This window comes from Arachis stenosperma, chromosome 6 (genome assembly GCF_014773155.1).
Source record: "Arachis stenosperma cultivar V10309 chromosome 6, arast.V10309.gnm1.PFL2, whole genome shotgun sequence".
NCBI lineage: Eukaryota > Viridiplantae > Streptophyta > Magnoliopsida > Fabales > Fabaceae > Arachis > Arachis stenosperma.
Genome location: NC_080382.1, coordinates 141,662,740 through 141,734,828, shown reverse-complemented (window position 1 = coordinate 141,734,828; position 72,089 = coordinate 141,662,740). Strand labels below are relative to the sequence as shown.

General features: G+C 29.6%; 7 protein-coding genes across 9 annotated transcripts in view; 6 read left to right on the top strand and 1 right to left on the bottom strand.

The window, feature by feature from the left end:
• The first annotated feature begins 2,932 nt into the window (after positions 1-2,932).
• LOC130934866 (U-box domain-containing protein 35-like) lies at positions 2,933-8,753 on the top strand. The gene is made up of 8 exons (XM_057864391.1): positions 2,933-3,047; positions 3,536-3,618; positions 4,470-4,639; positions 4,863-5,045; positions 5,823-6,120; positions 6,955-7,083; positions 7,201-7,629; positions 7,968-8,753. Exons 1-8 carry the CDS (start codon positions 2,933-2,935, stop codon positions 8,751-8,753), a joined length of 2,193 nt encoding a protein of 730 aa, XP_057720374.1.
• A 1,871-nt stretch (positions 8,754-10,624) lies between these two features.
• On the top strand, positions 10,625-11,323 carry LOC130934865 (leucine-rich repeat extensin-like protein 3). Its single transcript, XM_057864390.1, has one exon. The coding sequence runs from the start codon at positions 10,625-10,627 to the stop codon at positions 11,321-11,323; it is 699 nt and encodes a 232-aa protein (XP_057720373.1).
• A 22,926-nt stretch (positions 11,324-34,249) lies between these two features.
• Positions 34,250-36,234, top strand: LOC130935122 (serine/threonine-protein kinase RIPK-like). The gene is made up of 5 exons (XM_057864697.1): positions 34,250-34,789; positions 34,971-35,106; positions 35,352-35,488; positions 35,564-35,687; positions 35,861-36,234. Exons 1-5 carry the CDS (start codon positions 34,373-34,375, stop codon positions 36,232-36,234), a joined length of 1,188 nt encoding a protein of 395 aa, XP_057720680.1. The 5' UTR covers positions 34,250-34,372.
• Positions 36,235-39,227: 2,993 nt separating this feature from the next.
• On the bottom strand, positions 39,228-39,920 carry LOC130934864 (secreted RxLR effector protein 161-like). The gene has a single exon (XM_057864389.1). It carries the CDS (start codon positions 39,918-39,920, stop codon positions 39,228-39,230), a length of 693 nt encoding a protein of 230 aa, XP_057720372.1.
• Positions 39,921-47,343: 7,423 nt separating this feature from the next.
• LOC130935467 (60S acidic ribosomal protein P0) lies at positions 47,344-49,478 on the top strand. The gene is made up of 5 exons (XM_057865223.1): positions 47,344-47,785; positions 47,927-47,995; positions 48,504-48,602; positions 48,678-49,070; positions 49,158-49,478. Exons 1-5 carry the CDS (start codon positions 47,528-47,530, stop codon positions 49,302-49,304), a joined length of 966 nt encoding a protein of 321 aa, XP_057721206.1. The 5' UTR covers positions 47,344-47,527; the 3' UTR covers positions 49,305-49,478.
• A 1,289-nt stretch (positions 49,479-50,767) lies between these two features.
• LOC130934221 (G-protein coupled receptor 1-like) lies at positions 50,768-56,776 on the top strand. The gene is made up of 9 exons (XM_057863811.1): positions 50,768-51,050; positions 51,924-51,955; positions 52,047-52,216; positions 52,475-52,569; positions 52,827-52,928; positions 53,026-53,082; positions 53,729-53,872; positions 54,735-54,805; positions 55,864-56,776. The coding sequence occupies exons 1-9, from the start codon at positions 50,865-50,867 to the stop codon at positions 55,967-55,969; spliced, it is 963 nt and encodes a 320-aa protein (XP_057719794.1). The 5' UTR covers positions 50,768-50,864; the 3' UTR covers positions 55,970-56,776.
• A 14,433-nt stretch (positions 56,777-71,209) lies between these two features.
• The window catches only part of LOC130934220 (tyrosine--tRNA ligase, chloroplastic/mitochondrial-like), a 3,718-nt gene continuing 2,838 nt past the window's right edge, over positions 71,210-72,089 (top strand). For all 3 annotated transcript variants that reach the window (XM_057863808.1, XM_057863809.1, XM_057863810.1), the window contains exon 1: positions 71,210-72,089. This exon is cut by the window's right edge and continues 678 nt beyond it. In XM_057863808.1, coding sequence (XP_057719791.1) covers positions 71,213-72,089 — 877 coding nt within the window. In that variant the 5' untranslated portion in view covers positions 71,210-71,212.

The window sequence follows — 72,089 nt, the reverse complement described above, 5'->3', positions numbered from 1 at the left end:
TTCTTTTGCAACCATTGCTTCAAACCATGTGGGCAAAGCTTCATATGAAGATTCCCACCCACCAAATATTTTTTTCACTGCCTTTTTCTTGGCCAACCATGCTTTGCGATAACTTATCGTGTAGTTGAACTTCGATTATACTTCAGCAATGACAGATTTTACCTTTATGGACGGGTCAGTCTCAACTAATGGCTTTATTGCTTCTGCAATTATTTCAGAGTCCAGTTTAGCATGATCCTGAGATATGATACTTCTGGTGCACGTGTGACTACCATTGTACCTCCTTATCACCCAACAATACTGTCTTTTCATAAGACTAACTCTGATAAGCCAATCACAACTTGTTCCATACTGTACACATTTAGCATAGAATGTTGTTGGTTCTGATTCATATACCCTATAATCAACTCCTCTTCGAATGGTATACTCTTTAACTGATGTAGTAACAGCCTCTCTAGAGTTAAATTCCATTCCAACAGCAAATTCACCGGTAGCTACAACAGCTGGGGCTGCACCAATAATAAAACAAAATTAAATCTAAATAATATTCTATTATTATTAATAATAATAAGAACAATAAATAATAACAATCTAAAATTTAAAATAATACTAACATAAAGCATGCATAAAAGATGGCTCTCCATATGGATGTGTCCGGTTTAGTGCATTTGCAACATCAGCCACATCTCTTCAACCATTATCTCATCTTCCTCTACATCTTCAGTTGGACCAACAACTTCATAATTACCTTCAAACTCTTCACGCTTTCAGTATTATAACCCACCCAGTCTGTTGGGTTCTGGAAAGTCAACATCATCGATTCTTCGAACTCAACATACAACTCGATAAGTGAGGTATGTGCTCTAGTTTGATGATAGGTAAAAAACATTCTTTGCATACTATCTTCATCAGTCACATTATTTGAAATTGGCCAAACCCAAATACTAGCACAGGCTGCCTATACAGAATATTTATGACTCTTTTTTGCACTTGATGATCTACATTTGAGAAAGTATACTCTTAAGTCCTTCATATGTTATTGACAGAGGAACAATAACACATGGATTCTCACATAAAAAACTCACACCTTCATGTGTATGAAATAAAATCTGACCATTATAATATATTTTTAAACTAATATAACCCTCCATTTCATACACTCATCACACTCACTCACAAATTTTTTTCACTCTCTCAAACTGAGAACATTTTGTAGAACAAAGCTCTCATTACTTCACTTAAACTTTACTCTCATACTCCCTTTTTATGTTTTAACACAATCCAGAACTTCTTTTATAGTTACTTTTATATTTTTTTATTCCCTCCAGCACAAAACGTCACTGACGTTTTTACTTTTTTGCAATACGTCAACGACATTTTCACCAAAAAATAATTTAAAAATATATATTCTAGCAAAACGTCACTGACATTTTCATTTAAAAAAAAAAATTAATATACAACACATCGTTGACGTTTTGCTTAAAATAAAATAAAAAAAAGTTTTACACATTACGTCGCTGACGTTTTCTTCCTACAAAATTTTAAAAGAAATTTAATCAAGTCGTCGATGCCGTTTTGCCTAGTTTATTATAAAAGAAAAATCACTCTGCCACAAAACGTCTTCAACGTTTTGTTTCTTTCAAAAATTTAAAATAGGCCCATAGTAGAGTAATACACAATGCTCTCCAAATATCATTGAATAACACACGTTGGTTTCTAATATACAAATAACTGAGCCTTGTTTGGACGTACAGCTTTATTCTTCACGTTATTATCAAAATAATTATTTGTTAGAGCATATATATAATTATAGGAAAAGTTTAGGGGCCAGCAATTTTATTGCATTTTAGCCAGCATGTAACCAGCAGAGAAAAGTGAGCCATTGGATGAAATCTCACACCAATCTCACACCATCAAATTATCATTGATGGTTAGTTGATGGCTACCAATCACAAATGTTGCTAGCCCCCTAACATTGCTCATAATTATAAACGATATATATATTAAAAATTAATTATTAAATTAGTTCTTATATATATTATTTAATTTATTTTATATTTTAACATATATTTTATATAATATTATTATATTATTATTATTATTATTATTATTATTATTATTATTATTATTATTATTATTATTATTATTATTATTATTATTATTATTATTATTATTACAACAATATATGTTATTATCTAATCCAGAAAAAAATATCCAAAATATTTTATTTAATTTATTGTGACAATTTTGTACGTAAGCCATAGCAATAAAGTTAAGCATCTGATTGAAGAGTTTATTTATTTACATTGTAGAGACTTTATTAGAACATTTATACCATATAAACCTAATTAATTAAGAAATTAAAAAATATTAGAGTCAATATTTTGTATTAATATTGGTTAATATTTTATTTTTATATTATTAAATTCAAGATTTATAATTTAAAAATTAAAATTTAATATAAAAATATTTTTATATATTGATAAAAAAACATAATAAATTATATTCATCATATAATATTACTCGTTAAGAATTAAGAAAAAACTATAATAATGAATGAAGGATTTAGAGTACCAAAAAGTCCAAACCATCAACTTGTCGTAATAAAAAGAAAATGATATAGTATGAATTAATTATGCAATGTATGTATTCTTATTCTGTTAGAAACAAGTCAGGCTTGGTCAAAGTGTCTAAATTAAACCCAAAATTTAGCGGATGATATTGACATGTTAACTGTATCCATAGGTTTTTTGCAACACCAATTAGGGTTTTGCATGGGGTTGCTTCCATTTTCTATCTTCCAAAACAGATAGCAAGGAATCAACTAGGCTTCTCCTCCTCCCCTCCTCCTCTTCCTCCTCCTTTTCGGAGCAAGTGGTGGCGGCGGCAGCGACAGCAACGGCGACAAGCAATCATGCCTCGATTATTAACGATGGTGGCTGTGGACAAAGATAAGAACAGCGTTGATGCATTTCGTTGGGCCACTGAGAATATTGATAATCCAATCGTCATTGCTGTTCATGTCAAGGATAAAGAAATTCCTCATCGTAGGTACCCTCTTAGCTTGTATATCTATATATATCTTTATTTTAATTATGAATTACAAGAATATAATGTTCAAGAATTAATATTATATTATCATCCTTGCATAATAAGTTTACGTTTCTTTAGAACAGTTTTATTTAATTTTTTCATGGTAAACCATTATTGTATATGTTCCTTCTACATGTTTTAATTTGCAAAAATATTATTCATACACCAAAATCAGCTACTAAAATTAGTCGCCAATGCATTTGAGTATAAATATGTATGTGATTTGATTTATTTTCAATATATATTTTATATTGGTAACTAATTTTAGTGACTGATTTTAATGTATACGTATAATAGTGGTTTAATTTGAGATCAAACAAGTATTTTGGTAAGTATTGGTTTTTGGACAAATTAAAGGGTTCATTATTGGTGGTTTTACAAATATATAATTTTCTTTTAAGGCTAACATATTATAATTGATGATTATGTGTGAATAATGCAGAGGGCAAGAATGTTTTCCCACCTGATGAAGAAGATTTAGAAAATATTTTCAATCAATTGCGTCAAGAGTGTCATCCTAAAGTCGTATGTAATTGAGTCTTCTATTAAAAAATTCACATACACTTTATCTATTTATTTTTTTTTCAAGGTATAATTACCCATTTAATTACTATAGTTTCATTCAACCATTTTTAATTAAGTGCCTATAGTTACATGCAAGTATGTAATCAAATTCTCATATTATATACAAAAGGTAAGTCTTTTTAGTCAAGTCCTTATAATATGTAAATATTTTTTAATTATATCCCTTTGTTTAAACCATCTTTAATCAACTCAGTGAAATAAATGATGATAAATATAATACCTGTTTTCTTCTCTTTTTTCTATGAAAAATATTAGTAGAATATGAAAATTTACTTACAATACTTTTAAAAATATAATTTTAAAAAAATATTATTTATATACTAAAATTAGTCACAATTTATTTGTATATAATATATATGATTTAATTTATTTTTAATATATATTATATTTTAGTGACTGATTTTAAATTTTAATATATACTTAACATGATTATTTAATTTTAATGCATTAACATTATAAAATTTTTTTATATAATTATCCAATCATCTTTTTGTCACATTAGCCAAAGTAACCAATTTTTAAAGTCACCAATCTAAAAATAATAACTGTATAAAATTTTGTATGCTATAAGTGCATTAAATTAAATTTTATTTTTAAACTATAAATATTTAATTAAACATTATATATAATATATAAAGATTTGATTACAAACTTTTATATTATAGAAATTTAATTTAAAATTAGGTGATGAAACTATAGTAAACTCTGATATAATGTTATTATTATTATTAATAATCAAATGAAGCTTGAAGAATTCACTAGTGTTTGTTGATGTTGGCACTTGAATTCAGCTAAAGATGAAAGAAGCTGTAATACATGATAGTGATCCTGTTAAAGCAATAATAGAATATGCAGAAAGGAATCGTGTTCATACCCTTGTTCTTGGTGCACCCACCGGCTCCAACAAGAAGAACACTTTGGCAAAATCTCTCTCTCTTCAATTCACTAAGTCATCAAGCAAGTTAAGTTCACACACATACATACATGCACCAAATAATAATTGAATTTAATTTTGATACACGGTCAGTTTAAAATAATTATGTAACGTCACATTAGTAAAATAACAACTTTTTATATTAATCACATGAATAATCATTTAAAAAAAATGTGATTATACGATTGTATAAAATTTATAATAATTTTGATTATGGTTTCTTAATTATTATTTATGATAATAATGTCAGGAAAGTGAAAGGCATAGAAGTAGCAACAGGTGTAATGAGAGCAGTCCCAGAATACATATCAGTGTATGTAATTAAAAAGGGAAAGATAGTGGCAGCAAGAGCATCAACACACCCATTGATTGGGGCAACACCGCCAAGACAATCTAGTGTTGATTCTCTTCAATATGACTTGGAAAATAAAAGGTAGGTGCCAAGGAATATCATAAATATATCTTCTTAGATATATAATTATTTATATTTTTTCTATTAATTTAAATTTTTAAAATAAGTAATTTTATGACATAGTATTAGAACTCTGTCTAAAAAATTTAGAATTTGAATTTTGGTGGACTTCAAAAATAAAAAAATAATATAAGGCAAATAAAAAAAACCCAAAATTAAGAAAAAAAAGACTTATTTTAAAAAAATATTAAAATTAACTATTTACATTATTTTCTTCTATCAATTTAAATTTTTTAGAAAAATAATTTTATGACATAACTAAACCTATTAGCCATCATTATTTTCCAACATTTTATGTAACAATGCATGCTCATATCTATAAAATATGCTCCTAACTCTTCAACAATGATTCTTGATACAAAATGAAAATCATGAATATAATGTATATATCCCCTCCATTCTAAAATAACGGTCGCTTTTACTTTTTCGTTAATTGAAACACATTAATTTTTTAATAAATCAAAACGATAGTTATTTTAAAAAAGAAAAAATATATTTTATAAATAAAAAGTTTTAAAAAATTTAGGTGCCAACAAATTTTTCTTTAACCTCTAAATTATTTATCACATTAATATATTTCTTTATTTTAAAATATCTATCACTTTGACATTTTATTTGTTGTTGATGGTTGGCACCATTATTTTTTAATTGTTACCAACATTATATTCATTAGGGTTTTTCTAATAGGATTGTTGTTGATTTATGTGATTTAATTAATTTGGGTTGAATGAAAAATAGGGCATCATTAGTACCACCACAATTGATTAGAGGATTAAGCACCAACAGTTGTAGTAGATCTGAAAGAATAATGAATGATAACATGAGAAGGAGATTTTCAAGGTTGGATTCAATGGCGGAGAGCGTTGACCTAACTAGTTATCGACAAAGGTTATCAATGACCCATGATGAATCATCAAAAGCCTTTGACTTCAATTACTCTCCTTCTAATTGGGTCATTGATGATTCTTCCGACAAAATCTCTCCTATCACAAATTCCCCCCAAACATTGAAAAGCTCAAGATCCAAAAGAGAAAAGGTTCATAATCAATTACCCTTTTATATCATATTATGTTTATAGAAATTTTGGATATATATGTTTTGTTCATATTTTTTTTATAATTTTTTTTAATATGTCAGAAAAAAATAATAAAAAAAACAAGAAAAGATTTCAGTGGTTTTTGTTTTCATTTTGAGTATTTTTTATTTTTAAAATTGTTTGAAGGAAAAACCGAAAACGATCTCTTAAGTAGCATTTGTTTGAGATATTGAGGCGGAAATTGAGAGATTGAGACTCAGTATCATATTTGTTAGCATAGATATTAGTACTAAAATTTTAGTCTCTGTCTCCAAATTTTTAATATTTCAATCCTTCTAAAAAATAGGGACACATGGGACTGAAATTTTTTGGGACAAAAACTAAAACTTTAATAACATTTTATACTTAAAATATTATCATTTCAATTAATTAATTCTAACTTTTACCTTTTATATAAATTAAATTAAAGTTTTATTCTTATTTCAGTCCATATTTCCCACTTTACAGTTTACACCAAATACAATAGTAAAATTTATTTCAGTCTCAATCTCTCAATCATAGTCTCTCTATCTCAATCTTTTAATCTCTATGTCCCTTTCAAATGCTATCTTAATGTATTATCCAAAATGATGAAAAATAGTTATACTTATATGTATATCTACATATATCATCTAATTGTGAATTATGTGTAAGGGAACACAATATGTCCCATATAATATATGAATACACATAATTTAACTCTAAATTATTTAGAGATAATAAGAATTTGTAAAATGTACAAAATGGTACCAGTATTAAATAATTTCTTCTGAAATTAATAATTAAACTATGTTATTATCCAATGTATACTTTCATTTGCAGAGTGACGTTGAAGCTGAGATGAATCAATTGAAGCAAATGCTGAAGCAAACTATGGACTTGTACAGTGTAGCTTGCAAAGAAGCAATTGCAGCCCAAAATAAGGTGATTGATAGTGAACAAAATAATAAAAATGCAAATCAAATGAAAATAATAGTGAAATAAAATTTGTCTAGTATTATTTTAACGAAATAATTCGACAAAATTACAATTCATTGTCAGGCTAGAGAAATTAATCAATGGAAATTGAAAGAGGCGCCTAAGATTGAGCAAGCTAGGCTAGCCGAAGAGGCGGCCATGGCGCTAGCCGAGGAGGAGAAGGCTAAGGCGAAGGCGGCGATGGAAAAGGCGGATGAAGCCATGAAAATGGCTGAAGAAGAAGCAAAGAAAAGAGCAGAAGCAGAGAGGAAGGCTAAATTGGAGGCAGAAGAGAAAGAGAGGGCCTTAAATGTTTTGGCTTATAAGGATTTTAGGTACAGGAAATACACCATTGGGGACATTGAAAAAGCTACTAATAATTTCTCCCTATCATTGAGAATTGGTGAAGGTGGATATGGACCTGTCTTTAAAGGCCAACTTGATCATACCCCTGTTGCTATCAAAATTCTGAGACCTGATGCTTCACAGGGCAGGAGACAGTTTCATCAAGAGGTATATACATTTGATTTTATATTTTCATGTCAATAATTTAAAAGAAAAAGGAATTTTTCGTTATAAGAATCGGTAGTCCATGAAAATAATTACAATAATCCGCATACAAAGAATCAAAGATATCAGGTGAAAACTCACGTACAGTCGATTTCACAAAGTTGATAGATGAGAGCATAAAAAATTAGTCAAATCAGTCAAATTATCTAACAACTCTCAGTTATCAACTTTCACGTGAAATCGATGTACCTGAGTTTTCACCTATATATTATCCTATTTTTTTTGGAAAAAAAAAGTTGTAACAAATTGCTCTGTTCTTGTTCTTGCCCAAACTCATATAGGTTGAGGTATTATGCAGCATTAGGCATCCTAATATGGTCCTTCTTCTTGGTGCTTGCCCTGACTATGGATGCTTAGTGTATGAATTCATGGATAATGGTAGCTTAGAAGATAGACTAATCCGAAAAAATAATACTCCTCCTCTCTCATGGCCAAAACGGTTTGAAATAGCGGCCGAGATAGCGACCGCGCTACTCTTTCTTCATCAGGCTAAACCGGAGCCAATCGTGCACCGAGATCTTAAACCGGCCAACATTCTCCTCGACCGGAATTTCGTAAGCAAAATAAGTGACGTCGGCCTAGCCAGACTAGTGCCGCCGTCCGTGGCCGACTCCGTGACACAATACTACATGACCACGGCCGCCGGCACCATGCATTATATTGATCCGGAGTACCAACAAACCGGAAAACTAACAACAAAATCGGATGTATACTCATTGGGAATAATGTTACTTCAAATAATAACGGCTAAGCCTCCATTAGGGTTAACTCATCAAGTTAAAAGAGCAATTGAAAAGGGTCAATTTTCTAATATTCTTGATCCTTCCATAAATGATTGGCCAGTTGAAGAGGCACTAAGCTTTGCTAAATTGGCATTGCAATGTTCGGAGCTAAGAAAAAAAGATAGGCCAAATCTTGGAACAGTTGTAGTGCCAGAATTGGATCGATTAAGAAACTTTGGATATGAATCAATTGGCCATAACAATATTCTTCCTTTTAGCAACTTCTATCATGCAACATCATTACTCCCACCTCGATCACCTACACAAGTCATCAACAATATTTAAATCATATGCATGCCATGCCACATTTTGTATATTTTGTTGGCTTATATTACTCCTCAAAATTCATATGTATATGCATTTTTTTTTTTCTTTTAGATAGTTATGTATATGCATGTAGAGAATTCTTTTTTTTTTTGTGAACAAAAATTTTTAAGTGGGTTCAACATTATTAGTTTCCACACATTCAAAGAGCTCTTACGAATTTTTTATAGGTCACCCATAAAAAAATGGCCTCGTTTGATTAGGAATTAGTTGCCATGGAATACACAAAAATTGATGTGTTGTAATTTGAAGTTTTCAATGTGATGGGAAATCATTATCCTTTATATATCACACTGATGAAGTTTGAACCCAAAATCTTGTGTCTTTTACTCAAAATCCTCACTACTAATAATTAGTAAATAAAGATAATAAAAAAAGCAAGCGTAGCACAAAATATTGAATATTAATTCTAAAATGCAATAAGATAACAAAAATTAGTAAATTATATTAACTAAATCTGAGATAACATAACCAATAAAAAAAGGATCCCGCTAGGGAGACAATGGATTATTTGTAATATCATATCATGATACCACTCATCCCAAAAGCTTCAGCTGATGAAAAAATGTAACACTAATAATTATATCTCTAATACTCCATAGACCTCCATTGTACACATTGTATAAATATTTCATTGGCTTCCCATACTTTCCCATAAAAAAAAAACATAACGCAAAAATTTGACTTTATGAAATCAAAATCTATAATCAATTTCCCACTGGGTTTTGTATATTTTAATCATAACGAGGGTAAAGGACTAATCCGTATAAATTGAAACTTCATTTAAAGATTTGTCATTAAACAAGATTTCAATTTTTAACATTTATTTAAGCAGAATAATGAGTTAATTACTTGATTAATCCAAGTCGAAAAGTTACATTATTGATTATTCATTTGCGTTCTTTCAAAGGAGAATCTGTGTCGAAATGACAAGTAAAAAGTTGAGTAAGAATACTAGCTTTCAAAGTAAAGTATATGAATTGATTATCATATGAAAGTATATATAACACTAATAAAGGCACCCCAGGTTGATCCACTAGCAAAGTTAGATTATGTTTGGGGAAAGGTATAAGAAGAAAGGGTAAATTGGTAAAGAAGCTTTCCTCCGGATTCCCCTACCAATTTGGTAGTTTACCATGAAGATGCAATGCCAACAGGTATAATAATAATAAGATTAATAAATTCCTAAATTCCTCTCTAAACTTTTTTTGAGAAGTTATTTAGTCTCTCATCTTTGATTTATTAAATTTTTAAAGTGACACTTATTATTAATTTAATTTTGTGTACATTTTTCTTGTATACTTTTATTTTTTAGTATTAAAATAATTAATAAAAATACTATAAAAAATGTGTATGTCTAAACATTAATTTTTTAAAACATTTATTTTAATATTTAAAATGTATAATAAAGTGTGCCACTCATTTCTAACTATCAACTTAGTTCAAGTGGTTATTTATCTAAGGGAAAAAAAAACTCATGTGACTACTAAACAAAAAGGTAAAAGGAAAGGAAATACTCATAAAAAATGGTTAAAGTTAAATCTGATACTTGATTATGAAGTGAAAGAAAGTAAGAGAATTAATGCTTTTCTGCCATGGATCAACACACCTTGTCCTTAAGCAAGCATATAGAATCAAAGTTCCCAACAAAAAGTCACATATAACTATTATAACCTACTTCATTCTCATCACTTTATTTGTTTCTATAACACACACACCATAGTAATCCAAATTAATATACACATTATTTCACTAGGGCCATATGAACATACATACCTTCCTTCCATTTTTCTCTTCCAAACTCATCCCTCTTTATTAGTTATTAACACAACATGGAATTCATCAAAACACTACCTTTGCTATCTTTATTCATTATTGTTCTTGCTTTGTTAGCCAAAGTAACATTTGAAGACAAAGTTGATGATGATAATGAGGGTTTAAATCTATATTGCATTAGTGAATGTGCCACGTGTCCAACAATATGTTCACCCCCTCCATCTCTTGCTACATCAAATTCAAACCATAATAATAATAATCCTCCAACATCCCCCTCAAATAATTCAAATAATAATAATAATAATCCTTTACCACCACCAATTCAAACATCAAATCCAAACCTTCCACCACCACCACCACCACTTTTAACATCATACCCACCACCACCACCTTCTCTAATCATAACATCAAACCCTCCTCCACCACCACTTCTAACATCATTTCCTCCACCAACAATTCCAAAAATACCCTTTGCTCCACACCAACCTTCTTTCAACTATCCACCACCCTCGCAATCGCAACCGTTGCCTCAGCCTCCTCCTTCTCCTTCTCCTCCTCCGCCGCCGCCGCCAAAGAACCCTTCTTCTCCTTCATCATCAGGAGGACAACCTAATGTAATTTCTGGGCCACATGACTACCCATATCCTTATTACTATTATTATTCCTCAAATGCAGCATATTCTTCTCATTATTATGTTCATCATGCCATGAACTCACTCCTTCTGGTTTTGTTCCTTCTTTCATTTCATATATAGGGTATTTTGTTGAATTGTTGTTGGTGGCTGATGAGTGTTAAACAACAGCTTGTGTATATATATATAGATATAAGCATGTATATAGTGTTATATGTAGTGTTACATAAAAGTTGAGATATATGTAATTAGCATTTGGGGGATGGGAGAAGAGCTTTAGTTTGTAATTTGTTTGCAAATAATTAACTACAGATAATTATTTATTGTTGATTGCTTCCTAATTATTAGTCATCTAAATTGGTGAAAATTATACGCTCTTCGGTTCATATTATTTAAAAAAAATAATTTTACTCTCTTTTACAAGAGATGCTAAAATGATACTTTTTTTTCTTTTATTTTAAATTATACACTTTTCTTTTTTATAATTTTTAAAAAATCTTTTTTTTAATCCATTTTAAATATTTTGTGTTAACTAACATTAATTTTACCCATTTTTTTTTAAAATTATTTTTTACAAAGCAAAATTTTTTTTTTGTGATTAATTTTTATTTACCAAAATATCCTTTAACAAATTATTTTTCTATTGTTTAAATTATATTTTTTCAAAATACTTTTTTAAATTTTTAATAATTAAATTATTTTTTCTTAAGATACCCTTCAATAATATTTTAATTATTAAGGAACTTGTTTTATAAAGATGTGAAAAAATGAGATATTAATTTTTTAAATTTGGGATTTATCCATCTCGACTTATTTTAAGTTTTGATAAAGTTGTTAATAATTTTTAATAGTTCTATGAAATAAATTATTTATTCATAAAATTTTGGTAAAATTACAATTTAATAATTAAAAAATTATTGAAAGGTGTCTTAGAAAAAAAATAATTTAATCATTAAATTTTTTTTTAAAGAATATTTTGGTAAAAATACAATTTAATCAGTAGACAAATAATTTTTTAAAGAGTATTTTAGTAAACAAAATTTAATCACAAAAAGTAAAATTTTTGCTAAAAAGTATTTTTGTAAAAAAATAATTTATTTTTTCTTAAAAAATGGATAAAGTTAAGATTAGTTTACACAAAAAAATTAAAATGGATTAAAGAGGAGGTTTTTTAAGAGTTATAAGGGAGGAAAATATATATTTTACAAATAGAGGGGAGTGAAGTGTCATTTTCGCATCTCTTAAGGAGAGGAGAGTGAAAATTTCTCTATTATTTAATTTGTCTCTTTTTACATATGTGCAATATTTAAGAAAATAATTAATTTTTAATGAAAAGATAATTAAATAATTATAAGAAAATCTAATAAGTAGCGGCGGTTTAAAACAGCCAAAAACAAATTTAAAAATTACGCGGCAACAATTGCAGCATGTTGGGAAGCGTCGCAAAAAATTAAAAAAAAGATTCAAATTGCAACAGTTTTGCATTCGTCAGTAAACATGAGGTTAATTCTGACAGAAGTATATTGCGGCAGTTTTGAACCGCTATCAAATTATTCACAATAAATTAGCGGCGGTTATACCAGCAGTTATTAAAAATCGCCGCCAAATCAAATGCCTGTACTATAAACCAAAGCGGTTTGCTAACAGCTGAAATTGCTAATCGCAGAAAAAACTACCGCTATTTTCTCTTTTCATTAATTCTCTATTCTTTTATTTTTCTCTTTTTATTTAATATTAAAAGATATATAATAGGTAAAATATAATTAATAGTACTACTTGTCATCATAAATGATACTATTTTTTTCAAAAGTTTAAGTCATGAATAGATTTTCTAACATGTAGTTTTTTCATCTTTTTGTTTTACCTTTATGTTAATTTTTTTTTGTTTAGTAAAAATTAAATTCTAAATTTTTAGATCATAAAATTTTTTTATAATATATCATATTTTTTTAAGTTTAAGTTGATAGAAAAAATTAAAATACATAAATAATTATATTTTTAATAGTATTAATTTAAAAATAACACTTCATTTATAATAAAAATAAAAAAGATAAATAATATGAGATAGAAGAAATATATATTAGTTGATTTCCTCAAAAGGTGCAAGCAAAAGTGTATATAGAAGACTAAAAGGGATGTAAATATATATTAATGGATTCATAATAAGTCCGACTACAATTATAGAAAATTACATGTTTGTGTTTTGATGTTGCTGGAATATTTCTTCATGTGATGATGTAATTTCCATTAATGTTGAACAATGTTCACTATCCTTTGTGATGGTGAGGTTTTATTTGGATTATCAATGCGTGTATATATAGTTGTATGTAATGATAATTTTGTTTTCCCTCTCTCAACTTTTACTATTTCTCTCTCATATGGTTTATCAAATTATTAACATCATAATTTAAATAATTTAGAACATAAAATTTTTTTAGGAAAATATTTAGTAATTAACTTTATGTACTTTTTATGTACTCCTATTATAATTAATTATTATCAATATTTAATATGTTTTAAAAACATTAATAGGCCTTATCCTTGATGTTTTATATAATTTTTAAACATTATTATAAATGAAAATAAATGGAGATAGTTGTTCTTGGAGCATGTCATCATTACTTCTTCATAGATATAGGTTGTGCGTTGCTAATCCCATAGGTGAGGAGATCACTTTATCCTTGTGATCTTCGTAGGGTTGTACCATAATAGTTCTTAACTTCCCAAGCTTTCTTTCTTATTTAGCTCATGAAAAATTTTCTGCACAATAACTATATTATTTTGTATGAGTCTTCCTTTAATAAAAGTATTTAAATTGGAAAAATGACGAGATCAAAGCACTTTTTTTAGTCTCTCCGTCAAGACTCTTGTTACGATCTTATATACAAAGTTACAACAGTTAATAGATGTGAACTGGTTGAGGGACAAATCTAAAAGAGAACGAATAGTGACCTCTTACTTTCTCTCAAAAAAAAAGTATATTTACATATGAATTATGTGTTTAAAAAAATATAAAATATGGTGTAAAATAATAATTTTATATGTATTATTTTTTATTATATGATCGATTTATATCTCCATTATTTAATTTATTAATATTTTTTATTTAACTAATTTAATATCATATCTTTAAATTTTTCTATTTTTTAAATTAATTTATATATATATATATAAATATTTTTATATCTATTTTAAAAAAATAATTTATTTTTTAATGTTAATGTATTTAATTTATATTATTATATAAATATTATTAATAACTTGCATAATTATGTGTTAGTACTCATTGTGTATTCTTTTTATAAAAAATAATTATTTTTTAATTTACTTTATTAACAAAAAAATCATTTCACATGTTTTTCCCTAGAAGTGTAGAGCTAGTAATGATTGCATTCCATGTTTGATTAAATATTTGAAAGAGTTCTTTATTAACTCCTATTTGTATAATTATTCATTAAAATATTAAGTTGTGTTTACTGTTTAGTTACGATATATGATGAGAAAATTTGTATAGATAGATTTTATGCATAATATAATATAATTATATATAAAGTTTAATTCTCCCACTAAATGCACTTTTAATGTTATTATTTTATTCTTGGCACGCCCTACATGTGGATTTCTTAGGACAGCAAGCTCTCCACGTCTGCTGATTCCATGAAAACCTTTAGAAATATCAATTACGTCTCATTTATAATTTATAATTCATCATTTTTTTCTTAGTAGCACGTTCAACTTTTTATATGTTAAAATTAATTTATTTAACCACATACACAAGTGTGGCTTAGGGCGTGGTTCATCACTTATCCTTTTAACCATAATATCGAAAGTATTTGAATTTTATTTTGGTCATATAAAATATTTCATATGGTTAATTATGTACGGTTAAATAATAGATAACGCATAAGAAAAAAAGAAATTAATAACTGTATTTATTAGTGGTCGATAATTTATTTAAATATTATCTTAATTTAAAGTTTTTATATAAATGGATTTAAAAAATAAAAACAATAATATTTTTATCGACAAAAATATTTTTAAATAATTTAAAAATATAACAAAAATAATTAATAGATATTATATTTTTTATAAGTGACTAAAAAATTTTGTATTTAGCAAATAATTTATCTACACTATAAGAAAATAAACTTTTTGTCACGCTTTTAAAATGTGTCGAAAAGTGCAAAAAAGTGTTCCAATAGATTTTTGCCACATTTTTTGAGTTATTGACATGTTTTTGAAAAGATCACATTCGTAAGCATGCCAGTTACTCTATTGGTACGCTTTTGTGGATCTATCGGCATGCTTTCTCTTTTGCTACGCTTAAAAGCATAGCCATAGGAATTAACTTATAGCTACGCTTTAAAAGCGTACTGAAAAGTGTACATATCGCTACGCTTTTAAAACATCCCAAAATGTTTGTTTTCGCTACGCTTTCAAAGCGTACCGATAGAGAATGATATGGCTACACTTTTTAAACGTGCCAATAGGGTAATGTATGGCTATGATTGGTAAGTGTGGCTATTTATGATTACAGAACGATGTAGTTACACTTTTGAAGCGTGCCAATAGATGAGGATATGGGTACACTTTTAAAGCGTGCCGGTTGCCAGGTTATGGCCACATTTATTAAGTGTGCCGGTTGAACCCAGTAGTAAGATATAGCCACACTTTTAAGCATAGCCATAAGTTAGCTCAGAAATTTTTTCATTAATCTTCCTAATATTTCGTGCAAAATTCATATATAATTTTAAAATTATAGACCAAAATAATTATGTATATATCAACTAATTCAACATATATATAAACTTATCACCAAAAAAGTAGACTTTGATGATAAAGTACCAAAAATCAAAGTCATAACAAATAAGAATTACAATTTCAACAAGTGTCACATATCTACTTCCTTTATATACTTAGTTACAAAATATCAAATTTTATGAGTAGTGTGATCATCCATTATGAGCTCCATTATTTTTATCACTGCCCTGCAGAATTTTAAATAATCTTGTGTTAGTGCATGTTATAAAAGCTACTTTAATTGAGTCCAACAAATCCAATTTCAAATCCAAATTGATTAAAAATGAAAATCGCAAGGCAACTTTAATTAGGTTCTGCAATAATGGAGGAAAAAACATTTTAGCAAGCACATAAATTGAAGCATATATAAATGGAGAGAGAGAGAGAGAGAAAGAGAGAGAGAGCATCCTTTTCTTAAATAAAAATAAATAAATAAATATTTTCCCAAACAAGATATTTGAACTTTAATTTCTTGAATACGGTTTTTTTTGGCATTTAGGGCAAGTTCGCCGTACTTTCCGGCGAACTTTAGGTTGGGTTCGGTAGAGTATATAAACATGAGGTCATTCTCATTTTTCGCTTTCCTTCCAAATATCTACTCCAAATTCACTTTATTCCTTCTTCACTTGTGATAGTCAGATTTTTCTGTACGAGATTTTTTGTCTTTTGACGTCCTTGAAGTTCGTTATCCACAGCATTATCAATTTCAGGTCAGTAGATAATATGTTAGTTAGAGTTACTGTTTAATGTTGGTTAAAGTAACTGTTTAGTGTTTGCATGTTAGTTAGAGTTACAGATTTACTGTTTACATGTTAGTTAGAGTTAGTGTTTACTGTTTACTGTTTACAGTTAGTTAGAAGAGTTACTATCTAAATGTTATTTAAAGTTACTATTCACTGTTTACATGTTAGTTAGAGTATATAACATGTTAGTGAGTTTTTTATGTTATTGTTTTCATGTACAGTTGCTGCTTATTATTTATAACATGTTAATTAGTATAAGTTATTAGTTAATTTTTAATTAATTTAGTCAGTTAGTTTAAGTTGTGAATTAGAAGGTAATTAGTGGAATAATTAGTTAGGTTAGATTAGAAAAAATATGATTAGTAAAATTTAGGATTTAGTTAGTTATTGATTAGTATGTTTATAGAGTTAGTTGACGGCTCATATAGTTGGGATAATTTTTAATTAGTAAGTTTATAAACTGATTAAGAAGTAAGGTAGACAATTAGTTGGTTTATATATGTTTTTAAGAATTTAGTTAATGTGAAAGGAACTGAGTTCAGTATATGTTATTTTATTTTACTAGTGTGGTTAGATGGAGGAGCAGTTATTGAGTTACAAGGATACGCTTTACAACTTACATCAGGCTGAGCACATTGCTGGCAGACTTGATCGAGTGGTACACTTTTATCACTCTTGTTTATTTTATTGTAATTAATAAACAGTGGATTTGTTATTTTATGTGTTCACCGTCCTTTTGTTAATATTTTATTTTCATTCGGTAGGCGTCTCGGATCTTGCGCACCAAACAGAATTTGATGAGACTGCCACCAGAGTAGATTAGGCCATATATATCTTAGACGAACTGGGTTTGAGTATGTGGCGTATATGGTTGAGTTTGAACATGAATGGAAATAAGCAAAATGCAATAGGCCAAGCCTCTTTCGTCTCACCCTCAACAACGGCAAATTTAATAGGCAAAATATTTGCATTGCCATCTTTAGCAATGGCCATCAGTAGGGGTGGCAAGCAGGGAAGCCCGCCCCGCCCCGCCAGAAGCCCGCCCCACCCCTCCTAGTGAGGCGGTCCTAGAATCCTAGCCCGCCCCGCCTAACTGCGAGTTGTTGGGCTGGCGGGCTAAACCCGCCAAAACTCCTCTTTTTTTTTTTTACTATTAATACTAAGTAATATATAATTTCACAACCATATTAATAAATTTATAATTTCTAATGGCATAAAAATTATATTTTTTATTCACAAACATTAAGTCTTTGTAATTATAAATATCTAATAAATATAAGTATAAACCAAATTTTTATTCAAAATATAAGTATAAATATTCTCTTCAAAGCAAAATAAATATAATCCATAATTTAATATTGTCTCCAAAATAACATAAACATAATTCAAACACTCAATTTTTACTTCATACTCTTGTAAGTTAGGTTGGGGAAGTTAGGTATTGGCAAAAAAATTGCAAAAATACCCCCTCACTAATAAAAACCTTAGCCCGGCGGGGAAGCCCGCCCCGCCCCGCCAAAGCCCGCCAAAACCCGCGGTTTAAGCGGTGCGGGTTAGGCGGGCTTTTGCTATTTGGCGGTCCCGATTTTCCAGCCCAGCCCGCCTTTTTTGACGGGTTACGCGGGCCGGCCCGGCGGGTTTAGGCCTGTTTGCCACCCCTAGCCATCAGGAACGTCCCCCCGTATTTACCATATAAGTGGGTGTCATCGATGGAAATAAGTAGTTTGCAATGCTTGAAAGCCTTAACACACGGTGGATACGTCCAAAAAACCTGGTGAAACATGACAGTGTCGGCTGAACCAGGCCAAGGCTGTGTCACAAGTTGCACCCAAGTACCTAAAGACACATCAACACTTAGCATATATAGATTGTAGCAATTTTTGTATAGCGAATAACCACAATGAAATGAATATTACCAGAAAAGTACATCTGCATAGCGAATAACCATCTTGGAAGCTCGTTGTATGACTCCTCCCAATTTTCATGTATTCTAGCAATGACTCTCTGTTTTGCAAGCCAAACCTTTCTATAGGACGCCTTGTAACCGAAGTGATTCTCTACACCTCCTTGCAGAACCCTGATACTTATGGTTGGATCTGCTTTGACTATTATAAAAATGTGTTGAGCAATTACCTTTGAATCCAACCTACGATGGTCTTACCCTACCGATGTTTGCATGCAAGTATGATGACTAGCGTATCTCCTAACTTCCTATTTTCTTGTTTTCGACGATATGATATGAGTGTGCTCCAAGAACAACCGGGCCTAAACTGGATACACTGTACATTATACCTCAACTAGTCAATCTCTACTATTTTATACTCCGCACCCCTCCTGATGCTGTACCTCTTAACTACCATCATAACTTCTTCTTGTTCTGAAATTGTTGTCCAACCCCGAACTCATTGTTTGGATCTTCTTCGGGGCCTCCCTGGATAAACGACCAATCTAAAGTCATTGCATTGAGATTTAACCTGGAGAAGTGATCCGACCAGTCATATGGTCGAGAAATGGCAGATTGTGTCAGAGCAATTTGCGTGTCACCATAGTAGTTCATCTCTTATTCCTTGTCACCATCACCTGAAATTTTTGTTGGTTCAGCATCAGCATCGTCTCCGTCATCGGGGTTAACTTCATACTAATCCATTAACAGATCCCTGGTAGCAGAACCTTCATGACTTTCAACATCATCTTCTATCATGGAGCATTACGAAATTCAACATTAGACCCCTTTTAACTACCTTCAAGTGGCATATTTAGATCGACAATCGTTCTTCTAATATTTCGTCTAACAGCTCCACTCAACATACTATCATCGAATGTATCTGCAAATGATCCTTATCTACCCAACTCAACGAGGAACATGAATAATTCTAACAGATGAATATTTTCCCATTATTTGTGCCACGACCTTATAAACGAAGGTGAGCTGGGTGCGACGGTCATAGGCAGTGATGAACACGAAGGCGACTACTGCTGGGTGCGATGACGAGCTAGGGTTAAAAGTGAATTCTGAAACAAAGTGAAGTAGTGTATGCTGATATCACTTCTAGTCTATGGTTAAAACTTAAAACTTAGAAAAAAAGTGAAGTGTGGAAAAAATGGGCGAAAAACTAAATTTTGGGGGGAGGAAACTCTATCAGTACATTTTTGTAATGTGTCCAAATAAACATAGGATATGGCCACTCTTTAAAAAGGTGACCATTAGAAGACAAACTAGCTACACTTTTTAGGCGTGTCGATTTTTTTCGAAAAACGTGACAAAAAAAATATGGTCAAATCACGAATTAGTGGCCACCCTCACAAAAGCATGACCATTGACCACTTTTGGCCACGCTTTAAAAACGTGACAAAAAAAAGTGTGCCGACAGATCTTATTTCTTGTAGTGTTATTTGATGTGAATTCTTGTGTCACCATTTGAATATATATTTAAAAGGTACATGAAAAAATTAGAACAAAATTTGATGTTTATATTTTTTATTTTTCAAAACAATTTAGTCATTCAAAATATTTTTAAAAAAAACTACTTAACATAAAATTATCAAATTTTAAAAAATTATTTATGTAATTAATATAAAAAGTAATTTTTTAATGATGTATTATTATGTAAATAAATACATGCATAAAATTATTTTATATTGGCAGTGTGTATATTAAAATTAAATAATTTAATAGTTATTTATTTTATATTTTTTAATTTTTGTTACTGTCCAAAATAAACCATGACTGACACTAAAAAAAATAGTTTCATAGCAAGTCTAACAGAGTTAAATATAAGTTGAATAAGAAAGTTACAAATATTTTATAAGTTCTAAAATAAATACTTATACATTTTTAACAAAAATAAAAATAATTAAAAATGGTTGGATCCTGCCTGTGACATATGGAGTATATAACATCTAGGATCTCGACAAAGAATAGGTACTCATTGTAGATCGTGACTCTTTAATAAAAAATCTCACATAGTCAAGTATTTGTTCCTGAAAAATATTTTTAGAAAAAAATGAAATGAGTTTTTCAATTCAGTGACTAGACAATACATCTATAATCAACATGAGACCATATAAACATTATGATCAAAGTAATTTTAAATAAAAAAAAAATAGTAGTTCATACTAATAAGTGAATCAATAAAAAAGTTCTCATACATAAATCAAATCAAAGGTTTACACTTGGGTGGCTCCACCTCTATGAGTAGCCTTTTCCTCTTGTGTGTCGTCCTAACAGAATAACAGATTTAACGTGTGGTCTACACGTTAGGCTAGTAACATCCCTGCTAGTTGGAGTCTGAGTTAAATGCATCTAAGTTAACGTCATAACCGCTGTTAACTATGGTTTTTAATACGAGACTCCTAAACCAATTCAAAATATATAATTTTAAATACAACAAATCTTTAATCTTTCAAATATATAAGGTATTGTAACATCCTAAGTTAATATTCTACCTTTAAAGGCCTTTAAGTAGGGTGTCACACTTAATATGAAAAAGCAAAGAACTAAATCGTTAGTTAAGAAAAGAAGGAAAACACGCGCGAAACTTTGGGTGGAAATCGAGTAGTACTAAAAGGATGAAATTGAACAAAACTCAAAGGGGTTCAAGCAAACATAAAAGAATTCCCATGAACACGGTTCTAAAGGAGATAGTGCTTAAAGGTAACTATGACGAAAAGAAAACTAACGCATCCTAACTAGTTTCATCGAAGAAACTTCCATCCTTGTGTCATGTCCTATCCTTGGCTCGGGTTGTCGGATTCCTCTTCCTCGGTTTCGGAGTCAGACTCGAGGTGTACCACCTTAGATGACCGCTTCTTAGATGCTGAAGCGTTCCTATCTAGGAAGGTTACGACGGGCAGCTGGAGTTCTTCTTCCACGAACTCTCGATCTAAGTAGATAGTTTGGAGCATGGTAGTAGTGGTCGCAACTACCCACGTGTGCTTCGAGGGGTCATACTCAGAAGTTACCTTCGGGGGACACTGCGTCGTCTCTATCCGCTGTGACATGTTCCTCTGGAGACAGTATGGGAAAAGAAAGGGAGTGAGAACCTAACGTCTCAGTAGGAGTGCTATGCAACACCTCTATATCCATCTCCAGCCCACGTGCGGGATTTTTAAAAAGAGCGTATAACGTGGCATGTAATATGTATCTTTCTTGTAAAACATGTGTGCAAAAAGGAAAGCATATAGGAAAATAGAAGGATAACATCTTAAGTAACATCAACATAATCATAATTAAATCTAAAGAAAAAAAACATAAACATCAAACTTTCATTCATGCTTTCTTCTTTCTTAACTTTTAACTTTTATGGAAGGTATTGAGCTCAAACCGGTATAAATGAGAGTCCCCTTTCCTTACCGAAGGTTCTTATCTCGAGTGTCTTGGCGATCACCTTCCCTTACCGAAGGATCATCTCGATCGATCACCCTCCCTTACCGAGGGATTATCTCGATATCTTGTCTTTGGGGGTCACCTTCCCTTACCGAAGGATCACTCTCTCAGTTCAATTTACAATCAAGGTTATTTAGACATACACAAGAAAAGAGTTATATCAACAAAGATATCTTATTATAAAAAATTGATGGGAGTTCCCTTCTCTTACCGAAGGTTCCCAAAGGTTTGCCGATCACCTTCCCTTACCGAAGGATCATCTCGATTCGATCACTTTCTCTTGCCGAAGGATCATCTCGATTATCTTGTCTTTGGGGGTCACCTTCCCTTACCAAAGGATCATTCCCTCAGTTCAATTTACAATTAGGTTGTTTAAACATACACGAGAGAAAAATCATATAAGAAGAGATCATGGAAGAAAAGGAACAATTGTGATAATAAAGGGATATATGAAAATCATGAGACTCTAGCATGTGTATAGATTTTCTAATTAAAAGATCTTGGTAATATAATAGCATGGATTGAAAGAGATCATATCAAAGTGTAGAAAATAGGGCATTTTAAATAATTGCACAAAATATTAAAAAAATTATGTATTCTCGATCCTAAAGGAGTAATATAATGGTGCAACGATCATATAATAAGAATAGAATATATTATATATTTAAATAAAACATTTAAGAAAGCATGTACTCTTGACTTTGAAGGAGTAATAATAATGATATGCACATAATAGAATAGGGTATATTAAATATTTGAATAAAATATTTAAGAAAGCATGTACTCTTGATTTTAAAGGAGTAATAATGACATAATGATATGTACATAGTAGAATAGGGTATATTAGATGTTTGAATAAAATATTTAAGAAAGCATGTACTCTTGGCTTTAAAGGAGTAATAATGACATAATAATATAACAGGTCACATAGATGCACATAATAGAATAGGGTATATTAAATTTTTGAATAAAATACTTAAGAAAGCATGTACTCTTGACTTTAAAGGAGTAATAATAACATAATGATATGCACATAAAATATTTGAATAAAATAATATAAATAGTAATATAATAATGTAAGAGATCACACATATGCATATAATAGAATATGATATGTTGAACAAGACAGTATAAGAAGGCATGTACTCTCGGCCCTAAGGGAATATTAATATAATAATATAGAAGATTGAATAAGCATTATAAGAAGGCATGTACTCTCGATCTAAGAGAATATTAAAAATATAATCATATGAAAGAGCACAAAATGAGTATAGTGAATAATTGAATGAACATCACAAGGAGACATATACTAACGATTCAAGAAGACATGAATGACATGGTGGACAGACATGATCAACATGAATAAAGGATGAGTGAAAGATAATTAATGCCATGATAACATTTGTGAATGTAAGAAAATAAAAATGGAACATAACACATGCCAAGCATTTTAAAAAAACATAATTCCCTACACTTTTTCTAACGCTTCCTTGTTGCCTATGAGCTTGCCTCTTGTGTTCCTTGTGTTTGCACACAGAATATATTTTTGTAGAGAGAGAAGGGAGATGATTAGTGTTTGAGAGAAGTGATTTTCTACCTATAGGTGCACCCCTATTTATATACATTTGGTGATAGGGTGGTTGGGATAATTTTAAATTCAAACGGAAGGCGGTTACTAGATTCCTATCCATAAATTCAAAATTCTAAGCCCAACTCCCAACTGACTTTCGAATTTCGAATTTAATTTTTGTTTCTAAAAGGGGTGGTTGTTACAGGTATCGAATAAAATCAAATCAGATAATCTTTTCTCATCAGAAATCTTTTCCAATAATACTTTTTCAATCGAAAAAAATTTCAAACATATTTCATAATTTTAAAATAAGTGAGTACCAACAAATACTTTAATGCTTCAAAAACAGATATTCAAATAAAATCCAATATTTTAGAATAATAAAAAATTTCATCAAAAATATATATGGTCTTATGTATAATTCCTAAAATATAAACTTCACAAAAATAAATTATTCAATTCTAATAAATTAATTATTTTAATTAATTTAAAATATAATGAGTATAATTCAAAGATCATAATAAATATATGTCAAAATAATTATAGATACACAATCAAACAATTATAAATATAAAATCTACTTATAACTTAGTGCCAAGGATCAAGCTACCAAGTGAAATATTAAATATATATTTTTATATTTACTGATTGATTGTTTCCTTACTTTTGGTACATATGTAACATGATTACTAAATCTTATTATTAGAAATCTCATTTATCAAACTTCATACTACCTCTCTCATAACAAGTTTCTTACTTCCTTTTTTGATTCCATAAAGTTGAGACTACAAAAAGAGAAACGAACTTGTGTAGTATGTTTACTACTCAATCAATTGGATGTTAATTTGTGGTTAATTAATTATGTATAAACAAATAGGTAAATAAAGTTAATAATTAATTGATATTAATTCAATTTTGTGTACTCATTGCAACTTGGGGTGTAGTAGTTCATAGTGGAACACTTTGTGTTTTAAGTTTCGACACTTCACTTCCCTTAACACAACTTCTCTCTAATAACAATGTGTCTCTGAAAATGACTAATTTTCTGTTGCCTTTGATTTTAAATTTTGATAACTTAATTTTGATTTTAATTGCTTTCTTTTTATTTTGAGTTTTTTCATATTATATGACTACTTTTAGGTTTTATACTCATTTTATTGGTTATTACTGATGTTGGTGTTTTCAATTGTGTATTCTTGTTTGTTATGTTTTTTAATTTTTTATTATTTTAAAAAATTATATACACCTTATAAATTAGTTATCAAAATATTTATGAGAAACTTTTAGAGACCAACATTTTTGTATTTTTTATTATCATTTGACCAATATAAACATTATATTATTATTTTATTAATTTATGGATATAAATTCTGAAAAAATATGGATGTAAGTTGTATTGATTTATGGGTGTAAAATATATTGATTTATGTGTACAAAATTCTAATAAATATAAATATAAATTATATATTTTTTGTGTGTAAAATATCTATAAATATGAGTAAAAATTATTATTAGTTAAGTGCTGATAAAAAATAATAATGTTTGCTGACTATGTAACATTACTTATTATCTATTATCTACTTAATATACTAAAATTGGATTTTCCCCCGACTACTAAAGGTGACGTGTCGATCTCTCATGCCTCCGTTTTCCCTCCAAAACGAATAATTTTTTTTTCTATTCTAAATTATTTTATTGTAATTATATTATAATTAATACTAAATGAATAATATATAATTATACTAATTTAGCAACATATCTTCATTATAATTATATCAAATCAATATTTAATGTACTATTAAACTACTTATCAATTATTAATTAAAAATATTTTTAATAATTTTAATGATAATAATAATATCAATGATAGTAATAATAATAATAAAAAATCTTTGTTATCCGATGTACGTACATCAAATAATTTTTCTAAATTATTTTATAAAAAATATCTTTAATATAATTATTTTGTATTTAATATTTAATGAATAATATATAATTATACTAATTTAAAAACATATTTTTATTATAATTGTATCAAATCAAAATTTAATGCACTAATAAACTACTTATCAATTATCAATTAAAAATACTTTTTATTCATTTTAATGATAATAATAATATCAATAATAGTAATACTAATAATAAAAAATCTTTGTTACCCGTGATATGATGAAATTAATATATAATTATACTAATTTAGAAACATATATTTATTATAATTGTATCAAATCAATATTTAATGCATTATTAAAAAATTACCTTAATAATAGGTAATTTACATATTTATTTTTGTTTTACTAAAGTCTATATATAGTGTTTTCCTGTGTTACATGAATTTAAATTTGATAGTCAATTCATAATTTTATATTTAGTATTTTTTTTACTACTTCATATAATAAGAATGTATTCTTCGTTTTTCTTATTGAAGTTGATCTTTTTAAGGTACAATTTATAATTTTTTATAATATTTTTCATATACTCATTTTATTATATTATTCTTTTGATAATTTTTTATTTGTTGTTATTCTAAGTTATTCTTATCGTCTAATGTTCCAGTTCGATTGTCTTTTGCCACAATCATTTATAATGCATCACATCCATGAAATACCTCATTGAGTTGTCTTCACTGATTCGGGTTCCAACTATATGGATGTAAGTGTTCAAAGAAGAGGAAATATTCTCTACTTTACCGAAGGATGGTTGGATCTACTCACCTATTATGACCAACCCAATGAAATGTGGTTAAAGTTAGATTTCTTAGGAGGAGCTCGATTTTTTATTGAGAAATTGCATCCACGGAACTTTATAGGGCAAGTTCAAGTTCCATCCTATCCATGTCTTTTACGTCTGCTCGAAAATCTTCGAAGTGGAGCACATAATGAAATTGAATTCCCTCAGTTTCAGTTCAGTTTTGCTAAATTCGTGACAAATTCAGATATGTAATTTCAACAATTGGTAATATATTTAAATTTTCTTAGTTTAAACTGTTCATTATTAGAATAATTTTTTAATATATTTTGATTTTTTTCAGAAATTAACAGCTTTCTTTTGCATGCATGTAATGTCATTGAGGGGAATAAGAATTAGTTTGGTTTCTCGGTGTGACAATTCTATACCTTGCCACATTACATGGATAGCGGATGATGAAGCTTATCTAACAAGAGGATAGTCTGATTTTGCACGAATTCTAAATATTGAAACTTACGATGTTATTTCAGTTGGTTGTCGTTACAAAAATGATTCTATACTATACGTGACTAAGGACTAGAATATGTTCAATATTGTTTAGGTAATTTGGTTTTACTATTAGTATTTGATTAAATTATAATTATAAAATTTTAAATTATTGCCTCAATTTATATATTACGATTGTTTTTTATGGATGTGCTATTTTTAAATAATTTAATAAAATGAAGTAGTGTCAGATATTATTAAGTTTATTTTTATCCTTTATTTCTTTATTTGTATTTTCATTATATTTGACTAAAAATGAACCTACACATATATTAAATCGTTGACCTAAAGACAATTTATTTGTCAATAAAAATAGATTTTATTTATAATTAGAATAAAATTTATTTGCCAATAATCGGTGGATAAAATTAAAATTACACCCGTGTCATATAATTATAATTGATTAATTGATATAAAATGAAATTATACCTGTGCCATGAGTAATAATCTAAATAATTATATCTTAACAAAATATAATTTGAAATAATTTATAAACAATTATCTTAACAAAAATGATTATTTAATAATTGATTTAAAAATTAATGCAAAAAAAATTATTAATAATAGTATTATTAACTGGGTAAATAATATAATTTCAAATTATTACTTGATATATAAATAATATATGAAAATCTATTGAGTAAATAAATGATTTTGCACCTTAATAAATTGACAATTATTACTCAATTAACCAGTTAATTGAATTAGTAATAATAATTTTCAATTTCAAATTTTGTATATTAAATAGTTATTAAAAACTGGGTAATAATGATTTACACGGAAAAATCATTGATAAATTCAATTAACCATATAGAAGATAATATACTAACAGTTTTAGTATATTATTTATGGCAAGCGAAATTATTTCCTCACATTTTCTATTAAAATTAAAATTAGTAATAGTTTAAAAAAAGGTTTATTAATAAAATTACTAATAGTCACATTTTTATACACAGGATATATGTTTTCTATATATTATTTAAAAAATATAATGAAACATGAATAATGAATGAGTATGTTATTTCTTCGACTAGCTAATTAATGCAAAATCGAATACCCTTTTTTATTCTATTGAGGTCATATTCTGTTTGGTGAAAGTTTCAATCACCTTAATTAAATCCTGTCTTTGTGCCTTAACTTATATATGTAGTAATATATTACATATTATTTGGTTTATCTAAGTAGTTATTTCCCATAGTGGAGATGTAAAAAATCATATTAAGGTTTATTGCCAAATAATTAGTGGATGAATAATAGTAGATTATATCATTTTGGGAAAGTATTTTTATTATAATTATATCAAATCAATATTTAATTATGATGAAATATCTTAATTATAATTATATCATAGAATTATAATAATTACAATATTTATGTTATATATTTTAATCATTTATGTACATAAATAAAATAGAAATCAATCAAATCAAATTATCACGGTAAATAATATGTTGTATATTATTACAGGAAATAATCCGTAGATAAAATTGAAATTACACCCGTGTCATATAATTATAATTGATTAATTGGTATAAAATAAAATTATACCCGTGTCATGAGTAATAATCTAAATAATTATATCTTAACAAAATATAATTTGAAATAATTTATAAACAATTACCTTAAAAAAAATAATTACTTAATAATTGATTTAAAAATTAATGCAAAAAATAATTTTTAATAATAGTATTATTACCTAGATAAATAATATAATTTCAAATTATTACTTGAAATATAAATAATATATGAAAATCTATTGAGTAAATCAATGATTTTGCACCTTAATAATTTGACAATTATTACTCAATTAACCAGTTAATTAAATTAGTAATAACAATTTCAAATTTCAAATTTTGTATATTAAGTCATTATTAAAAACTGGGTAATAACAATTTACACGGAAAAATCATTGATAAATTCAATTAACCATAAAGAAGATAATATACTAACAATTTTAGTATATTATTTATGGCAATGGAAATTATTTTCTCAAATTAAATTTTATATAATTATAGTAAATCTCTATAATTAAAATAATATAAAATTGCTTCATATATAGCAATAATATTATACATATTTATATATTTCTTCTTTTACCTCTTTTTTTAAAATATTAGCATATAATTAATGAAAAAAATATATAATATTAAACTGTTTTGTTATGCATATATATGAATTTATATAATAACCCGTATAATTTATACGTATGGTATAATACATATGTCAAAAAAAGATTCTATAATTTTTGAAAATCACTATTTTGTTATATGAAATTGAAATTGAAATTAAATAATTTTTATTTATATAATTTTTTTAATAGTATCCAGTATCTCCATTAAAAATTCATATCGTTTGTAATTAGTGTGTGTATATATATATAAGTCGTATAATTTTATTCTCTTGACAAACAATTTTATAATTACGGTAATCATATAATTTTATATACAAACATTGATACAGTGTTGTTTCATGTATATATTTTGCAGGTATCAAAGGATAGCATTGAATTGTTATTCAGTAGGTTTAAATTATTTATTGTTTATTACAAAACTTTCTACATTAGGATTCTTTATTAATTTGTTCTTCATTTTGAGCTGATTTTGATATCTTCTTACTTCACAGTAAACCAACATATAAAACTTTATTGGTAGATTTAAGTATTACTAGATTATTTATGGTCATATTGAGTATATATACCTGATTTATTGAAAAAAGTAGATTAAATAACTATTTTATAGTTAATACAATTAATACTATATTAAGAAAAGAAAAACAACGCATACAAGTTATTTTTTTATTAATTAAATTATTATAATTAAAATAAAATTTAACATAACAACTTAAAATTATAATTTCAATCTTATCACGTGCATGACACGGGTGATTACACTTGTTTATTATATATTTGTGTATAAATATATTTATTATTTAATTTTTTTTTAAATTTTATTTTATATCTTAAACAGGTGATTTGGTGGCTTATTTTACACCATCTCCAATTAAGACTAATACTGCTGAGTCAGGACCTACTTAGCACTAGAATCTGTTAGTTATGTAAATCCCTCTTTTGGTAGCGTATGGAATCTTTTCAAATTGAAGTTAGAATTGATTTGATTTATAATTAATTATTTTTTTGGAATTAAAAAATAAGAATTTGATTGGTTTAGAAATTTTATGGATTTTTCTATTTGTTATTCCAAATTCTCTCCCTTTTTTAATAAGATTTAGTTATAAATAAATTGATTTGAGATTAACAAATAAAAAGGACCCATTTTTTACTTTTTTTTTTTGGCAAATCATAAAAAAATGTATCTAAATTATATTGTTGTTGATAAAAATATTTTAAATTTTGTTATCGATAAAAATACTCTCAAATTATTTTAAAATGCGATAAAAATACACACTCGTGAACTAAAATATTATACGTTGATAATAAAAAATAGTAATGCGACAAATAGAATTTTTTATGTAGCAAATAAGATTTTAATATTAACAAGTAGATCATATTATGTTTTTTTTAATGAAACAGGTCTCTAATTACGATAATATTTTGGCATATTTTTAAATTATTTAAAAATATTTTTATCGATAACAAAATTGAGGACATTTTTATTTGCGCCAAAATATTTAGGATATTTTTTGTGGGTTTTATTTTTTTTTCCATTACACACGCAATTTGCTCTCTAGAGGGAGGTGATGGTGGACCTTAAACACAAAATATAACCTTTGGTAAAAATATGATTTTATATCCTCTAGTAACAATATGTTTAAAGTACACCTACTTAGGATAAAAAAAAATGGATTCATATCACTAAATATCTTTTATATAATGGTCGTTATTTTTTTTTTACTTTTTGTAGATTCTACTTTAGTCAATTAGAATTTAATTTTAATATATTAATAATATAAAATATTTAATATAATATTTAATTATATTCATTTTTTATGATTTTATCTATATAATAAACAATCAATTTAAATTAGTCAAATTATCAACTCGTTTATTTATTTAAACAAATATCGTGAATTCTATTCTTACCATTGATCTTATTTTACAATAACCATGCCAAAATAATTAAGTAAAGTTAATAGTGCATGCTACTTAAGTAGAACACCACTAATGTGCTAATTCTAATTTTAATTTTATTTTAGATTTTATAAGAATATTTTTGAGATTATATATCATAAATAGTAATTTAAAAATAAAATTTATTTTTTTAATACTTAATTTTAATTTATTTAAAATTTTATATTATTTTTAATTATTTTATCAATATAATTATACTAATTTTATTTCATAAATCAATTTTAACGCAGATTTTAACTCTAAATTAATTTATTCCATCGGAGATGTTGTTTTTGTTTCAATATTTAAAGTAAAAAGAATGTAGACATGCATACATATCACTAAAAGCTAATTAGTATAGCCCTAAATATTTTGAAATCAAAGAAGGATTACATATAATGTTGACTTCCTTGCTAATGTTAACATAAGCATAAAGTCTAATTAAGGATTTTGATTGTTGAATGAGAATGAATATCTAGGTAAATTATTTAAAACGGATTTAGATGTCTATTGCTACTACTATAGCTGTAACCTATAGTTTATTATTATTATTTGTGGTTTATTATAAAGTTTTACTTATCAGAATATACAAAAATGTAAAATAATAAAATATAATTAAAAATATTAAATGAAAAACTAGATAAGGTGTCAATACTAGATGTTCGGCTGGTAAGGATCACTACTAAAAATTTTTATTGGTAGCCGAATATGATATTAACCCACAAAATTTCAAGATGAAAGTTGTGTTATACCAGATCAGAGGATGGCATATTCTGCCTCCTGTGGAATTTTAATTTTAAGGTAGAGAAGTAATTTAATATTTCGATACATTATTATTGTTACAAAATAAAATATTTTATACTATTAATGTCATGCATGTGATGACTTTAGAATAGTTATTGTGCGAAAAAAAAACGCTTTTATTAATAACTTGATACTAAATAGTTACATAATAATTACTTTGAAAAGAATAATGATTTCAGTAGTCATTAATCAATTTGAAATTTGGGAAGGCAAAGCAATTGCAACACTTTAGAAATTACTGTCACTCTAATTAACTCGTTATACATGACAAAAACAATACTGTCTCATAATTTTAGAATATATTAAATATATATTTATTTTCTAAAAAATATATTATTGTAAATAATTTTTAAAAAAACTGTACTAATTATGGTTTAGAAATATTTAATTTTTTTTCAGGTGCTTATTTTGTGGAGTTTAATTATTTTTTGTCTATTTCCCATGAAAGCTAGAAGTGGTTGTGGGTTAGATTGATTGGTACACCACTTCACCATTTATGTTTGACCTTCCTTGGCACCACCATCAATCTTTCTTTATTTTATATATATATATATATATATATATATATATATATATATATATATATATATATATATATATATACTAATTATTAAGTTATTATTAATAGTATTGTTTCATTCAATTTTTCCTTTCTTGGAGTCCTTGGTTGTATTGACCATTTCTACAATCTTATGTGGCTAACCAAAGTGCACACGCATTTTAATTTGATATATTTAATTTAATTATTAGGACTCAATGAAAAAGTCCAAAAAATAAAATTACAATAAAGAACAAATTAAATCTTATTGTTCCGTTAAGAGCCTAGCTTGCTTATGTTCTAGAAGCTGTCCTTGATGCTCCATAAGAATTTTATTTAAAAAAAAAAAAGTCTCTTTGTCTTCTTGTTTATTGTTTGATTTTGACATCTTAACAACAATAATATCCAGAAGGGCTTTACCAACCAAGCATATGAAAATATTGAATTATTAGATAACCATAATAAAATCCTTGAGAATCCCACAAAAACACATTTCCCTTTTATTATAAATATTTTGAGTGGAAAAATATTTCACATAAACAGCTAATTATATATTGATATTTGATATATTATTAGGGGTATTAGTAGATTAGGTGTAAACAAATTAAATTAAAAAAATTATAAAGAATAAAATTTTAATTAGTTAATATTAGTCAATTTTTTATTATAATTTGTTTAACTTTTATTTTTTACAGAATTTAGATTTAAAATTAGAGTTTAAGATAAAACTATAACTTCAAAAACTAGTTAATATTAACTGAAAAAGTTGATTCCCTAATTAAACTCTAAATCGAATTCAAATTCATTTTCGAATATTATTAATAATAAGTTATATATATGACCTAAATGATCATGTAAAAGTAAAAATTGAATCAAAATAATGATATAAAATTTTTAACTCTCCTGAATATAACAAAATTAAACTCTTAGTAGCGTTTGTTTTAAGATAATGAGACATAGATTAGGAGACTGAGACACAATATCATGTTTGTTGGTTGAGAGACTAGTATTAAAATTTCAGTATTTTAGTACCTCCAAAAAAATAGGGACACAGAGGACTAAAATTTTTAAAGATGAAAACTGAAACTTTAATAACATTTTATACATAAAATATCTTTATTTCAATTAATTAATTCTAATTTTACTCTTTGTACAAATTAAATTAGAATTTTATTCTTGTTTCAATTTCTGTCTCTCATTTTGCACCAAACAAAATTCTGAGATTTATTTCAATTTCTATCTCATAGTCTCTGTCTCTCGGTCTCAATTTTTTTGTCTGTATCTCTCTACTAAACACTACCTTATGGCACTATAGCAAGGATTAAATTAAAACCTTTGATGTATGCAACGACATATTTGATAATTGGTAATGGTTTAGCACTTATTACTTGAATTTTGTCAAAATCTCTTCATATTGTTTGTGCTTTCTCCCAAGGAATAATGTGCATCAAACTTGTAAAATAATTTAATTTAATTTAATTTTTTTAAAAAGTGGACGGCAAGGGATGCAAGACAATAGATATACGTATACATATACATACACATATACAAATACACATACGAATATATGATAAATATGATCATACAAATGTATGGAAGTTAGGGGATGAAAGATTTTGTGTAACAATGAAGTCAACAGGGTAGGCAAGTTACTTGCCCTTTAATTAATTGTAACATATATAGAAAATGTGTCACTTAAAAATCAAAATTAATTAAAAAAATGATTATTAATAATTCATGCCTAAAGTGTAATGAACTCATAGCATCCATCCACATCCTCTATCTAATAAGAAGTCAAGGAATCTCGCCACTACAATTTTAATTTCCAATAATAATCTTGTTAATTATTGTAAGGGTAGTAGGTGAATGTGTATATACTATATAAATTTCTCAGCCTTCACTTATTTTTTATATTCAATGGTCATCAATCATATCCCAACTTCTATCTATGTCCTGTTCCTAATTCCAAAGAAGAGGTAGTAGTTGTTAACAATTATTTGATACATTACATTACAAGGTTTTTGTTTTAGTATGAGTAGTAGTGCTAAGAAGACAACATGGAAATCTATGATGTTGATCCTAAGTTGTTGCAACTGCAAGAGTGAATGCAATTTGGAAATGGAGGAAGAAGAAGAATCAGAGAAGAAAAAATTGAAACAAGGTTCATTCCAGAGGCTATGTTTATCAGATGTAAGCAATTCAAGTTCATCACAAGCAATTGAAGATCTTTCAGTGTCACTAGCAGGATCAAAGCTTTATGCATTCACACTTGAGGAGTTAAGAGAAGCAACAAACAATTTCTCATGGAGTAACATGCTTGGTGAAGGTGGTTTTGGTCCTGTTTACAAAGGCTTCTTTGATGATAAACTTAGGCATGATTTGAAGCCTCAAACTGTTGCTGTTAAAAGATTGGACTTAGAAGGCTTGCAAGGTCATAGGGAGTGGCTGGTAATTTTTAATAATATTTGATAATATCCTTATCACCCCATTTCTTTATTAGTCCCACATAATAAACTTATGATTATGGTTTTTATGGTAATTTATGATCAAGTAGGACTAGGCTTAAGTACTAAGAAGAAGGTGTTATTTTTACTAATTTGGAACATTTTGTTTTATTTTTTTTTTCTAGGCAGAGATTATATTTCTGGGGCAGTTAAGACATCCACATCTTGTTAAGTTAATTGGTTATTGTTATGAGGATGAAAACAGGCTTTTGGTGTATGAATACATGCCAAGAGGAAGCTTGGAGAATCAACTCTTCAGAAGTATGTTTTTTTTTATTCTTTCTAATTTTGATGTCCTACTAATTCTATACATGCATAATTACATAATGTAACATTAACAAAATAACTATTGAAAATTAAACTCTAATTATATATCAAGCACACACAATTTTCCAAATTCTATTTGTTTTCTTTAGGTTCTGATGAAAAGTAGCAATGATATTGATAAAATAAAACATGATAACTTACCATAAAGAAAGTATTAAGGCCTGTGATTCAAAAAGCAGGGTACTCTGCTGCCATGCCATGGTCAACAAGGATGAAAATTGCATTAGGAGCAGCAAAGGGATTGGCCTTCCTTCATGGAGCAGATAAACCTGTAATATATAGGGATTTCAAAGCTTCAAATATCTTACTAGACTCAGTAAGTTCTATATAATCTGCTATTTTCACACCTTCTTAAGGATCATCTTATCTTATGTTACATCTCCAAATATAGGATTTTACGGCGAAACTGTCGGATTTCGGTCTGGCTAAGGATGGACCTGAAGGGGAAGAGACACATGTAACAACAAGAATCATGGGAACACATGGCTATGCTGCTCCCGAATACATCATGACAGGTATATTGTTAATGTCTAAAATGTCACAAGCCTTAGTTATGCATCTTAAATTTAGGATGAACCAAATCATCGTGTCAGAGATATAACTATTCATGTTGCCTTCTCCTATCAGCTTAAACTGACACATCCATTTAAAAATATTTGAAGCTAAATCAAAGTACGATGATTTTCAGGTCACCTTACAACCAAGAGTGATGTGTATAGCTATGGAGTTGTTCTATTGGAACTAATAACAGGAAAAAGGGTGGTGGACAAGTCCCTCACAAACAGAGGAAAAAGCTTGGTGGGGTGGGCAAGGCCTATGTTAAGAGACTCAAAGAAATTGAAGCAAATCATAGATAAAAAATTGGAAGGTCAATTCCCCATGAAAGGTGCCATGAAGGTTGCTTCTTTGGCTTATAGATGCCTATGTCACCATCCAAATCCAAGGCCTACTATGAGTGATGTTGTCAAGACATTGGAGCCACTCCAAGACTTTGATGATATTTTCTTGCGGCCATTTGTGTATGTTGCCACTAATCAAAATGGTAACATAGATACAAGGTAGCATGGTATAGATAACATAGAAGAAGAACAGGTTCAAGAAAATTAAATTCTGAATATATGTATAAAAGTTCTACACTTGTTCTTGATTTTGACACTTATAATTGTTGATATAGTCAAATATTCAAAGTAAACTATAGTAACACATTGTTGAATGTGAGGGTCCAAAATATACAAGAAAATTTTGACCCTTACACTCAATGATATGTTATTAAATCACTAAGTAAGTTTGACTATATTAATTATTCTATGATATGTCATTCATGAATACAAGTGTAGAATGTTTTATACACATTGTATGAAAACTTATAAGATGCAACATATAGCAAAAAGTAAATTATTAAAAAAAAAACAAAAGAAAGAAGAAAGAAAATTATGTGTTTATTTATTATTTGATTTTGTAAAGGACAGTTTTATCTCCACAATTTGGGAGCGGCAGCAAGTGAATTTTGTTACTGTCTAAGGTGGAATTAGTACTACAAAACACTCTATACCATAAAAATTGTAGTAATAACATTGGAAACCAAGTTGTCATTAAGTGGCAACTGAGGTTCAAAGGTTTGGTTATGTATACAACAAGCAAGCACTTGAAGGAAGTGTTTGTTCATACTTCTACTAATTACTTACTATCAGTTTGACAATTTTAAGGTTATTACATCATTACATGATACATGAGGTTTGTATGTTTCTAATGGTCAATTCTAAGATGAAGAGGTTTTGCTATGCATAGGATGAAGAGGAAGACTTAATCTTATTTTAAAAATTAATAAAAAAATAAAATAAGATATTTTATAGGATGACCATCCAACCACTCATCAAAGAAACTCTGTATCTCTTCACTATTTTCACTCTCTACCATAACATGCATTTTTTATAATTATACCATCATTTTGATCAATGAAGAATGGGGAGCCAAACAAACAGGGTTAGAAGTGAGCTGAGTTGAGTCGAGTTAGACCAAACTCAAGTTCAACTCATAAAAATTGAGCTTGACTCACGACTCAACTCATTAACAATTGAGCTTATTTCTTAAACTCAACTTCAGCTTATAAAAGCTCACGAACTGCCTTAAATAACAAGAACATAATCTATAATTTTATACCAATATATTATCATTTATATATATTAAAAAATATTAAAAAGGATAAATTTTATATATCGTCTATCTATCAATTATAATTTTTTTTTATTTATGTCCTATAACAAAGTTATATATAAAAAATGACTATGAAATTTTAAAAAATTAAGAACATTAATATATAAATATGTTTTTCTTGTTTTCTTTTATCCTGAACAATTTGACTAGATTTGTCACATTTGACTTCATCATCCATTTAACTTATAATAAAATAAACAAAAATATTATAACTTAAATATAACAAAATAAAAAAATACATATATATATATATGTAGGATTACGAGTGTTCATAACACGCAGCGGAAGTAATAAAGTAATCCTATTGATCTATTTTGTGCTTAAAATTTTATTGAAATAAGATGGGTTAGATGCCAATACCTGAGTACCCTAGTGAATAAAGCTTTCTCCTTTGATGGTACGAAGGTACTATGTGTATCCACACCGAGACTAATCCTTGTTGTCAACTCTTTGACCAATGGATTTAATTGAGAAGTTTCTTGCAACTCCTTGCACCAGCAATTCTTCACTAAGAATTTGGAATATTTGTGTATGTGGAGGTAAAAAGAGAAAACTTATGTTTTCTTTCTTTTATCATATACACATATATAGTATGAGATTGGTGACTGATTTGTGAATCAAAATTACAACTTAATTTGAGACAAAATCAGTTAGGATCTTATCCATATTTAAAACTCATCATAGAATAAATAATTAATTATTTAATATTCTCAATTATAATATTATTATATTCATGGTGCTAGTAAAGAATATAATAATACTCCATTTGAATTAATATAATTATTTATTTGATCTAATCAAAATAATAATTAAATAATTATTTACCAAGGATTAGAACACTCGTTAGTGTGTGACCCCATAGGTTCAATACTAAGCGGGTAGTATATTAGTCATACTAAATTTACTAATCAAGGTTGGCGTCTAGCAACGCTCCTTGACGACCCGATAGTATGAAGTAATAATATTTTTACTAAGAACCCAAGATGAACAAAAATACAACTCCTTCCATCTTTTCAGCTCTTGGCTAACTTTTAGAGTACGGTTTGATTGTCAAACTCTAACTTGTTACCATTATTATAATGAATTATGAATGACTTAAGAAACTCATTTCTTAATTCATTCAAACCCCTTGGCCAAGGCATTGTTTATTTCATTCATTACAGTCGTAGAGCTCAAACTCATTACCATAGTTGATGGATTCCATTTTGACTAATCATTAATTCTACAAGTATTTAAATCATACCCAATGTCCATTCAACTAACACCGTAGGGTGTTAGGTGTCCAGAATCAAAGTATAACAAATACATTGTTAATTACTATGATAGTCGCAGGTCAAAGGAAAATTCTAATATTATGTTCATCATAAGAATATCCTATTGACAAATATACGGTAATTATAACCATTAGGAATTCTTAGAGTGAGTCAGTTCAATGGTTATATCTCTATATATACCATTTATATATATAATTTAATAAATGAGATCTATTAATCTTCATCCAATGAAGACTATTATATATATATATCAATCTATCCGAATCACTAATGTCCCATTTTTAGTGATTCTACGATTAAGAACAATTTAAATTAAAAGTACTCAAAAAACGTATATCTCATTATTACGATCCCTATCGTAATTATTCGTTTCTAATTTTTAATTAAGGACACTATCATAAATTATAAAAGTTTATTCTTATAAAAAGGAATAATAATAATAATAATTCATGATAGTATTTTGTTGGACATACACACTTATCTCCAACAATCTCCCACTTGCACTAGAGCCAATGACAGATTGGATCTAGGGCATACATGTATTTCCAACAAAATCTCCCACTTGCACTAGAGCCAATCAGTCATATATTTCAATCCCAATTCCCACATGTGCTTATCAAACTCTTTTGATCCAAGCGCCTTAGTGAATGGGTCTGCTGCATTATCCTTCCCAGCAACCTTTTGAATTTCAACGTCTCCACGTTCAACGATCTCTCTTATCAAATGATACCTTCTCAAGATATGCTTAGATTTTTGATGTGATCTTGGCTCTTTTGCTTGTGCAATTGCTCCATTATTGTCACACAGTAACGGAAGTGGTTCTTTAATTGAAGGTACCACACCAAGCTCGTTTATGAACTTCTTCATCCACACAGCTTCTTTAGCAGCCTCACTTGCTGCTATATACTCAGCTTCAGTCGTTGAATCAGCTACAGTAGCTTGTTTGGAACTTTTCCAACTCACTGCACCACCATTTAAGGTGAAAACATAACCTGAAGTAGATTTGCTATCATCTTTATCTGAGGCAAAACTTGCATCAATGAACCCTTTTGGTATAAGTTCAGAATCTCCATAGATGAGGAATTGGTCTTTGGTTCTTCTTAAATATTTAAGAATGGATTTAACCACCTTCCAATGTTCCTCACCGGGATTTGCCTGATATCGACTGGCTACTCCTAGCGCATATGCGACATCAGGACGTGTACATGTCATGGTATACATGATAGCTCCCACTGCACTAGCATATGGTATTCTACTCATGCGTACTCTCTCTTCAGAAGTTTTAGGACAATCCTTTCTGCTGAGAGTAATTCCAGTGCCTATTGGTAAATAGCCCTTTTTGGAATTTTCCATGTTATACCTTTTCAAAATGGTATCAATGTACATAGACTGTGAGAGTCCAAGCAACCTTTTAGATCTATCTCTATAGATTTTTATTCCTAGAATATAGGCTGCTTCTCCCAAATCTTTCATGGAGAATTGTTGAGATAGCCAAGTTTTGGTATTTTGCAATGCTGGTACATCATTTCCTATTAGTAATATGTCATCAACATAGAGTACTAAGAAAATGATTGTACTCCCACTAAACTTTTTGTATATGCAAGGATCCTCTTCACACCGGATAAAATCGAACTTTTCGATTGTCTTATTAAAACAAATGTTCCAACTTCTAGAAGCTTGCTTTAGCCCATAAATGGCACGTTGCAGCTTACAAACTTTACTATGATCAGACGGAAGTGTGAAACCTTCAGGTTGTGTCATGTACACTTCCTCTTTGAGTTCTCCATTAAGAAAAGCTGTTTTCACATCCATTTGCCATATTTCATAATCATAGTATGCTGCTATAGCAAGTAGAATCCGAATAGATTTAAGCATTGCCACAGGAGAAAATGTTTCTTCATAATCTATTCCCTCCTTTTGACGGTATCCCTTGGCAACTAGACGGGCTTTATAGGTCTCTACCTTACCATCTGCTCCAATCTTTTTCTTGTAAACCCATTTGCAACTAATAGGTTTTATGTCTTTTGAGGGTTCAACCAAAGTCCAAACATTGTTGATCCTCATAGACTCTATTTCGGATTCCATGGCACTCTGCCATTTTAGACTTTCGGAACTTTGCATTGCCTCTTCATAAGTTTTAGGATCATTATCATCATAATCGATCCCATTTTTCACATCATCTTGCACCATTAGGTTTAGCCTTAGTGGTGGACGATGTTCTCTTGTGGACCGTCGAAGAGGTAGTTCTTGTACCAAATTTGGAGGTTGTTGAACCGGTTCCAAAGGTAGTTCAAGGATTGGTTCATTAATCTCTCTTTGAACTACTATTGGTTCGTTATCCTCAACTCTTGAAGATGATAAATTTGGTGTTAGTTTAAGTACATCCAAAATTGGTTGCTCAACTTGAATTTCATATTCTTGAGCTTGTACTATTTCATTGGTTTCTTGAACTTCATCAAGTTCTATTTCTTCACCTTGTCTTCCTTCAGAAAGAAATTCCTTTTCTAAAAAGGTTCCACCTCTTGCCACAAACACTTTGTGGTCAGAAGGGTGATAGAAATAATAACCCATTGTTTCTTTAGGGTAACCAATGAATCTACATTTATCGGACCTAGCATCAAGTTTATTACTTTGCAATTTCTTAACATATGCTGGACATCCCCAAACTCTAATGTGTTTGAGATTTGGTTTTCGTCCTTTCCATATCTCATATGGTGTTGAAGAAACTGCTTTAGTGGGTACTTTATTTAGCAAATATGCTGCTGTTTCTAAAGCATAGCCCCATAAATTCAATGGAAGATCAGTAAAACCCATCATGGATCGAACCATATCTAATAAAGTTCGATTCCTCCTCTCTGAAACACCATTGTGTTGTGGGGTACCAGGAGGTGTCCATTGAGAAAGAATCCCATTTTTCTTTAAGTACTCAAGAAAATGATCATTTAGATATTCTCCTCCTCTATCAGATCTAAGCACCTTAATGCTTTTACCTGTTTGATTTTCAACTTCACTGCGAAAAATTTTGAACATTTCAAATGACTCAGATTTGTGTTTCATAAGATACACAAAGCCATATCTAGACATATCATCAGTGAAAGTGATAAAATAAGAATATCCTCCTTTGGCTTGAATTTTCATTGGTCCACAAACATCTATATGTATTAGTCCCAATAATTCTGTAGCCCTTTCTCCATGTCCCATAAATGGAGTTTTGGTCATTTTTCCTTTGAGACAGGATTCACAAGTTACATATGATTCATAATCATATTTGTTAAGGTAACCTTCTTTATGTAACTTAGAAATCCTTTTTTCTCCTATATGACCAAGTCTACAATGCCAAAGATATGATTCATTTACTTGATTATTCCTCTCTCTTTTAAGAGTAGAAACATGCATGACAGAATTACCATTTAAATCGGGAAGAATATAAATGCCATATTGGAGATAGCCATTTACGTATAAGTCATCACCATAATAAGTAGAACAAATGCCATTTTTAATATTAAAATAAAAACCACGTTTGTCCAACATAGAAACAGAAATAACATTTGCAACAAAATTAGGAACATAATGACAATTCTCCAATACTAATGTCTTGCCCGTAGGCATTGCTAAAGAAATAGATCCTATAGCTACAGCAGCAACATTTGCTCTGTTCCCGACTTGAAGGTAAGTTTCTCCCTTCTTCAGCCATCTACTTACTCATAGTCCCTGCAACGAATTGCAAATATTATGAGCACTTCCGGTATCTAATACCCATATGGAAGAATTAATAGTAGCCAAAGAAATCATGAAAACTGTTTTTAAGTATGTCTTACCTTTCTCTTTGGTTTTCAAAGAAGCAAGGTATTCCTTGCAGTTTCTTTTCCAATGACCTTTGCCTTTACAATAAAAGCATTCAGCATCATTTTTGTCAGCCTTTTCTTGCTTGCCCTTGGGTTTGGTCACACCACCCTTAGGTGCCATGGGTTCTCTTTTAAAATTATTCTTTCCATTTCCTTTTGCTTTCCACTTTCCTTTCTTCTTAGAAGAGCTGCCAACTACCATAGCAACTCCTTTCTTTTTCTCAGATGCAATTTGATTCTCATAATCAATTAGCATGTTGAGCATTTCATGAAGATCACAGCTTACTTTAATCATATTAAAGCTAACAATGAATTGTGAAAAAGTTTCTGGAAGAGATTGCAAGATCAAATCTTGTGAAAGTTCTTTGCCCAATTTGCATCCCAACTTCTCAAGTTGTTCAATAAGATCAATCATCTTAAGAACATGGGGTCCAACAGGAGAGTCCACATCAAGTGTGGATCTAAACAAAGTTTTGGACAATTGATATCGGGCTGTCTTACTTTGTGCACCATACATCTTCTTAAGATGTTCAACAATAGTCGGTGGATCCATATCCTGATGTTGCCTCTGAAGATCAGAACCCATGGATGCCAAAATGATGCATTTGGCAGTAAGACAATTTTTCAAGTACTTCTCATAAGTCTTGGTTGCCTCATTATCAATACTTCCATCCTCTTTTGGAACTGGGGCCGTAACAGCAGGCTTATCGATTATATCAATTAGCCTTTCATGCATGAGAACAATTCTCAAATTGCGATACGAATCATCATAATTGGCTCCAGCCAATTTGTTATTTTCAAGTATGCCACGCAGTGATAGAGCAGACATATTATTCATGAATCTAAAAGAAAAAAAACAAATATAAGTACGTATTCACACATACAAATAACACTTTCTACAATAATTATTATTATAGAAAATTAAGAAATCTTTTATTTCTTAAAAAAAATATATTTAAAATCATGAATGAGTATCTTGGTTGTCAAGTCATTACTCATACAATTTTAAATAGATGATTAAATGTATCACATACAATTTTAATCCCAAATAATTACCTGGTTGTCAGGTTATTATTTAATTGAATTATATTTTATACCCCTAGGTTGTCTAGGTTCAAGTAAAAATTAATTCATTCCATGTATCAAATACATATATAAATTTTATCCTTGAGTACGAATCTCCAGGTAATTCCTCGTAAACAAAGTATAAAATTTATTTATCCCTTTTTTCCTTTCAGTTTTATTTCATAAATAAATAAAACAATAACAACAGTATGTTCCTTAACATACATATAATTTTATCCCACATAAATTTATAATTTTGACAATGGCATCTCATACCATTATTAGGAATCACATTCACTATAATAATAAAACTTAAATTAATCCTATTAATTATGAAAATTTTTGCAATAAAACTTTAAACACAAAAGTGCCATAGCTCTGATACCACTGTAGGATTACGAGTGTTCATAACACGCAGCGGAAGTAATAAAGTAATCCTATTGATCTATTTTGTGCTTAAAATTTTATTGAAATAAGATGGGTTAGATGCCAATACCTGAGTACCCTAGTGAATAAAGCTTTCTCCTTCGATGGTACGAAGGTACTATGTGTATCCACACCGAGACTAATCCTTGTTGTCAACTCTTTTACCAATGGATTTAATTGAGAAGTTTCTTGCAACTCCTTGCACCAGCAATTCTTCACTAAGAATTTGGAATATTTGTGTATGTGGAGGTAAAAAGAGAAAACTTATGTTTTCTTTCTTTTATCATATACACATATATAGTATGAGATTGGTGACTGATTTGTGAATCAAAATTACAACTTAATTTGAGACAAAATCAGTTAGGATCTTATCCATATTTAAAACTCATCATAGAATAAATAATTAATTATTTAATATTCTCAATTATAATATTATTATATTCATGGTGCTAGTAAAGAATATAATAATACTCCATTTGAATTAATATAATTATTTATTTGATCTAATCAAAATAATAATTAAATAATTATTTACCAAGGATTAGAACACTCGTTAGTGTGTGACCCCATAGGTTCAATACTAAGCGGGTAGTATATTAGTCATACTAAATTTACTAATCAAGGTTGGCGTCTAGCAACGCTCCTTGACGACCCGATAGTATGAAGTAATAATATTTTTACTAAGAACCCAAGATGAACAAAAATACAACTCCTTCCATCTTTTCAGCTCTTGGCTAACTTTTAGAGTACGGTTTGATTGTCAAACTCTAACTTGTTACCATTATTATAATGAATTATGAATGACTTAAGAAACTCATTTCTTAATTCATTCAAACCCCTTGGCCAAGGCATTGTTTATTTCATTCATTACAATCGTAGAGCTCAAACTCATTACCATAGTTGATGGATTCCATTTTGACTAATCATTAATTCTACAAGTATTTAAATCATACACAATGTCCATTCAACTAACACCGTAGGGTGTTAGGTGTCCAGAATCAAAGTATAACAAATACATTGTTAATTACTATGATAGTCGCAGGTCAAAGGAAAATTCTAATATTATGTTCATCATAAGAATATCCTATTGACAAATATACGGTAATTATAACCATTAGGAATTCTTAGAGTGAGTCAGTTCAATGGTTATATCTCTATATATACCATTTATATATATAATTTAACAAATGAGATCTATTAATCTTCATCCAATGAAGACTATTATATATATATCAATCTATCCGAATCACTAATGTCCCATTTTTAGTGATTCCAGGATTAAGAACAATTTAAATTAAAAGTACTCAAAAAACGTATATCTCATTATTACGATCCCTATCGTAATTATTCGCTTCTAATTTTTAATTAAGGACACTATCATAAATTATAAAAGCTTATTCTTATAAAAAGGAATAATAATAATAATAATAATTTATGATAGTATTTTGTTGGACATACACACTTATCTCCAACAATATATATGTAATCGAGATAGCTCATAAGCTAATAAGCTGAGTTTATGCAAGTTTAAGTTCGACTCATCTAATTTATGAGCTCAATTTCAAACTCAAATTCGCCCCACTAACTCACGAGTTCAGCTTATTAAGCTATTAATAAGTTAAATTCGAACTAATTCACGAGTTAGCTTAACCCGGCTCTAGCTAGGGACAATGAAAAAGACAAGTGCCTTATTATCACATTTCGTATGAGATAGGGCAAGGAATGTAAGCAAAGTATGTGGTAATCTATTTTAAACCCGACAGCTGAGTTTCTTTTTCATTTCTATGGTTTAGTAAAGTCACTTTATAAATGGAAACACTAGTTATGGAGTAATACACTTAGAAAGAGGTTAGTTTAGAGAGGTAAAATACTATTAAAAGATATATATTTATAAATCAAACATTTTTTAAAAAAAGAAAATATAATTTTTTTGGTTTTTCACGGTATTTCTCAACTCGACAGACCAATGACTAATCTGTCATAATACTGAGCTCTATTTAAGGATTTGTTGCTGGCCAATAGATTGTTGCATGCACAAGGCGGAATTCAAACCCTCGACACTTGCTTAAGCGGACTAGTGAATTAACCATTAGATCAACCCAATTTTTTATTTTTTTTGTACGTTATAATTTTTACCAAAAAAGGAAAATATATGAATAAGATGGGGCCCGGCATACCCATTTTTGTGCCATGGAATGAAATCAATGAATACATGACAAGGTTTTGAAGCATGGGGGTGAAGTGGCTTGTGCTTTACCTTTGTCCTTTATGGGTGATTTCTTGTACCCGTTTAATTTGGGAATCTATTGTCATGTTTGTTCATAGTTACAAAACAATTGCAGTGGACAAGCACAAATTCATCATCATCTCTTCTATAATATAAAGTGGAGAAATAGTAATTAACTAAATCCTAAATTCCTAATACTAAATATAATTGCCAAACTTCCAATAATTTCCTACATATTAGTAGCAGTCATCATCATATATACTTCCATATTTCAATTACATATCTATTTTCAGTTTTCATTCATAGATACCAGCCTTACTGTTTAGTAAAGCCTCCAAGCAAGCCCATCTCATTAGATAAGGTTATGTGCTTTGGGATTAGAATTTATATGATACCAAGATGTTTTAGGCTTTTGATGGTTTTATTAAAGAAGCTGAAAAATTGTATTAAATTAATACTTGAAATAGTTTACAAAAAAGGTGTTTGTATTTTATGATTAAAATTGTTTAATTGTATTCACATAAAATTAGTTAAAAATTACTCCAAACTTAGCAAAATAAACCACCTAATGGCTTCCATAAAATAGAATTCAAATTCGTAATGAATTAGTCTTTCATCTATTGAATCGAACAATACCACTAAAAAAAAGAAACATCATTGTTTGTTTGCGTGTGTTTTTTTGTTTCGCCCGGTATCTTCTAATTTGACGGATCAACTACTAAATCTATTTTTTTTTTTGTACCAGGGTATCCATCAGGCCGGAAGCCCAATGACTAATCCCTCGGGTACTGCAGAGGCACACAAAGTGGGCGACCCTCCCAAGCAAGCAAGCTTCATTCCCATCCTCCAGTGAGTATCGAACCCGGGAGAGATGGTTAAGGGACACAGACCCTCATCCATCTGTGCCAACTTGCGTTGGTAACTACTAAATCTATCATATATGAAGCTCCATTTAAATATTTGTCACTAACTAGATGAATCTATTTTGTTTTTTATTTTGGTCTTAAGCCCATTGATCCGTTAATGGTATTGTGAATAAGCCCATTGGGCCTATAAAAAAAATAAACTCCTTAGAGATGTGTATATAAACAGAAGACAAAGCGATTCCATTTCTCACGTGACTCCCTCTTCAGTCTGAGTAGCACCCTCAAAACCCTAGCATTTCCTTTACAAAGAGAGGAGGTTAAAGAGACGGCGCCGTTTCGCTGTCCGCCTTGACATAGCACCACCGCTTCGTCTTGGCCCTCGATTTTGCACCTCTTTTTCTTTGTCTTCGAAACTCGCAATCTTCATCACCATCAAAAATGGCACCAAAACCTACCAAGGCTGAGAAGAAGATCGCTTACGATGCTAAGCTCTGCAAGCTTCTCGAGGAATACACTCAGATCCTTGTTGTCAATGCCGATAACGTTGGATCTAACCAGCTCCAGAACATTCGCAGGGGTCTTCGTGGTGATTCCATTGTTCTTATGGGCAAGAACACCATGATGAAGCGTTCTGTTAGGATGCACGCTGAGAGTACTGGAAACAATGTGTATCTCAGCCTTATCCCCCTTCTTGTTGTAAGTGGAACCCGAAATTAGTACTCTTTCATTTCTGTTTTCTATTTTTGAGAAGATTGTAAACTTTCATTTGGTTTAGGGTTTTACACTTTTGAGATAAATGTTGCGAAATTATTTCTAATATTATGTTTGTTGAACCAGGGAAACGTGGGATTGATCTTCACTAAAGGTGACTTGAAGGAGGTTAGCGAAGAGGTTGCTAAGTACAAGGTGATTTAACTGTTCTTTGGTTCTTATATTTGTGTTATTAGTAATACCATTTAATTAATGATTGTTAGGCTCTGTTTGGTGTTGACTTGCTAGCATTAGTTTTGTCTTGACTGTGTTCTGCGTTGCTTATAGAAGAAGATACTCAGTAGGTCTCTTATGGTTTCTTATTTTTCATTGCTATCTTTTACCTGGAATTAACTGTCAAAAGTTTCAACTTTGTTTTGATGTTTGGACGTGTACATAAAGGTTTAGTAATGTTACTTGCATTTCTTCAAGCTTGTTGGTTTTGTGTAGTAGGCTTATAGGAATGAAGGTGTTGATCTTCGTTAATTTAAACTTCTCAACTCATGATACTACTTCACTTGGTGGGATGTTTTGTTTGTTGTGGTGTACTTTTACCTAGTGAATTTGATGCTTTTAATGATATTTGAAACCCATTTCCTTGAATCTATTATAATTTTCTGTACTGCATGTTGAACTTGGTCTTGTATTTTTGTTATATCAACAGGTTGGAGCACCGGCTCGTGTTGGTTTGGTTGCTCCGATTGATGTTGTTGTTCCTCCGGGCAACACAGGGCTTGACCCCTCACAGACCTCTTTCTTCCAGGTATGTAATTTTGTTTTTGTTTATATAATTTATTCTGATTGATGGTTTGTTGCTTATATCAGTCTTCCAATTCAGGTGTTGAACATTCCAACTAAGATTAACAAGGGTACTGTCGAAATTATCACCCCTGTAGAACTTATTAAGAAGGGTGACAAGGTCGGCTCTTCTGAAGCTGCATTGCTTTCCAAGCTTGGCATCAGGCCCTTCTCATATGGTCTTGTTGTCCTTTCTGTGTATGACAACGGTTCAGTGTTTAGCCCTGAGGTTCTTGACCTCACTGAGGATGACCTTGTTGAGAAGTTTGCCGTTGGAGTCTCGATGGTGACCGCACTCTCATTGGCCATCTCATACCCAACACTTGCTGCTGCCCCACATATGTTCATCAATGCCTACAAGAATGTTTTGGCAGTTGCTGTTGAGACAGATTACTCTTTCCCAGAGGCTGACAAGGTTAAGGAGTATTTGAAGGTATTGTCTCTGAACTTTGGATGATCTTACACTAAAAATACTGCTGCCTTAATTCTTTTCGTTTGCAACTTACTGGTTTAAATGCAGGATCCAAGCAAATTTGCTGTGGCTGCTGTTGCTGCTCCTGCTGCTGCTGCCGGTGGTGCGCCAGCTGCTGCTGCCAAGGAAGAGGAAAAGAAGGAAGAGCCTGCTGAAGAATCTGATGATGACATGGGCTTCAGTTTGTTTGATTAGGTTGCTTCCGGTTTTTATTGAGTTGAGTTTGAGCGCTTGTGTTACAGATTTGATAAGTTCAGTGTTTAGTGTTACTCATCCTAGGTTATGCTAGTTATGTTGGTGTTTTTTTATAATTCAACGACTGAATTTAGTTTTCGAATTTTGATGATATAATTAAATTTTTGTTTCAAAGTTGGGCGTGCCTTTGATTGTCATGAATTCGGAGCCCTTGCATGTTAAAACGTGAAAACGCAATGCTCCTTGCTGCTGCTTTTAAAATGAGCTGGCTCAAACAATTTTGTGCATGCATATTGAATACTCTCCTTTTAAAATTCATTGAATTTATCGAAGGATGCAATGAAAGCAGGGTATTCATAGATTTCAAAAGTTACGCAACATATTGGTATATAATGTAAATGAAGGTATAGACTTGGGCAATGATATCAACTAACTTATTGTGAGCAGTGATCAACACAAACAATATGTCCTAAGCAAGCAGCAAGCCCATATCATGTAAGGTTGCATAACAATTGAAAAATAACTTTTTGTACGTATTTATTTAATATTTATTATATCATCAAGATAAAATAGAACGTCACACACTAAAAATACGAAAAAGCCTTATCATCCTAAAACTCTTGAATTTGTGCAATTCACTCAAGATTCAAACCAAAGTTTTAAAGTTAGATTTTATTAAATCATCGTATACTTTTCGAGGTATAATTTCTAGGATTCAAGTGTTTGATTTTACGAGTAAATTTGTCTAAAGTGTCAAGACACGACTTAGTTTTATCGAGCCATTTTCACTAAACAATTAAAAATATTTTTTCTTAAGAAAAATATTGAGACAATATTTTTAGTATAAAAAAAAATGAGAAATGAGTTAGCGTGAACTCAAAAACAAAATAAATGAAAAATATTAGTTAATTAACATTTTTTTAACATGAAATATCATTACTAATTGATATTGATAGTAATAAAAGGTATGTGATTAGCTACGTAGAGTATGTAAAACTATAAATGTAAATATGTAATTAGCCTATCTCTAACAATTGGAAGAGTGAATGATAAAAATAATAAAAGTATGTGTAATAATAATAAAAAAATTGAATTATACGAGATGTCTAAGTGTTCTATATATATATATATATATATATATATATATATATATATATATATATATATATATATATATATATTATTGAATTATACGAGATGTCTAAGTGTTCTATATATATATATATATATATATATATATATATATATAATAGATTAAGACACCAAAAAAATATATAGAACAGATTATTATTGAATTTAAGAAAATATTAAATACTAATTCTTCTAATATTTTAATTTTGTATAGTATAGATTAAATTATTATTATTATTTTATAAAAAGAATTGTACACAATTAATTATATATTCACTATATTGTCACATACTCACATAGTCACATTATAAAAGTAATTAATTTTTAAACAACTTTTAAAAAACGGAGAAACTGTTTCACCTCTGTTGAGTCAGAACTCAGAGCCAACCCGGCGATTCGGCGATAGACGCCACCGACCGGTTCGTCAGAATGGTGGCCTCCGCCGCAGTCGCCGGCGTCTCTCTGACGGCGCATCAGCGCAATATTCTAGCTGGTGTTAACGCCGGCGCTTCGAGCCTCTCGTTCGTTGGTTCAGGCTTCATCGTTCTCTGCTATCTCCTGTTCAAGGAGCTCCGCAAGTTCTCCTTCAAGCTCGTCTTCTACCTCGCCCTCTCCGTACTCTCTCTCTCTCTAGATCTAAAACGCTGCGTTTCTCCACCGAACGTTCTTGCTCTCTACGCATCTTATTTCAAATTCTTGAACATTGCGTCAGATTTCTGAGTTTTATAGTTTAACTCTAAGCGCCAAAAACAAGATGGCGTGATTGAATGAGCTTTGGCTTTTCAAGTAGAATTCGTGTGTGGCTGCTGTGTTTCCGCTTGCTGGATTTGATTTCAAACTTTGTAGTTGTTGTTTAAAGCAATTTAAATCTGATTGCGTATTTGTCTTCTTTTACCTGATTGCTCAATGACTGTGGAACTGTTTGGGTTCTTTAACGGTTTGTTATGGTGGTTCAAGGAATTTTGCTGAATTTGGAATAGGTTAGGAGTATAATGCTCATGAACCTTAGCTCCAGTGACAGAAAGTTATTTTGGTTATGTCTTGATCCCTAACTGAATAGTTCAAGAAAAAATGCCTTAAATATCTTTAATATGTTTAAGAATATAATTTATGCTTAGTGAGCTAATCGTCACAATAAGCTTCTTCATGCCATATAGGTGTTGTTAAATCAACTCTTGTAGTGTTACCTGATTGTAGTATTACCTTTAGTAGATGAAATCTGTTTGGCAGTTAGAAAACTAATTCAGGCAACTAACTCTTGTATTCTTTCTAGAGTTGTTTCTCAAAGCCGTGTAAGTTGCAACTTTAGTTTGTATTTTGTGCTGCTAATGTGGTTTGACATTTTGCAATTATTAATCATAAGGTACTATGTGTAAATGATCAGTTTATGTATTTGTTTGCTTTGTTTCTTTTTTCAAGACATACAATCTCTTAGTATAGTTCTCTTTTATGAATATTTATTTTCTTAATTTCTTTTAACAATTGCAGGATATGCTTTGCAGTTTCTTCAGCATAGTAGGGTATATCTGCTAGATCAAGCACAGTTCTTCAGATGTTTGTGTCATTGATATTGTTCGTCACATGATTGATAGATGTCTTCTTCCTTAACAGGGATCCATCAAAAGGTTTCTTTTGCTCTGCTCAGGGCTATAGCACACATTTCTTTTGTGTGGCATCTTTCCTATGGACCACAACAATTGCTTTTACCCTGCATCGAACTGTTGTTAAGCACAAAACAGATGTTGAAGAGTTTGAGGCAATGTTTCACTTGTATGTCTGGGGTATGCATCTATAATGTATCAGCTTTATATATTGTTGTTTGAAAAATGGACTATTTGCAATAATATTTGTCTACTGTGACTTTCTAATCATATTACTTCTAAGATTACTTTATTGAGCAATATCACGCTGATGTATGGCTTCATTATCTACCAATAGTTGGAGCGTTAGACTTCAAAATTTGTTCTTGATTTCAACTATCCTATTGCATCTTCATTGCTGAGAGGTGAGAGCTCATATATCTTTTTCGCTATTGGTAGGTACTTCCCTGGCTATGACAGTTATACGTTCATTTGGTAATGATCATAGACATCTTTCTGCATGGTGTTGGACTCAATCAGGACTTGCAGGGAAGGCAAGTAGTTGTAGCACAATTGAGTATTGCATTTTGTGTAACCCCTAAGAAATTGTGTAATATTTTCTTTTCATTTCTTTCTTTTACATTTTATAAAATGGGTTTTTGATTCACTGAAAAGGGACACATATAATGCAGATATAAGAAAATCTAAATTTAATTTAAGCCATGATGCATTTCTACCCTTTTGACAGAATAGTTTACTAATTTCCATCCTTTCCCAGGCCTCTAAAAAGAAGTTCCTCTTTACTATGCAGGCAATTCATTTGTTAACATTTTACATGCCACTCTGGGGTGCTATACTATATAATGGGTTCACATACTTCCAAGTTATACGCATGCTGAACAATGCAACCCGTGTATGTATCTAATTTTGCTGATTTTGTCAAACAAAGAAGAAACAACTTGTATAACAAGTTTTTGAGACTATTTGTTGTTTCTTGGCAAATTTTACAGATGGCAGTTGGTATGTCAGGCCAACCTTATGCATCAGATGCACGGGATAACATGAGGGTATGTTTGTTATTCCAACATTGAAAACAAATATCCATACTCAGAGAACAGAACCCAAAAAAATAAAAAATAAAAAAAGAGCTACAACAAAGATCCCTTTCAAACATAAAATAATCTTTGTATTGCAATTGGCAAGCATTAGAGGTAGACCATGGAGGAAATCATTATTTAATGGCTTGTTTATAGGACTCGGTTTATGATATGATGCAAAGGTATTGTTTGATCCATAAAGTATGTAGCCATATGTGCTTAGTGGGAAAAGGCTTGGTTATTGTTGTTGTATTGTATCTTGAGTCTTGTTCTGTTTTCTGTTCCGTGGAAGATTAAATCACTCTAGGAATCTAGGGTAGCTTTTTTTCTGCTAATGTAGGAAATTTTCATGGAAAAGCTTTTCATGATTATGCATTTCCTTTTTCATTAATCAGATTTAAACTTTGCGCTGTCTTTATAATGTGCTTAGACTTCCACAAGCTTCACCACACACACACACACACACACACACACATATATATATATGTTGGCTGGGATTTCATGACTAGATTTGTATTTATGCCTAAACTAATTGCTTAAGATGAAACTGTTGTTATTTTTTGAATCTACATTCTTATTGAAAATTACTTGAAGTATTTTCTATTTTATGTTACAGGCTCTAAATCGCTGGGGATACTATCCACTGATTCTAATAGGATCATGGGCTTTTGGAACCATTAACCGTATTCATGATTTCTTTGAACCCAACCATAAGATCTTCTGGCTCTCATTTCTAGATGTCGGAATGGCTTCTCTTATGGTATCAACCAGTAACCATAGTTTCAGATTTTCAATTTACTGTATGCTTTATAACTTATATCAAAACTTAGCACAGTTATCGTTCAAACAGAATAGTGCCATTTAGTAGGAAAAAGGCCTTGTTATTATATTTTTGTCTGTTACATCCATTTTCTAGCACCCATTTCTGGGCATTTTTACTTTTCAAACAATCGGGCATATTTTGTGTTCCCTTCATTCTTGTCAATAACAGATCAAATGCTTTATGCAATTCATAACCCAATACATCTGAGTACAACTTATTCAAAATTGAGGAAATATTTAAAGTGAAAAAATATAAAATCCATTCAAGGATGTGCTTCCAACTACCTTGCATACATTAACAAGTGTTTACTTCTGACTTTACTGGCCTTATAAGAGGTACTGGTTACCTGATTACTATGATAATTAAAAACATTGATTTAAATGTTGGTTAAGGTTTTCCAGTAGTTTGATATTGGTCAATGATTCTTTTTTTTTTTTTGGTAACTTATACAAAAGTAGATGTTGCCAATGTCACAATTTAGTTTGGCACTTTAAGAATTACTTTTCCACGATCAGCCCCACCCCAATTTTAGGATGACTGTACTGTTAATCAATGTTGTGAACTCCAGTGATAGTCTAAAATAGTTTTTATTTATAATTTACACAAGTGCATGACATGGTAATGAACTAATGATATCACATTTAATCACTTTCCATTTTGCTGCAATATTATATGCTTTTCCTCTTAATTTGTTGCCATCCCTTAGTGATATCATTAGAAGTGGTACCATCAACTGCAACATCATGAAAAGTTATGATGATGTGTAGCTAATTTTTTCACTTTTCTCTCTTTATTGCAGGGCCTCTTTAATTCAATTGCATATGGCCTTAATTCTTCTGTTCGTCGAGCAATTTGTGAAAGAGTGGACAAGTAAGTGCCTATTTTATATTCTAGGAGAGATTCCAGGAAAATTATTTGATATCTCTTCTTAGTCCCATTGACGTTAAAGGCCACTGTAACTGTAATATCCTTTCCACTTGACTTGGTGTCAATTTTAACTTGTGCATTTTTTTAACTGCTAGGTTTAACCATAATGATGTTATGGGTGTTGGACAGGGAAAGGAAAAGGAGAGAATATAGGGAAAATAGTACTAACATGTGTGTTTTATCCATAAAATAATTTTAATTTGTCTGATATTGATGTGATATGTTGTCATGTATTTAAAGACAAATTACTAATCCATAATCATATAAATCGTTGACTACTAATCCTAATTAAATAAGAAAATAAATTACAGAATATAAACAATTATGAAAAGTATTCGTAAGATTATCTAAGATACAACCAGGATATTCTGAGATGTTTCATGCAGCTTCCTACTTAAGCTATATTTTACTATGGTTTGAGACTAAGATGAAAAACGAGGCTAGAATGTCTAGGACTAAGATGATAGGGTGAAAGCAGGGGGGACTGACGGAGAAAGTTGTACCCAACAGTAGTCACCAATAAAAAATTCTTACCTAAAGACAAAAATTGAGGAATGTTTGACCATATATCCATAAGATTTCCAGTTCTTGTATAAGACTTAATGTTTGCCAGTAATAAACTACAAAGAAATCAAGTTTAGTATTCCAGTGAGGATGACTTTGGGTAAGTATACGCATTTGAAAAGATGGGATCACCAAAAAAAAATAGATGCATTATAGAGAAAGTTGGGATCTTGTGAAACAAATGGTAGAATCTTGTGTTAAATGGTTTGGCATTTCTGGAAAAGGCTTATAGAAGTCCTAATAAGGAGGGCAAATCAAATGAAGGGCTCTTTAATGGTTAAGAGACAGAAGACAGAAAACCAATATTTAAACTGTCAAAAAAAATAGATGTCAAAGGTTTAAATGCAAATATGATCTATGTAATCAACCCAGCTGGGCAAGGTTTACTTCCTTTTATAATTTTAAACATTGATATTGTTTTTATGTTTTTCTGCCAGGTATTGGCCTGAGGGTCTTAAGAGATGGCTCCCTATCAATTTCAAGTACAAGGCCTTAACGCAAGAAAGTGAACTAGTATTGTTAAGTACTGATGGTCAGCGATAATGAATGTGGATGCTTTTCGTCCTCCGTACCATATTTTGACTCTTTTTCATTCTAGCGAGATGCCGTTTTCCATAGACAACAGAGGATCTTTTGACGTCATTGATTCCTGACTATTTGTTCGGATGCTTCTTTAGTTATGTGAATCATGTAGTTCATATTCACATTATGAATTTTGTACCAACGACGAGGATCCCTCTTAAAGAATCAGAGGGAGTTCATGTGGAATCTGGGTTTTGAAGCTGTTATCCTCAAACGAAACACCCTCACTTGAACTTCAGGAAGTGCATTTTTTTCTCCCAATGTTTCTCCCTGTGATTCATCTTTAACAAGCCTAGATGCTAACTGTTCCCGTTTGTGCCATTGTATTTCCTCAGGTTTCTGCAAATAGTGATTGCCTAATTTTTGTTGTTGCTATCAAGGATAAGGTGCACCTTCAGATTGTTTACAAATTGCTGGACATTTTTTTTTTACTTCCAAATATGTTGGATGTATAGAAAAGTACTTTTCAGAGTGAAATCCACGTCTATATTGTTGTGTTACCCCTTTGATCTTCCTTATTCCTACTGTAATTTATACTAAGTAGGGCCATTAAGTTTGTACCTGCTCAACAGAATAAATACCTCTTTCCGAATATGAAGACATAGAGGGGTCATGAACTCGTGATCCAAAAAAAGAGATGGAGGTGGATCTTTAAAAGTTAAAACTAGATTAACCCACAACCAAAGGGAGGGTTTAAAAAAACGTTTTATTTTACTATAATCAGTGTAAATTTTTTTATACAATTGTCCAAATCATATTGGTAAAACATGTTACTCTCAAGTGTATCCTGTGGCGGAAGTGGATCATCTTCATTCAAAAATCCACTCGTGAACTTTCACCATTAATCGACAGTGTATTATCCAAACAATGGGAAAAATTCACATGGAAAATGAATGATCCATTCTTATCTATTGATAGCCCTTGAATGGAGTGTGTGCTGTTTAGTAACATTGTCCCGCCTCATTTATGTCATACAAAAAATAACAACAAAGCCTTGTCCTATTAAGTAGGGTCGGTTACATGAATTAAACGATGTCATTGTGTTGTCATGTATCTTGTCTATAGAGAAACCGTTTACATATAAATCTCGTTTGACCACTTTATGAATGGTCTTCTTAAGTCTTTCTCTGCCTTTCGCCCCTTGCCTCATTTATCTCATGTTAACCTAAAATTGATTTAGCCATTAATTCTATTGACATCAATTATTGCTTATCCTTAATTAAATTGAGTTTAGCTAAGGCACATATTAAGTTTATTAATTAAAATTTCTTTTATGTATTTAAAATTTAAATTTTAAACATATATTATATATAAATAATTTGCATGCCATTGTTCGTTAAGGACCAATTTGGTGTATATGTAATGATGACATAGTGAATGACACGTAGACAAATAACATTGTGACACGTGGCATAATTCAACACGTAGTAAAATAGCATTATGACACGTGGTATAACCATCCACGTCATCATACCGTTATACGTGGCTAAACTATGAGGTGACATGTGTCACAAAAGATCTACGTCATCAAGCCATGTTAGCGCAAAATTAAAAGAAAACGGGTTCAGGACTGATATGATACTACAAGATCAAGCACAACTAGAACAGTACCAGTTAGACTTCAAAACTCCTAATATAAATATCAGTCTCATACACCTCTAAATTTTTTTTTATTATATGACATTATATGAGTTCAGAAATATATTTAAGTTCAAAATGCCACTAGAAGCAACAGTTACCTGCCAAGTCCGAGATATACACCCAACAATCGGCCATATGCACCCAACAAATTACGCCATATACGCCCAAAAATCAGTTAGAAGAGGACTATAGAAGTATGTAAGATAGCGTAAATTAAGAACAGTTTCATCAAAACAGTAATATGAGATCTAAAATAAGAAGAACAGTAAAACCTAGAAAAACCTAGAAGAAACAGAGCGAGAAATACTGATTATATAGTGCTTCAAATTCGAAATCAGAAACAGAAATGTGAAAAACCTTGAAGAACAGTCAAACAGTACGTTACCTTGAATAATGTTTCTTCCTTTTTTTTTTGCTAATTTTTTTATGGAGATTTGTATCTTTTGTTCTTGATTTTTTCTACTCTTTGCGAGGAGTTGGAACGTTTCTTCAGAATCGCAATTTGTTTCGAATGTGCCTAGAAACTTGACGGTTTGTTTTGTTTGAGGAAGAAGACGAAGAGTGTGCCATAATGAGCGTGTTTTGAAAAACGCAACTGTTGTGTGAGGCGCGTGCGTTTGACGTTCCATTATGAAGAGTGTGTGCGCATGTTTTTGTTTTGGGTTGGGCCAACTTATATAACTTGTAAGTCAAAAAGACTTGTATGTGTAGCAGGCCTGTTGTTCAAAATGTCTACCGTTCATATTTTCTTTTGATTTATGTGTTTGATATTATTTTAAAATTCGTTATTTTGGAAAGTTAATTTTTTTTTCTTAGAATTTTCATTATGTGTCTTTTTTTCACATGTTTCATTATTATTTTTTCCCAATTTATATTTTTTCTCAAATTAAAAATCTTAAGAGATATTGCGAAAATTATTATATTTGAAAATTATAGTGTCCTTAATGTTAGTAAAGTATAATAAGTTATTATTGTGAAAATTATTATATTTGAAAAAATGTTATAGTAGTAGTTAAAATTTGCAACCAAGCAATTCTTTTTAAAATTAGAGTACAACAAACATTTTATGAACCTTTTATCTTTAAATTTTATTTCTTTGAACTAATCCTAAAAAAGCTACTAAGCTAATATAAATAATAAATAAAATCTAATAATATTTAGCCTGCAAATGAAACAACCTTTTTTTATTTCTTTGGCTAAAGCCTATAAATATAGCTATTAAATAGTTCTCATGTTTATTATTATTTTTTGTGAAAATAGATCCTTTCAATTATTAAAAAAAATTAAAAATATAAAGTATGATCTTTAATCATTTATTGTTTTCTCTCATATTTATTTTTGGTTCTATTTATAAAATTAATGGTGAGAGATCATGTAACAGCTTAGGCTACTGCTAGCACGATATTGTCCGCTTTGTCACATAAGACCTCACGGTTTTGCCTTTGACGATAGGGATGATAGTCAAAGCCCCCCACACTCATTCGTCAAAACGCGTCATGCTAGGGAGAGGTATCCACACCTTTATAAGGCATGTTTCGTTCCCCTCTCCAACCGACGTGGAACCTGTGGGTTATGGGCCCACATCTACTTGTCCATCAATATCATAAAAACTACTAATTTAACACAATTAATCGTTTCAACTTATCCTATAGTGCTCTAGCCCAAGTTTTCACAAAACCTGACATATTAAACACGCGAAACCTAAACCATACCTTGGTCGATTACTATATTTAGTCCAAGACAAAACCGTGAGGCCTTGTGTGCCAAAGCGGATAATATCGTGCTAGCGGGTGATCTGGGCTGTTACAATAACAATAATAACAACATCAATATTTGAATACAAGGAAAAAAATTCTTTTAAATGTGGGGTCATTTTTAGGTTATTTATAAATTAATTTAATTAGTATTTAACTAAATGAGATTCTAATACTTTTCACATTCAATTAGCATTAAATAAGTGTTTTAACTTAAAAAATTCTAATTTTATATCAACTTGACAATCAACATATAGTGTTTTTTTTTTCAAAAAATGAGTCTTTAATTTCTAGTTAGAAACAATCTTCCACCATTAATAAGTGAAATAAATATATTGGTAATAAATTAGTCACAATATTAATCCAAACTTATCTATAATTATATATTATTGTTGATAAAATTTAAGAGAAAATTTTATTCTCCTTCTCTAAAAGATACTAAAATAATATTTTTTTTATTTATAAAATGTATATTCTCCTTTTTCATAACTTTTAAAAAATATTTTTTTAACTCATTTTAAATTATTTGTGTTAATTATTATCACAGTATTTAAATTGTGTATATTACTAGTATGTAGTATTTATTAATTAAATAAAATCAATAACAAAGTATTGATTCAAAATGAGTTCATGATCTTCATATTTAATTTTTTATATCCTAATGTAACTATTTTCAGAATTAAAGTTTTTTTTATTGTAATAGAAATTAGAATTTTGAATTTAATTTAAAAAATTAAAATACTTTTTTAATTAATTTACATACAAATCTATAAACCATAGAAACCTCGTGGAGTCTATGCTGATATGGCATTTTCTCATTTTCTTGATTTTTTTTAAAATAAATATTTAGAAAGCAGTTGATTAGTCAAAGAGAGTTGGTAAAATCTTAATTTGCACTCTACTGCTCTACTCTCTCTCTCTCTCTCTCTCTCTCTTATAGATCATCTCACTCTCTGGCTACATCCTCTCTCTCGCTGGTCTGTTCTATCTGGATCTCTGGTCGACTACTTCTTGCGATCTCTCTACTCACCCAGTAGGACTGTAGGTTTCCACCCAATCGGCACCGGCGAAGGGTTCGGGCCGATGGATGGTGACGGTTACGGAGAATACGGGTTCAACACTAACCAGGCTCCTCCTCCGTAGCTATGTGGTCATAAGCGAGGGTTTCCAGGAGTTTCGCCAGATGAGGTACCATACTTTTCATTGTGATCTGGATCTTAGTTGCTCCTCTCCTATTTTGATTCCCTTGCAATCCTATCTTAATTTGTCTTCAAATTTTTATTTTTCTCTCTTTTTATCATTTTTTCGGTTCTTTTGAATATAAGAGGTGGTGCTGAAGATGATACCAGAGAACACTGATTTTCTATTTTTTTGTTGATTTTAATTGGCTATTTTCTGTTTTGGTTCTTTTTTCTTTTTCATGGTTGTCCCTTCCTATTTTGTGTTGCTTTGTTTACACTTATTTTCTTTTCAGTTATTGCTTAAATGAGAATTATATGTGTGTCTTCAAGGTTTTCTTAAGTTTTGTTTTGATAAGAAACATTATTGAAACTTGTGTGTGGGTTGGTTATGCAAAGAAACATAAAATCTTTTTTTATTCAAACTTGTCCACCATGTGTTTGATATAAGCTCCCAATGATACCATTTTCTTGTTTTCTTGTCTACAATTACTACTTTAGGAAGATATATTGACTTAGAAATAATTTTATCGTTATTTTCTGCTTTAATTATCAACAATGTAGCTTTTCTTTAATGATTTTACGCTCATTTAATTCAATCTTATAACTTGGTTGTTGTTTAATGCATGCTATGTATTTAAGGTGGTTGAAAAATTCCATTTCATTAAGGATATAGCACGTTGCTATTTGGATGGTTATAAAGGTTACAAAGTTTTTTTTTCTTGTCTACAATTATCAATGAGTGCAGCACTATTTAGGATTGTTTTACTTTGCTAGATATATGATTGTGCTGTTGATTATTATAATTTTAACTCTTTGACTTATGAAGCATATTAATGAGACCCACATGACATAATAAGAAATTTTTTGCCATTAAAAAATTAGATTATCTTTTTGTTTTTCATTAGCTTAGTTATTTCATTATGTGAAAAAACTATAAATACTCATGTGTAATAAGAAGTTTCAATCATGGACAGTAGGTTAATTAAATTAGTCAAGGAGAGTGGGTAATGTACTCCTCTAAGTTGTGTCTCTCTCTTATTTCTCTTTCTTTCACAGCCAAGAATACCTGCCTTCAATGATGACTTCTTATCTCACTGCTTCATCTATCACAGAGATGAACTTGAGGTCATTTTAGTGCTTCTATTTTTTCTGCTTCTGCTCACTTCTTTTTGTTTTTTTGAATTTTTTTAATTCACTTTTTTTTTAGTTTAAAATTATTTTTATACGGTATTTAAAATTTGGGGACAGAATTGTAGTCTCTATTTGTGGCTTGATTTTTTTTTTTTTGCTTTTGTGACATTGAGAAATGAGAAACTGACATAAATAATAAAGCATTTTTTTGTTTTAGAATTTTTTTGTAGTCACTGATGAGGTAGTATTTTGGATGTTTTGAGGTATGTATGTATAACTAACAGTATGCAGATGATTTTGATATGAATGGTAGTTTTTTTATGTTAGAGTGTCATAGAATGTGGTGATATGTGATTTGATTAATGTGTAAGTGATTCGTTGACCTACTCTATTTGATTGGTCTATTCTTTATTGAAAATACTGTTGTTTCGTGTAGATGATGAAGTTTTTCTTAGTATCTTAGGTCAGATGTAGGGGTTTCTATAGTATGAACAAGTTTAGTCTATATATATATATATATTAGTGTGATACTGGGTTTTGTGTCATGAGATACAACGATGTGATATAAGTAGGTAGTGAAGTTTTATATGGATTGAGGATGTGAGTTGGGTGATCTAATTAGATATAGCCATATAGGAATAATTTGTTATACTGTTGCGGATTATGTATGATGTTGGTTTTGATTGGATAGTTTTTTCTGTGTCGTGTGTTTCCATGCTCGGTTATGTATTTTAGTGTAAGTGTAGTTTTTTCTCTCCATTCTTGATCGGATTTGAATTCAAATAAGTTCACCCCTTGGTTTTCTCTATAAAAGGATGCTTTATGTTGCACTTCTAATGCATTGAGCTGGTGATCTTTTACATTAATCTGATTTTTTTGCTATAGTGACTTGTTGTATTTGTTTTGTTTTCTTGTTTTTGGGTTTCAATGTCTCTTCCTTATCCATAAATGTTGAAAGCCAAATTACTATAGAATTCCTGAAATGGTCTTTCATTGGATTTCTGCTTTTGGTATTCTTTAGTTAACATTTCAACTATGAAATTCATACTCAAATAATATATTATGTTAAAATTTTTAACATGCTGAAAGTAAATATATTTGTTTCTGTTTTAAGAGCCGAAAAAGGGTTTGGATAGACTTGAGTTGGTTCAAAACTTAAAGGATGCTTCATTTAGTTTATCTTTAAATGTGGTATAAAAGGGAAAGGGTATGGTTTTGAAAAAATGTTTAGGTTGCTGATTTCAAGAACTTTATGCTGATTAGTATGACATTCTGCCTAATAAAAAATATATGCAGCTAACACAATGTAAATTGCTTTTACTAAATGCTTTCCTATGTTAACATAACATTGTACCTTGTCTGCCCTAATCGAAAATAGGATTTTCAAATAGAAAGACACACTATTAAACTGAAGTTGAAGATGATTCAAAATGAAAGAATTTTAAAATTGTGTATATGCTTCTAATCCCTATCTGAATTACTGAATCTTGATATTGGTTGTGATTTGTTGATATTGGAAGTGTTTATGAACTTTGATGTTGGTACTTTTCTTTATAAAGTGGTTAATTGATTGATTGATAAAATATCAAAAAATTTTAGTCAAATAAAGTAGGTGAGCCAATTTGTGCATGAGTCAAGGAGAGTAGTTGTGATGTACTTAGGTAACTTGTGTCCTACTCCTTTCTTTTTTGGTTTTTCAATTTTCGTTTGATTTAAAAACTCATTTCTTTTTTAGTCAGAAGCCATTCAAAATGGTTGGGATAACCTAATGTCTACCGTTATCGTGACATCATCGGTGAGTAATTTGGTGTGAATGAGGTGTTGTCATGATTTTTAGTCATACATGTATCAATCTGTAATTTCATTGCAAGATCCATGTTATTAGTTCATGAATGGTAATTTATATGTTGAATTCCATTTATGCAGAATTTTGCTCATTTATAAGTTCTAGAATGTATTTTTTAACAATTACTTTTTCAATATATCTATACATAACTAGCAACATCATGAATTCTTCACCGAGATGGATTTTTCTCCCACTTTGAATTTTTCTTCAAAAAGAAAAAATGAATTCGTTGTGTTTAGGTGGGGGAAGTGATTCTCTTACCTGATTTTCAGTGGGATCTCACATGGAAAATCATATTTTGGTAGTTTGGTGGGTGAAATGACATCATTTGCTATAACAAATAGTATTCTTTCTTGATTTTCAGTGTGCTCTCACATGGAAAATTAGATTTTGGTGGTTTGGTGGGAGAAATGATGTCATATTCTATAATAAATAGTACTATCATCTATTATTCTATTAAAAAAAATATTTGGTCAATGAGAGTAGTTACTCTAACTTGTGGTCTACTCTCACTCCCACAGTCCCGCTCTCCTTTTTCATTTTTCTTTTCTTATTATTACTCCATGACATAAAAGAATGTGAGAAGAAGATTTGTGTGATTGGCGAGTGAAGGGAAGATGAACGGAAGAGGTAGACGGAGATCTGGTGTGCTTGGGTGCAACACCAGCGGAGCACTTCTAATAGCGTGAGTTTATTTTTTGCTGCTCCCATTCAAGTAAATTTTTTTAAGCATTTTTCTATGCTCGAGGTTATTGCCGAAGTCATTGTCTTGGATCTTAACTGTTTGGAATTAGTTTGCTTTTATTAGTTTTGCTATTCATGGTGGATAATTCTTAATTGCTTAAATTGAGGAAGTTGGTTTGTTTTTTATAATGGTTATGCTGCACTATCTCATTATTGTTTGTCTTGCAGTTTTGTGATTTTGCTTTATGAATGGTAATATGTTTTAGAGGCATGCACTTATGTTTAGGTGTGGTAGATATCTATGGATCTACTAAGAATGGACATACCAATTTGAATATATATCTACCTGAAAGATCATCTTCATCTACTAAGAATGGACATATCAATTCGAATCTTTAGTATTGATGATAAAAAAATACTACATACTTAACAATACTAGATGATTTTGTTTGTACGTAGTTAGTAGTAGTTGGTTACTTGGTTTTGTTTTTCAATTCTTGATATATAGGAAAAGGATATAGTACAAAAATGAAGTTAGTTTTGTGAATTTTAATTCGAACAAGTGTGTAAAAAAAATAAGTTGTTTCTTGAATTGATAGTGAAGGTTTATTTAAATTGTTTTGCATTGATTCAATTTTATGCAAACTTCCCTTTGTAAACTGTAATCCAAACACACACTATGCAGATTCTATTTTGGCAGGTAAGCTTCCTTTACCACTTCAAAAAAGTGTGACTTGCTATATGTTAATACCTTTAGTTCTCCTAATACAGCTTGGTTAGTTTCTTCTTATTCATATGTTTATCTCATATAGATATGTTGACTTTTGGTTAGTTCAAAACATTGCAAATGATGTATGTTTTATGTGATCTTTTGTTCCTTCTTTAAATTAGGCACCTTTCAACTATAATCTTCTGTTTTTTAACGGTTATTTCTGAAATTTTTTATTATTAAATAATTAGTTGATAATATTATTGTAAATTTAATTAAAGGATTATGTATACTGATATTTTAATGATTTACCTTTGTGAATTTTAATTATTTTCTTTAAATTAAGAAATTTTCTTTGAAATGTGTGCTAGACTTTTTGATAAGAAATACACGTGTTTTTTAATAGTTCTACGCTCACAAATCTCCAAAGGAGGTGAGATTAGGTTTACAGCAAAAAATACAAGTGTATTTTAAGTAATATTATTTAGATAATAATATACATGTAAGTATTATTTATAGTAATACTATTTTTTTCTTTTATTGATTCCTTTTTATGACACCTAAATGGATGTAATTATTGCATGAAAATGCAGGTTTTTCTGGTTACTTGAGTTGCTTTTAAGGCCATGGCTTCTTCTTGGAGTTCAAAGCATGAGAACATGCAGAAGAACTTGAGTACAAAGTTAGCTGTGGCAATAAGAAGTGTTCAATGGAGTTATGACATTTTATGTTCACCTTTAACAACCCAAGATGGGTAATCAATTTAAAAACAAAAACTTTTTAGAATACAAAAAACAATGCCACTTTTCTCTCATGATATGAAGTTTCTGTTTTGGTAATTTTGATTCTTTTGAGTCTTGTGTATATAATGATCATTGTGTTCCGTTAGTTTCATGAAAAAGTTGTCTTGTCAGAACTTTGAAACATACATAAGGCTTTCGTTACGCAGAAAAAGAAACATGTTATTCATACTTCATTTAGTTTACGACTTCATCAGTCTTTAAGAATCAGCATGTAAGTACTTCTGTCTTGGATCCAACTTTCTGCCTGTTTTATGTAATTAAACTTTCAGTGGGTTACACCATTGATGATAGCAAGGCCCCTATATTTGATTTGTTATTATAATCTATTTAATCTTTCTTTATGATGCTATGGTTTTCGAATTTTTCCCTCCCATTTGATCCTATGTCTCCATGTTCCATTATCTTTTCTTTATAATTTGAAGTCGAGGTCATTGTCTCTTGACAATACTGATAAAACATCCATGGGGTCACTGATATTTGGTGCAGTCATATAATATCATTTTTTTTCAATTTGATGAGTATAACTACACAAGTGTTGTATAGTTAAATGGATGAAACTTTGGTGGTCTTGTATAAAAATTATATCAATTATTCTCTTTTATTCTTACATTTACTAGTGCATTTATTTTTGTATTACTTTGTTATCTATACTCTTTTGGATTCGTCTTTGTGCTTTTTACTCTATTGACAAAAATGATTTCAAGTCTTTAGGAATGGTGATTTTTTGGCAATTTGTTTGGTATAAAGAATGGTTGCGTATGCCTATTTTCAATGTTTGTTAATAGCTCTTATTATATTTTAAACTCAGCTAAACTTCATAATTTCTGGCAAATATTTTGGGGTCAATATAAATTAAGCTGTCAAAAATTTATTAGCAAAATATAAGAAATGGGCTATAGTAACGGAGGAATGTGATTGATCTCTTAGCAAACAATATATCACTGAGTTATTTGAATTCTTTCTAGAACTTGTATGTTATTTTATGGTTGGTACTTTTTAACTTGAGGTTTAGGATACTGTCTCCTATATAAATGAGTATTCTACTAAAGTGCTAATTGGTTTCAAAAAATACTAGGAACATGTTAAAGATTTTGTTACCTGCATCTCAAAGTATCTAAGCCAGATTGTTATTTTAGATAACAATTCCTTCGTCTTTTTATTGCAACCAGTGAATGGTATTCCATGTATTGCCTTTTTTGTAGGACAACCACATGACACACAGGTGCAAAGATCTTTGCTATTTAACATTGAAATTTAAAGTCTTCAAAGCCAAAATATAAAAAACATCTTTGCTATTTAACATTGAAATTTAAAGTCTTCAAAGCCAAAATATAAAAAACTTCAAATCTCCCATATTAAATTGTGGGTAGTTTTGAAACACAAATTTTGGCAAGAAGCAAACAAAAATGGTGCAGTATCTGTTGCATTTGGATAAGTCATATAATATTTAGTTGTTATAGTTTTTTTTATTTATTTATTGTTTCTGGTAGTTGTAGTAGTAGTAGATTAATAATATGAACAATTTAGATGTCCATAAAAGTGACATGGATTGGTTTTATATCGGTATAAAAAAAGGTAAAAATTTTCATTTTTCAAGATAAAATTGATATTGATTTTAACATAGTCTAAATAACAAATTAATTAATAAGTATTTTTTAGAATATTTGTTAAGAGCCCGTTTGGGAAACGGCAAAAGTTTTTTTTTTTTACTTTTGAATTATGAAAAGTCACAATACAGGTGTTTGGCACTATTTGAAAAAAAACTTTTAACTTTTCGAAAAGTTAATCCATAATTTTTTGAAGAAGTAGAAATATACTTCTTCTTCTTTTCGATAAGTCATTCTATCATTTTTCTAAAAAAAATTGCTTTTAAAAAAATATACTTTCATTCTTGGCTCTGTAAAAATATTTCCTGTTTCTGATGAAAATACTGTCTCAATGTTGGAAGTATTCGCCCTCCACCACCTTTTTTATGTAATGATTCATCTGTTGAAACTATTGACCTTCCAACACTATTTTAAAATAATGTTCCATTTGAATCACCTACTTCATATATTTCTTTCAATTATTTTTTTTTTATCATTTTACCACTCTATTTTATTATTAAATTTGTATTTAATATTGTGTGTGATATGAAATCGTAGTTTTAATTTTATTTTTTTCACATGTTATTTAATTTTTATATAGCTTGCTATTATTTTTATAATTAGTTATAACAAGTTCTTGAGTTATTTATTCAAACGCTACAACTTTAAAATAAGTACTTTTATAATTAAAAATTCAAATACAAAATAACTTATTTATAAGTTGTTATTAATAAAAGTCATTATACGTGAAGCTCTTTTTTCAAAAGAACTTATTTAAGTTGTTTACCCAAACTGAGCCTAAGTAGATAATAATAGTAACTTTTGAGTCACCAATAAACAAGTGCTTCTTTAACAAATTTAACAAGCGCATTTGTTAATCAAATTCTTGAAAACATATTTATCCTTTGCTCAAATAGAGTCCACACATCCATGCTTACAAAGAACATATTAGTGTTAATAACAGTTCCTTAAGACTTAGATTTATTATCTTTGAGTGAGCTATGGATATTCACATTTTGATCCCCCATCAAAAATTCAATTTTTTTCTTCCCTTTTTTGAGTTGTGCCATCAAAGATTCGATTAAAACTGAATTAAACTGGAGAATGATGCTAGGTGTAACACTTATTATTGTTTTTTTTTTGGTAATTAAAATAAAGTCTAAAAGTCCAGCTGAAGATTACATATCAAAGATAAATCGGACTCTGGAGGCCTCTCTACAATCATCATCTAATATATATTTGATTTCTTTAAGATAATTATCTATGAAATAGAAACCTAACTCTCTAGTGACACTTCTTTTGGCTAACCAGCACACACATTTTTCTCTCTGTAAGTGTGCTTAAAAATTAAAATCCAGTCTCTTTTCATCATTAGACTAACACTTCTAGGTGTACACTTATGTACAAGTATGTATAGACTTTTAAGATGAGAGTTTGGACCATTTAAAAAAAAGTTTAATGGACAAAACAGGCTAACGAATTTAGTTTTTATTTTTTTGTCTAAATAGATAATTTTTTATTTAAAAAAAATTATATTATGGACTAAAAATCTAAAATATTAATTTTCGAACAAATTTTTTGTCTTTAATAGATAATGTTAGAATTTGAGTTATTTTTTTATTAGAAGTAAAGATATTTGAATTAGATTGGTAAGAAAAAAATTGTTAAAAAATTAATAAAAATAGGAAAAAAGAATAAAAAAATAAAAAATAACTAAATGGGTTTGTCCATTTATTTCGCAGCCAAGTACGTTAAAGAACTTTAAAAGTGCCAATCCCAATGGACCCAACCCATTTTAACGGTTCTAATTAGAATTTCGTAATGTTATGGTCAAGTAACGTAAACGAATTCAGTATTAGTGTTTTAAAAAAGAAAAAATGAACAGAAATATAATTTTAATTAACAAAAGAAAATGTAATTTTAAATCTTAAGTGTAATTTAGTTTATTTTTATGAACAAAAAATATTATTCTATAATACATCTATTTTTTTTATTTTGTGCTTAATATATATTTAGATTAACATTAAAATCTTTGTATATAGAATATTTTATTAATATAAAAAGAACTCAAATTTTAAATTATACCTATCTACGATATTTTGATATAATAAAAAGTTAAAAATTATTCAAAATAAATAATTTTTTGTGGTAAAAATAATTCGGTACCCGTGCATTTGCACGGGTCAAATGCTAGTAGACTCTTCTTATAATTTTTTTGTTCGTATTTTTTAGTCATTTTAATACATGTATCAAGTATATAAATTAGATATTATTAAAATTTAGAAGTATTTAACATATTAATAGAAAAAATGGTTAAGTAAATATGTAAATAATTGAAAACATAATGCCAATTTTTAAATATACTTCATAATTGAATAAATAAAATATTATTATTATTAACAATTTTAAGCATTATATATATATATATATATATATATATATATATATATTATAAATATATGAATAAATAAATTTGCAAGTAATTAAAAAGAATACAGAATTATGGATAGAGAAATGGTAAATTGAATTAGAATATGAGCAATGTTACATAGTTATTAACAAATATTATTATTTTTTATTAATAATAATTCATATCTATATTTACAGATGTTTTACACACAAAAGTATATAATTTGTATTTATATTTACTAGAGTTTTATACACATAAATCAATATAGTTTGTACCTATATTTTTTAGAATTTGTATACATAAATTAATAAAATTTATTTGTTAAAATAATTTAATATTTATGCTGCTAAATAATGACCAAAATTATTAAAAGTTGCTAATTTCTAAAAATTTCTCATAGAATATTAGTTTACAAATGAATTAAAGAAAGTTATGTAACTCTTTTTTCATTTTTAAATTATACAAGAAAAAATTTCTCTTTGATATATATTATATAAAATTAGTTATCAATTTTCTCTATCAATTAAAAAACACATATGTCATAATTTTTGTAAAAAATAATTATATTAAATAAAATTAAATTCATATTTTAACTAATTAATATTTTTATGTCTTAGTTAATTAATCTTATTATTGGTATTAAAAGTTTGAAATTCTTTTTTTTTTCTCTTGCAGGACCCATTAAGGATTAAAAAAAATTAAGAGAGTCAAAGACTAACTTATATACAAAAAGAGGTCCAATGCAATATAAATGGCTTCTCCTTTATTGTGCCTAACCAAGCAAAACTATTAACTTTCTAGATTACCACAGCTGGCCAAATTGCTTCCCCAATATAAAGATAAAATAGTACACCTATTATAAGGAGAGTTATGTTATGAAAATATCTATAAACTTAAATCTGTACACTATAATTTACCACACATTGATCATTTTATTGTTAAAAATTAAAAAGAAAAACGAAGGGATAATTTATATCCTTATAAAATTTATTTTTTTTTTGTATTTAATAATAAAATTTAGGTTATACAAATTTTGAAACTAAATTCTTGGAGTTTAAAGTAAGAATAAATTGACTGAAAATAATATAAGATATATTTAAAGAAAACATAAGATCTTAGTATTTTTTATTTTTTATTTTTAATAGTCTATCTACTATTATAAAATTACATAAATCAAATTATTATAAAAAATATTTTATAAATTCTAAAAATTAATTATTATATATTATATATATTTATATATATTAGTTAATAATTTTTCATTATATAAGTTAATTGAATACTATGCCTTTCAGTTTTAATTAACATAAACATTTTTTCATTATTTTTGTGCCATGTACGTTGTCGATGCACTAGTAATATACAATTTAGAGGTGGAAAGCGCAATTATGTGAATTATCCCATTAATATTAATATTGTTTATAAAAATGGTAGGAAGATAGAGATAGAGGAAGCAGCAATGGCTTACATCTATGCTTCGACAAGAACTATCCTTTTCTTATCTCGCTCAACCACCAAACTCTCCCTTTTCCCTTTCAAACCCTCTTCTTCTTCTTCTTCTTACCCTTCCTTCACTCTCCATTTCACCAGAACCAAATGCACTCTCCAACCTCAACCTCAAACTCTGCTTCGCCGCAACGTCGTCGAAGTCCTCGAAGAGCGCGGCCTCCTCGACTCCACCACCAACGACTCCACCCTGAGATCCTCCGCAGCACCATCGCCGTCATCTTTCTCCGGGGCCGCTAATTGCCCGCCTTTGAAGGTCTACTGCGGCTTCGACCCCACTGCAGAGAGCCTCCACCTCGGCAACCTCCTCGGAATCATCGTCCTCTCCTGGTTCCACCGCTGCGGCCACCAACCCCTTGCCCTCATCGGCGGCGCCACCGCTCGCGTTGGCGACCCCTCCGGCAAGTCACTGGAGCGGCCGGAGCTCGACGTTGCCACACTAGAGAGGAACACGGCAGGTATATCCCAAACTATCAAACAAATTCTAGGTCGCTCTCTGAATTCGAACTTGGAAGGTTCTAAGGTTGTGATTTTGAATAACTATGACTGGTGGAAAGAGTTTAGTTTGTTAGAATTTTTGAAGAATGTTGGTAAGTATGCTAGGGTTGGGTCTATGATAGCTAAGGAGAGTGTTAGGAAGAGATTGGAATCTGAACAAGGAATGAGTTATACTGAACTCACCTACCAGTTGTTGCAGGGATATGATTTCTTGCACTTGTTTCAGAATGAGGGTGTGAATGTTCAGATTGGGGGGAGTGATCAGTGGGGGAATATAACTGCTGGGACTGAGTTGATTCGGAAGATCTTGCAGGTCGAGGGCGCTTATGGAC

Coding starts and splice junctions, on each gene's coding strand:
- LOC130934866 (XM_057864391.1), top strand. CDS start 2,933: ATGGTGGCTGTGGACAAAGATAAGAACAGCGTTGATGCATTTCGTTGG. Junction 3,619..4,469: donor AAGAGTGTCATCCTAAAGTC/GTATGTAATTGA, acceptor ACTTGAATTCAG/CTAAAGATGAAAGAAGCTGT. Junction 7,084..7,200: donor CAATTGCAGCCCAAAATAAG/GTGATTGATAGT, acceptor ATTCATTGTCAG/GCTAGAGAAATTAATCAATG.
- LOC130934865 (XM_057864390.1), top strand. CDS start 10,625: ATGGAATTCATCAAAACACTACCTTTGCTATCTTTATTCATTATTGTT.
- LOC130935122 (XM_057864697.1), top strand. CDS start 34,373: ATGAGTAGTAGTGCTAAGAAGACAACATGGAAATCTATGATGTTGATC. Junction 35,107..35,351: donor GGAGAATCAACTCTTCAGAA/GTATGTTTTTTT, acceptor TTCAAAAAGCAG/GGTACTCTGCTGCCATGCCA. Junction 35,489..35,563: donor CAAATATCTTACTAGACTCA/GTAAGTTCTATA, acceptor CTCCAAATATAG/GATTTTACGGCGAAACTGTC.
- LOC130934864 (XM_057864389.1), bottom strand. CDS start 39,920: ATGAGTAGAATACCATATGCTAGTGCAGTGGGAGCTATCATGTATACC.
- LOC130935467 (XM_057865223.1), top strand. CDS start 47,528: ATGGCACCAAAACCTACCAAGGCTGAGAAGAAGATCGCTTACGATGCT. Junction 48,603..48,677: donor CACAGACCTCTTTCTTCCAG/GTATGTAATTTT, acceptor CTTCCAATTCAG/GTGTTGAACATTCCAACTAA. Junction 49,071..49,157: donor AGGTTAAGGAGTATTTGAAG/GTATTGTCTCTG, acceptor GTTTAAATGCAG/GATCCAAGCAAATTTGCTGT.
- LOC130934221 (XM_057863811.1), top strand. CDS start 50,865: ATGGTGGCCTCCGCCGCAGTCGCCGGCGTCTCTCTGACGGCGCATCAG. Junction 53,083..53,728: donor ATGCACGGGATAACATGAGG/GTATGTTTGTTA, acceptor TTTATGTTACAG/GCTCTAAATCGCTGGGGATA. Junction 53,873..54,734: donor TCGGAATGGCTTCTCTTATG/GTATCAACCAGT, acceptor TCTTTATTGCAG/GGCCTCTTTAATTCAATTGC.